Source organism: Balearica regulorum, chromosome 13 (genome assembly GCF_011004875.1).
Source record: "Balearica regulorum gibbericeps isolate bBalReg1 chromosome 13, bBalReg1.pri, whole genome shotgun sequence".
NCBI classification, from domain to species: domain Eukaryota; kingdom Metazoa; phylum Chordata; class Aves; order Gruiformes; family Gruidae; genus Balearica; species Balearica regulorum.
In genome coordinates, this window is record NC_046196.1 from 10,161,903 (window position 1) to 10,228,589 (window position 66,687).

Below are 66,687 nucleotides of genomic sequence, written 5' to 3' on the forward strand. Positions count from 1 at the left end.
TAAACTCTTAGTAGCTTGTAATTAAATAGCTTATTTTATATGCAATGCAGGGCAGAGATTTACTGCGTGTGCACTGTCCTGGCACGTGTGCAACTTCCCTTGCAGACCTGCACAGTATAAGCACTAAACCCCTCTACTTTTATACTCAATATTCAAAGTCATGCATGATTAGTATTACCCTATAGAAGGAGAACAGACACAAAATCAGGGGATAACTGACCTAGGTCTGCTGAGGCCATCCAGTTCTGAGCACCCTTAACTCACACACAAATGCATTCGAAAGCAAACATCCCTAGGTATTTTCTGTCCCGGCTGGCCATGGTTAACTCACAGCTGCTCACAGGGGCTGTGTGTGCCAAAAGCACAAGTAACCAGACTGGGTAAGAGTGCAGGGCGGCTGCTGGCTGAGTCAGTAACACCACAATAAAACATTCAGATCATATATCATGGCCTTAAATTGCAAAACTCCCCCATGGCAGGAAAGGCAGAGCAGAGCCCTTCAGTTTGAGCACTAAGCAATCAGAATTTTCGTCAGCTTTACTGTGCGCTTTATTACCCCCCACAGAGCAGGCAGCGTGCGGGCCGCCTCTGAGAGATAGGGACGAATCCTCTTAGCTGTATTCTGGTCACAGCTCCTGCTCGCAGCTTCTACAGTAATTCAGTGTCAGAGCATGGTTCCTCATTTTCCATATTCCTATCTCATTTGTGTCACGGGGCCAAACTGGAACAGGAGCATTATTATGCCAGATATTGGAGGGAGGTCACAGATGCATACTGCTAACTACAGCAATTACTGCCAACAGAAAACCAGCAGTCACTACAGAGTAACAACGTGAGGTATTGCAGCATACCTTTCAGCTGGGAGGACACCGAGGACTGCGTGAAAGCAAAGTATGGGTGATTTTATAAAGATGATTGTGCTTCCATTTACAAAGCAGTACGTAGTAACCAGGATACAGTTAAAATAAAAATAAAATCTGTGGCACTTACAGTAAAATAGCACAGACAGCTGGAGCCAAAGTCATGCAGCATCGTTCGGGAAGTTACTCAAGTATTCTGCAGAAAGGTCATTCCTTTCTAAATCATACTGCAAACAGAAACGTCTGTAGGCTTCTAGAGGCAGAGAGGCCACCATATCACAGACCTTTCCCCTTCCGGCTAAGGCCAAGTCACAGCTCTAAACCCCTGTGAGGGACGAGGGAAACCTCCAGCTTTCTCACAGAACTGCCTTTTCTTCTCCAAAAAAAATCCCACACTTGGTGAGCCTGTCTCTCACTTGACAGTAAAGCAGCTACATTAAGTATCTGTGGTCAACCTATGATCCCTGGTTTCCTTCTGGTCCCTTCAGCTGATCTCTGAGCAGCCAAAATTTAGCTCTTAAGCAATTGATATTTCCACCCTGACATGAAACACATCAGAAATTACACTATTAATAATCTCTTGCACTTGTCACCCACTGAAGCGTCAACCTTTTGACAGCTGAATTGTTGAGGTTGTGTCAATAAGTGACGTTAATAAGTTTTCCCATAATAGATAGTGTATCCATTGGTTGCTAGGCAAACTTTTTATTATAGCATTGCATTAGATGAAGAGGTGCAAAAAAGATTCATGAAGAAATGGCAAAGAAGTCCCCCTTCCCCAAAGCAGTTTAAGAAAAAGCCATTTACAAAATCAAGATGAAATAGAGTAGAAATTACTGAGGAATTTGAAGAGGGGGAAATGTGTTGAATTATGCATCATTTGGCTGAGTTTTACACAGCAAAATATTTATCAGAAACTTTGAAACAGTAGTTTCTTCCCGAAAATTCAACAAAGCAAAACATGGATATCTGCCAGTTTCCATCTAAATTCTTCCAAATCACTAAGTATCAGCGCAGCTGCATTAGCATCAAAGGCAGTTGAGAAGTACGGTGCTATTCACAGGAATCTATCCCCTGGTTCTGACTAATATTTGCTCTGGGATATGTACTTAATTTCTAAATAATTCACTTTCAGTCACGTCTTTACTTTCTGCATAGACCTAAACACACCTGAACTGCTGCACCATATTAATGACAACACAGGAGCATTTGTCTCAGAATTCACATTTTTACCGGATGTGCATATAGCTACAGCTTTACGCCCTTAATGGAGACTCTGTCAAGTGGCAGAATATAAAACAAAGACCTGTCATTAAGCCTTATTCACCCTAGCCACCCTCCACTCCAGCAGCCCCAAAGAGCAGCCCCTCTCCCTTCCTTTACCCTGAATTTAAGTAAGACACGCAGCCTGCCCCAATCTCGCTCTCATTCCTCTGCCACCTCAGCATCTGCTGATAACCCCTCCTAGGCTCGCAGGAAGAAACCTATCTCCTCTTCTTCAAAAAGGGAGATTAAAGGATCAAAAACCTCTTACCACCTCTCACCAGGAGGTTTGGCTAAAACCCTGAAATATTCCCTTTCTTGCAACTATATGAAGATTATTAATCCTTTCCCATCAAGTCTGTGCCACCCAGGAGCTCTCACTCCAGCCTGTGGGGCCCCTGCAGCCCCCATCACCAGACACCGTGCAACCAGCCCATCTGCACGTTGAACGGATTTCCTGTCTGCTCTGTGCTGTGAAAAGCTCTTGCTCTTCACTTCCAACCTATCTAAAATATTTAATGAATATTTGAAATGGGCACCAACGTTTAGTTTGCCTCCTGAAAAACAAGGGGGAAAACATATGGGTAATATGCAGCTTGTTTTGCAAAACAATAATGAAGCATCTGGTAACTTCTCCAGGAAAAGAAACGAAAGCTGAGGGGATATTTTACAGTACTTGGAAGCATACATGGGATGGTGTACTGCTATCCAGCATGTGTCTAAACACACACAGTCTCCTAGCACAGCTTGAGGAGAGATATTTGGTATATTCCTTGTAAATCTCTGGCAAGCACACCATACGGCCACTCTGTTCCTGCCAGCAGGCACAGGAGCCAGTCCCGCTCCCATCCAGTCAGCCTAGACACAAGAAACGCCTGACAACGCAGAGAGCGAGGCTCGTGACAGAGCTGCAGGCAGAACTATACCTTCATTGTGGCATCAGCCAGCAGAGCAAACCCCTCACATGCCAAGGGATTATTTCCTGCTGGAGTAATACACCTAGCCTAAAATTCAGGTTCTCTCTGTGTTTAAAGTTTAGCATCAAGTCTAATTCTATCCCCTGCTATGACAAATAAGCAAATTCAGTTTGTATGATTGAAATCTGAGGCATCAAAAATATACCTTCCAGATATTGCTTTTACTGTATTACTATACTATCTATAACCATGTATAAAATGCCAAATTTAACAAGCATTATATATTATGCACTACATATTGCTTATACACATGCATTAAGTAGTATATGTTGAGCCACACTATCAGCTGGTGTATCAGACACAGAATTTGCCTTAGTAGTGTAAGAATGGAATACTAATTAGAGAACTGATTGTATAAAGACAATTTATACCCAAGTTGTTATAAAATACTATAAAAAGGATTGATGCTGATAGAGGGAAGGGCATGCAACTAGAATACAGTCAGCAAGGACATGATCAAAGCTAGGACAAATAGACTGCAAATACCGTATAATGTGTAAACACCTCTAAGGTATGCACAAGAATCTGTGAAGCATCCTCACAGCAGGAGGCTGCAAACACATTTGGCATGGCCTAATTTGCCAACATATCACAGCCAACTAATAAAAGCATTTCTCAAAGACAGGCAAGTTCTGCTGGGCTGGCCTAGCACCACGTAGTAAAATTAAAAAGCTGTTCTCCATACAGCACGCAGCATCCATCCAAATCTTTGTTACACTTTCAGCAATGCATGTAATACATTGTTAGAGCACGTTGCTTTTTTCAGAAATTAGCAGTGGGAGGGCATTCGTCAGCGGGCAGCCTCACATTAACAAGGAGGACAGGCCAGCAGCAGGCTGCGGTTCAGGTCCCTGCTCGTACCTAGTGCGGGACCAGGGCTTGCTGGGCCCCCTCACACCTCGGCGGGGCAGCTCATACTCCCTGCTGCCCTGGGGCAGGCAGGCTGCAGGGCCGGGGCATCAAGCCCCCGCATCCCACGGACACCACCGAGCATCTCAGATGCCTCGAGTTAGCCTCCATCTGAGCTGAAGAAATATTTTCTTTTTAGATGCAGCTAGTTTCCCAGAGCAATACTGAGATGTGCTTCTTCAAAGCAACAACTCTGCCCCAGTTTCCCTTTGTTCAAGAAATCCCACGGGGGAACGGTGCAAGAGAAGGGCCACACTATAGAGTGCCTGGGGGTTGAGAGTAACCTCCAGTCACTCCGTATTACCCCCAGCTGTCATGCTGGACCTCTGCTGCCACATTAGCTGCGCTGAGCTGCTTTACATATTCCCTGCATGTCCCGATGCAAGAGCAAAAAAGCCCACACTGAATAAGGAGGGGCTCATTCTTATTCCCCAGCTGTAGCTAAAGTTACAGTCTTTCCCTGAGCTTGTTTTAGCTCTCTGCACCCATCATCTGTAGACAGACCCTTGGGCTCTTGAATACCCGCATCCTTTGAAAATTAGAAGAAGGGGGAATGGGACACTTTTGAAAATTTCAGCCTTAACCCAAACCAGTCTTCTGTACAAGTAGGTGCAATGCCTAAGCTTGCAGATTTCCAAGGAAGAATTAATTATTAATAACTTAATGCAATGAGAGCTGCTGTTTTCATTCTCCTCACAGCTGTCAGGGAAGCACAGATGCAGCACCACCTTCTGTAATTGGAATCTTTATTTTACAAACAGCGCAATAGACTGCGTTTTATCTCCTTTGATCCCTGTGTAATACAAACAAGGCTCACTAATCAAGGCTCCTTCCCCTTTGTTTGCCCTTCAAATGCTGCAGAGAGCCTCTTCCTGCTGGATATTGTCGTTACGTACATTGCACAGTGAAAACGCGTCTGATACAGCAGGCATTACAGAGAGTTTTTGTCCTGACTTTAAGGTATCTCTGTAGTGCCAACTGGCAGCACATACCAGCCTGGCCAGGTGCTCTTCTCCTAAAGATACCATTATGTACGAACAATTAACAAATCTATCAACAGATTTCCTTTATGATTCTTGGTGCTACTGAATTTAAATGCACTGCAGAAGAATAAGAGTGCCTGGATGGTATACAAAAACATATCTAGCTGGCAGACCTGAGGCACGAATAGAGCAAAGCAGCTCCTGTAAAGCACAGAAGGGATGGAAGTACAAGCAGATCACAACCCTGTGGAAAGTCCTTTGGTCACAGCCAGAGCAGAGGCTATTGCTGTGGTTGCCTGACACTTGTGACTACAGAACCCCATCTTCAGCTGGAAACTTTATCAAATCTTAAACAGTTAGGGCATTTCCAGTTAAAGGGAGACATTTTCTCTGAGCATTTCTGAAAAAGGCCCTGAAGTAAGAGCAAGCTAATTTTGCCCAGGTTAACTACAAATTTTTACAAGCTTTTTTCCTTTAAGAGCCGGAACATCCCAGTGCTGCGGAGCAAGGGGACAAAATATAAATGACTTTGGTTTTCATGATAACCTACCCAATTTTGATATAATTTCATAAGTAAAGTTCACATCCATTGTGTATGTTTCTTTAGAATATGGTAGACCCAAAATAGTTCAAGGAAATATTTTTTTCTTCTGTGCTCTTTTTACAAGCTTACTCTAGGTGGTTCCAGAAGGCATGAGGGATAACAGTTTCAAATTAGAAAAGATAAGTGTGAAATAATCAGGGACAGCAGGATAGATCAGGAGCTGGACATCACTGGGACTGGCTAGGACAAAAAAAAAAAAAAAAAAAAAAGAGAAATCAACAGGAAAAGGAATGAAATGCCAAACAAGAAGTTTTGGCTACAAGCAGTACAAAAATAAACACCTATGAATTGATGAGGAAGCAATATAAGCATTCACTTGACAAAGAGCAGTGTCAATGGAAAGCCAAAAGACAGTAAAATAAAGACAGATTGGTTGAAGAGCCAGGAGAATAGCGTGGATGATGTAAGGAGTGATGACTGTTACTGAACAGAGTTGGAGACTATGTATCAGGCTTTGCAGGTCAGCTGAGCACCTGCGGTAGGAAAATCAGGACTACCCGAGTAGTGATTTGGCTCTAGGTAGGTGAGGAGCAAAGCTTATGTTTGGACAAACAAACAGCACCTAGAGAAAGGACCTACTTGCTTTTCCTTCCCTTTCAAACAAGTTTTTGGGTGAGAAGCAAAAAAGGTGTCCAAAGAACACATCCTCTCCCAAGCCTTAGCTCATTGTGGGGACAGAGACATCTTCATTATTTTAGGAATAGGGAAAAAATGTTTAAGCATACTTACAAAGCTGATTAAAACAGTTACTACATTATGCAGTTAGTTTAGCTTGTGTAATGCTCTGGTAAACCTGCAATCCAAGATCAGGGCAGCTTTTGATGGTCTCTTTTTTTTCCTCAGGGTGTGAGCTGGATCTCAGCAGCTGAGGCCCAAAGGGATGTCTCTACTGCCATGACCTGCGTCCACTTTCTTCACCAGGCAGCAGTGGTGGAATAAGCAAGATTTCTTTGTGCCCCAGAGCTGCCTTCCTGGCCATCTTCCCTCTCTCCTCTTGAAGAGGTGGAGAGAAATCCAGCAGCAAGGAGATGAGGAGGCTTTGAATCAGACTCTGCATTCCATACCTAAATCCCAAGAGCTCAAAAGCTTTCAGCTGCATCCTATTCACATCTTTTCCTTGTCAGATATCCCTTGACAAGAACAGAGCCTGACAGGAGAGGAGGAAGAAGGAAATTACATAAGCAAAACAAAAGTGTAATTAAATTCCCTCTGCAGACAAGCAGATCAGGTCTCGGCTGTTACTTTACTTCGTTCTGTCACATTCTGGACTGTTCTTTAAGGAACTCTCTGCTAAATGAAACTAAGAGGGCAGCATAAGTTTTCCTTTTTCCAGGGAGTGCCATATGTCTGGTCTCTTTTTTCACTCCTGCTGTCTTATGCCATTCTTACTAACGTGAGCATTGGCTGGGTGAAGCATGAAGCACATATTTTCAAGGTACTAAAATGAAATCACCAAAGCCATGGTTGAATTATGCAGGAAGAAAGCATTCTTCCACCAAGTGTCAGCCTCCCTGGGGTATAGTCCCAAGCTGTCTTAGTAACTGCTTGCAGCAGTAACAAAATGCCAGCTGACTGATACTGTTAGCATTTCTAAGGCATCTCATCAACCACAGCTTTCGTCTTTCCCAGTGAGTAACTTAGGAAAACAAAGCCATTCTTCCTGCTCATCCTGCTCTGATGATTTTCAGTGGCTCCATCATTTTGAGTTACTGACAGATGCTTTGTTTCTCCCACTGCACAACTTATAGGTGCAAACTACTTTTGATTTAGCACACAGATTAAGTCCTTATCCCATCTCACTTTTCCAACTGGAAAAAGGTGTGAGGCAAATTCAAGGAAAATTGTCCATGCTTCCTTCTTTCAGAATAAAGCTGTGACATTTTTAAAAAGCACACAGAGGATGTTGGTGGTACACTAAGTTTTCAACACTGCCTGGAGAAGAAAGAAGAATAAGAAGTTCTAATAAGAACACTAAGTAATGTCATACTAAATTGCTATACTTTTTTATTCAAGGTTAGTAGGCTGAACAACCTGAAGATATTCCTTATAGTGGAGAAACTAGATCAACTCCAGATATTTTATCTGCAGGGAGAATATCATCCTGACATTCCTGGAGTGCTTAAAGAGACCAAGACAAACTCAAGAGACCAAGCTCAGTTAAACAAGATGACATCTTTTAAGAAATAAAATGCAAACTACTGAACTACAACAGACCTCTACATCCCATGATCCAATGAGAAGTTTCTACACAATAATATTTTTGCTCAATTTTTGATAACTTATTTGCAACACATGCAACCCAAGACATAGAATCATAGAATGGTTTGGGTTGGAAGGGACCTTAAAGATCATCTAGTTCCAACCACCCTGCTACAGCCAGGGACACCCTCCACTAGACCACTTTGCCCAAAGCCTCATCCAACCTGGTCTTAAACACTTCCAGGGATGGGGCATCCACAACCTCTCTGGGCAACCTGTTCCAGTGCCTCACCACTCTTAACAGGAAAGAATTTCTTGCTAACATCTCATCTAAATTGACCCTCCTTCAGCTTGAACCCATTACCCCTTGTCCTGTCACTACACTCCCTGATAAACAGTCCCTCACCATCTTTCCTGCAGGCCCCCTTCAGGTACTGGAAAGCCGCAATTAGATCTCCCCAGAGCCTTCTTTTCTCCAGGCTGAACAACCCCAACTCATAGGAGAGGTGCTCCATCGCTCTGATCAGCTTCGTGGCCCTCCTCTGGACTCGCTCCAACAGCCCCATGTCTCTCCTGTACTGGGGCCCCCAGAGCTGACGCAGTACTCCAGGTGGGGTCTCACAAGAGCAGAGTAGAGGGGCAGGATCACCTCCCTCGACCTGCTGGTCACACTTCTTTTGATGCAGCCCAGGACACGGTTGGCTTTCTGGGCTGCAAGCGCACACTGCTGGCTCATGTTGAGCTTCTCATCAATCAATACCCCCAAGTCCTTCTCCTCAGGGCTGCTTTCAATCCATTCCTCGCCCAGCCTATAGTCATGCTTGGGATTGCGCCGACCCACGTGCAGGACCTTGCACTTGGCCTTGTTGAACTTCATGCGGTTCGCACGGGCCCACCTCTCCAGCCTGTCCAGGTCCCTCTGGATGGCATCCCTTCCCTCCAGCGTGTCAACCGCACCACACAGCTTGGTGTCGTCAGCAAACTTGCTGAGGGTGCACTCCATCCCACTGTCCATGTCACCGACAAAGATGTTGAACAGTGCCAGTCCCAGTACCGACCCCTGAGGAATGCCACTTGTCACTGTTCTCCACTTGAATATTGAGCCGTTGACCACAACTCTTTGAGTGCGACCATCCAGCCAATTTCTTATCCACCGAGTGGTCCATCCATTGAATCCATATCTCTGCAATTTAGACACAAGGATGTCGTGCAGGAAAGTGTCAAATGCCATTGTGAGGCTACTATGAAAGGTGCCAAAATAGTACTTCAAATTAGTAATCTAATCACTTACATGGAACTGTTACCTTCTTTTTTCAGATACTTTTAGGAGCTGGCTATGAAATTTTGGCAAGCAATTTGTCCAAAAAACTCTTCAAGACTCAAACTTAAAAAGCAGAGGTCCAATTTGTTATAAAAAACTATGTCTAATTTTCTCTCAGTACTCTGATCAGCTGAAAGCTATGCCTTCTTTTTGGAGGTCACGAAAAAGGAAACAGCAATGTTAAAAGTTAGGAATAGAAATTATGAACTTTCAAGAAAGTTGGAGGGAAAAGGAAGGAAGTGAATCTTTCAACTCAGAAATGCAAGGTAGACAGCAAATCGTCAGCTTTTAAATCAGCAAAGACCACATAATGGTGCAATCAGGCTTATTGCATTGACAGCTTTATTTCTCAACTTTTAACTTAACAGAGGTTTCAGAAAGTATTTGATATAGATGTTTAGTTTACTTTTAGGGTACTTGATTTTTTAATTTTTTTGTTTTATTTTTTTTAGCCAATACGAGAATGATAGTTAAAAAAAATCTTAAGTTATGGCTACAGTAGAGGAAAATTGTCTCTGAATACCATTTCATTTCCATGACAGATTTATTTCTGAAATTCGAACTCCAAAACCTATCAATTTAATACATTAGATGGATATGCATGCATTTAAATTCATGACTTAAAATACCAGCAACTGTGCTCATACAAAATTAACATGCACACACACTACCTACATCTACTCATTACAATTTAACTGACCCTTATTAAGAGCTACCAGTGTTTTCCCAGGTTGAGGAATTGATTTACATAAATGATCCCTAAGAGAGGGAACTAGGGGTCCAAGTTCTGCCTTCTTCAACCTACTTTAAAATCTCACCAAAACTTCTAGGGGAAACAGTTCCTCATCTTTGAGGCAATGTTTCAGACCACGAGCAGCTATGCTGGAACAGACCAGCAGCAGCCTGTATGGGAACACGTTTCTGCTCAGTTCAAGAAACAGTAGGTTAGGTTCAGTTTGACTATCACAGAATGATTTCTCATTATATTAGCCACAGAGTTAATTGGTCTTATTTAGCAAGGCATTGAATATGAAATGGAATGGCTTTACAAATACTGCAGTATCCTTAATGACACAGATTCTGAGAGTATTATATTATATACTTCAGGGAGGACTTTGTACATGCAGTCAGACAGATGGCTGGATGACTGCATATCTATATAGTTTATTAACTGTATGAGTTACTAATGATCATATTTCCAGCCAGTTTTACCCACAGCTTCTAGCTTTTGTGCTCAAAACTGCACGTGCAATTGCTTAATCCCTGCACTCGCCCCTCAACCTCACATAACCCAGATCCCTGCATGCAGTCAGCCAGCGCAGTACCAGTAAATAGGGTAGCGCGAGGGAGCAGACAAAGATGTCATGCCAACGTGCACGCAGCGGGCGCAGAAGCTGGCTATGCACTTCCTCTTTTGTGATTGCAAATCCCCAGTCACAGTTACAGAGCACAGCTTTCCAAAGCCTGTCTTCTGGTCTTAGGTATAATTTAAACAACAATCCAGGAAAAAAGATGAGCCATTAAAGCATTTCTACACTATTTAAGAAGGTCTAAGCAATGACATGAATTAAAATTGCTAGAGTTGAGGCTTACAGTTAAACATGTCACTTCAAGGAACCACATTGCTCTACAGTCCCTGAACATTTGGCCTTCGGGCTCACACCACTGTGCTACGTAATGAGCACATACTCGCCATCATACAGAAACTAGAGTCTGATCTCATTAGCATATATTCAGACATGTCTCCCAACTGTAGTGAAGCAGAGAAATGTCAGAGTCTGTGGAAACAGCAGATTTTGTATGAGTTGAAAATTCAAATGGAGAGGTTGTGGAGATGGAGCTGTTCTGGAGAAAGACCTGGCAACACATAGGTTCAGTTTAAAAAACCCTTTATATGTCTTTCTCTAAAACCAAGATTATACTTGTTCTCTTATGTAAAGAAACATAATTTTTTCGGAGTCAAACCAACACCAGCCTATTTCTTTAAAAAAAATTCTGAGAGTGACATTGTGACACAATGTTGTCCCTCCCATCAAATCCTGACAATAATTTCATTGCAAATAGGAGCAGTTTGCCTATCTTAGTTACAGAGGACATACAGCCTATATGATCCAAACAATTGCTGGTAATATGGACAAAAGGCAGAAAAAAGCATTATCCAGATTACTAAAGTGTCAACCTGCTCTAATACATTTTATATAGTATAACTTGTAGAAATATTCATTTATCTATTTGCTTCATGCAATGTCCAGCACATGAAAATTATACTTTGCACCATCTTATTTACTACAGGGAAAAAGGTTAATGCAGGAGAACATATTAAAGGTCATTTTCATTCTTTGAAATAATTAAGTGTAGCACTTGCAGAATCCTTTTGAGGAGATTTGCAACAGAAAGTGCTTTTAAATAACTCCACAGGTAACTGCATTACAATAAATCCTCAGACAGCGGAGATTTAACAAAGAACTTGGAACAAAACAGGAGCCCACTTTTGAGAAGGCAGTAGTTTCTCGTCCCAGGCTTTTTAAGTTTTCAAACCAGCAGTGTCCACTGCACATCATTTTGTTCTATGGCTCCTGTAAGCACAATAAGAACATTTTCTTATACTTATAACTAGATTAATTCCAGATTTTCATATTGGAATGAAGCTTTAATGGACTGGAAATACAATAGTCTGCACCGTCATTTCACCCAGATCTCTCATGTTACTGAAAAGACTGAAGCCATCACAAAACTGTAAAGGGAACCTCATTAAACAAGAGCAGGAAATGAACTGAAAACACCATGTTCCTGTGGACAGCTGTGGTGTTGGACCCATAAACTCATCTTGTCAGCATGCAGAAAAGGTTTTGTTCATTTGGGGCAGAAAGACCTGTCAGAACTCATAAGCCAGCCTGGGGCAAACTGAGTCTGCAACCACAGTGAGGAAGACCCCAGGAAAGCCCATCACCACCAGCATCAATGAGAGAACACCATTTCCTGCCTTCCTTTGGGTGCAATATTTTTGTTAGATGGGCCACTTAAGACATTATTTTTAATAGCTATTAGTCCAGTGTTTTCTTCTCTCGAGGTAAAATAACAAAGTATACAAAGCTGCTGATAATCAGACATATGCACAAAAAGGAAATAGAAGTATTCTGTATTTTAATCAGCAGCTATAACACACATGGCAGGAATCACTGTGGTCATACCGTGCGCAGGAAGCACAGGAGCAGCAGGCATATTTTCCCTAAATTAGGTTATAAACAAAGCAAAGAGATGTGTCAAGATTATTGGGTACCGAAACTCCAGCTTTGTAACATTTTGGTGGTCTTTGTCAGTGCTGACAGCTACAGGGACATTGCCTTGTTTGAATTACACCAGGTGACGTTTTTCAAAACAGTGGCAAGCTTATAAACACTGCATGTCTGGTCTCCAGTTTCACTGAAGCGTTAGGTCAGCCTTGAGCCGACCACAAGGACAGCATGAACCCTAACAAACTCCTGTTTAGTGCTTACTGCACATCAGCACCCAGCAAACAGATTAACTACAAACCAGGCTTTCAATAGGAGAGGTGGACTTGGTTCAGCTTTGTAGATTTTTTCATTTTGATAATTTATCACTTTTCAGACTGAACAATAATCACTTGTTTCTATGTAAGAGTCATGAAAACCTGAATGGAGAAGCGAAAGGGATGGGAGCGTTCACCATATTCTGTAAACACCCTTAAGGTGAGAGCTGGAAGTTGCGGGGCCAGTAAATCAATGACTGCTGCCTGCTCATTAATCTTCACACCTACATTTCTACCTGTGAGGAGCTGGCAGTGTTTCTAACCATGCCCACAGTCCCTCTCAGGTCAGGGTAACCCTCCAAAGAGGGCAGTGAGAGGCTTCTCCTTCTGGCACAAATCACAGTGGCACAAACGTCAGAAGTATTTTTCTGCTGAACTCTGCTGTCATCTACATGGCCATATTTTTTCCCTTAGACACATTACAAGCATAATGGAGAATACATAAATGAATGCACAATGATTATAGATATTTATATGCATCCTGCTAGTGAGAGATCATGCCTATAATTCTTATGTGGTAAAGCCACAAAATTATGAAGGTCTTCCTACCACTGCCATTTATAATCCAATGGGAATCCATTACGCTTTTATTTCTCATGTTACAAGACACAATTTATGACTGTCTGTATATCAAATTATGTTTTAGAGGTGATGATAATGTAAATGCAGCCTGACCTCAAAATGGAATAACCGATTCAAGTGAAATGCCATTTCACAAAAAGTGTACTTGGCTTCTTAGAGAAGTAAGTAACTATAGGTAAAACTAATTAAATTTTAGTTATAGCATTCATTTTAGAATATCATTTTCAAAGTAATCTCTTTCTGGGGCCATTTCATTTAATTTTCCCTTAGGAGCAGAGGTGTGGTTTTATTTATTTTTTTTTTAAAATCACAACCAAACATACAAATTCAGCCTATTTCAGAAGCTTCAAACTAGCCCATTCTCTTATCTTTCAGTCTGCTCATTCCCAAGCCATTTTGTGATCAATACTGAGCTCTTCCTAACCCAAATGGAGATTTTGAGACTGCAACTATTTATCTACCTTCTAATTGCATTGTAAGGCATAAGCTCTTTGTGCACTTACATGCACTTAAGAGTTACTGTGATGACATCACTAGAAGAGGACAAGAATTAATGTCAGATAGTTGTAATGCCTAACTACACAGGATTTGATGGGTTAGAGTTGAACGTACTATCTTTTAGTTACAAATTAAATAGCATTTGCGATAACAACTATCGCATGTCCTTCACAGAAGCCGCATGCCACTCCTGAACACAAGATGCAATCCAAATGTTCCTTTATCACTGTTGTTATTGTTGATTTTGTTACTATTTCTAAGGATAAGAGTTCTATTACATTCATGTGGTTTCTTAAGAGCAACACCATTTTGTTCATACCTTTGGAAACCTACCACATTTTAATTTTCAGATTCTTAAGTTTCCAACATTGAGGATAGCATTGCCATATTCTGGTTACAGTTTTTTAAAAGCTGTAAATTCTATTCTCTGTTGAAGGGCTGCCTTTCTATGGGCATAAGTATTTCAGAACATATCCATAAAAATTGACAGCTAGCTAAACTTTATACATCTTGACCCCACTAAGAGTTCAGTTTCACCTGCAGTAAAGACATTTATATTGGCATTATGTGTTACACAAGTACAGCTGAAGTCAAATTACACTTAATAAGCTAGACTATATTTTAAAAAGAAGATAAAATAATGGCTATAATATTTAATGTGCCACTTAACTGTCACATTAATAGTAAATCTATCAGTAAAGATGACGGAGCTACAATGATTTAGCAGTTACCAAACCAGACCATTAGCGCTTTATGAGTAACACCAGCGAGCAGCATTATGGGACCAATTCATATCTTTTCTCATATGGACTATTAGTCTCTTGAAATTCCTGAGCAGTCCTAACTAAATGCGACCAGTTACAAGGCTACCCAACATCAGTCAAGGTACCAGAACGCAGATCTAGTAAGCAAAAAACATTCCTCCATTTTCCAGGTTTTAATGGGATACCTCTTGACATACTTCTATGCAACATCTGAACGATCTGACAGCTGTGTTACTCTCACAGTGCCTAAAGACAGACAGGAATTTTTCAGCATCAGACAGGAATTCCTTCTTAGACTCACCTGTACTAGCAGAGGTGAACTGTGTTCAGTCAGACCACTTCCCTGAACCAACTCCACGCACATCATGGAAGTGCCAGAGATGAGAGGAACAGGACGTGGGACACGAGCAGCCCAGACTTAGATCAGTTTAAGCTGCCGTGAAGCTGAATACCTGGAGTGGAAACAGCTGTGGACTGATTTCAGTTTCCACACAGCCCCCAGCAGCAGATGACTGCAAGTACAGATAACGATGTTCCCATGCTGTGCTTTCATACCAAAGCGTTAAGAAATCAGATGTCTGAATCTCATTTTTCCTATGTAACTTATTTTACTTTATATAGGTTATAGTCTAAATTTAACAATATTAAGTAATCATTACATCTGAATTATAAAATATATATTAAGTTATAATTTAAAATCCATTCATTAAAAAGTAGTTCTTTTTAAACCTTTCATTGTTGGAAATGGAAAAACAAGTTTAAGTTTGCTTGCTGCATTCAGTGCCCGGTCTACTTCATTTGTATGTCTTGTCATTTAGTACCTCTTAATTGAAGGTCTTAAATTAATCTGCGCTGGTTTTTATGTCAGTATCATTTAGTATATCCTTTAACTCACTGAATGTAAAAAAAGCCAAGAACTGAAAATTCAAAAAATAAGCTAAAAGTTCAGGACAGCAAAAGACTTAAAAACACAAGTTAAAATAAAGCCTGGGTTAATTTCTCATCTTTTCCGAAAACATGCATAATTCTTAATTTTACCTGTCCTCTGTTTACCAAAAGACAAGTTTTGTTTGTGGGCAACATATGAAGTGTTTTCTTTATTTATTTTTTTTAAATATCATCCTGACTACACAGCATTTCATACTGAAACAGTGCTTTCTTCTTTTCATATTAAGCGAGCTTAATGTTGGACAAAGGTGCAAATTTATCTTCCACAGTCTAATGCTTGAACTTTGATTGAGCTTCTGAGTGTTTCAGGAATGTCAGCCCCAAGCTCTCTTCACTGATCAAGGAAAACTGCAATTGCCCAAATAGCCTTTGTTTTAGAGAAAGACAACAGCTCGCATTCCACCATTCGCCCCTTAATTCATTGAACAGGCTTCCAATACAGGTTTAGCAGATGCTACATGGCCTGCATACTTGAAACATCTTTTTGCTTGGGCGCTGAACATTGTTCCTCAGCCACACACTAGAACAAGGGAAAAGCTCCATGGTCCATTACAAACATCCTGAGCTATTTGATCATTTGGATTAAAAAGCCTCTAAAGATTATACATGAAAACACGTTGGTTTACAATTAGCTGCTTTAGACTGTATGCTGTGTAAATTTGCACTTGATATGCTCTGTGAAAAGCTTTCTCGACAGAAGCTGAAACCCTTGTTTCTATCTTTAGTACCGACGTACCCCAATAACAAGTTTCATGGCCACTGCAGTCTGCTCAGAAATTCAGTCGCCTCTGGCCACAGATAATCATCCACTAGGTAGCCTTAAATGTTACCCTTTAAGGTTAAAAAAAGCGTGTTTAAGATTGCTCCAGCTTTCAGTTCTCATTCTTGCATCCTTCCTGAACTCCCGGCTTCCCAGGAGATTCTGGCCGGTGATGGATACAATGTGTTTTTCCTCTTGTTCTTCAAAGTAGATTCATTCATCACACTAGGTGGGGTACATTTTTTAAGCACTGGAATGAGAGCTGGTCAGCACAAAACAGCATGCATGAAAGACAAAATGGTGATGAAAACAGACCTGGGCTAGTATTGAGGAAGAGTCCAGAGAAGTGCACAAAAATCTCTCCTACCAGACACGAGACCGTGTATCTAGCAGCTCACTGCATCTCCCTCTCAAAAACTCCATAAGTCTCATTTGATGTTCTAATTACTACAATGCATTAAGGATTATTAACATTAACGTGGAATATCACCCAAAAAAATTCAAAATTTTTTCTCATCTTTGAGGCCTATTCAGGGAAGGCACCCAGAAAGAAAATTGCACGATATACAGCCTGGATTAGTATTGTCTATATAATGAACACAAATTCATTATTTTCCACATAACTTTTTAATAGACAATGACTTTTCTCCATATATATTTTCTGCTTCATGGTATCTACACTCATCCTCTTAAGTCTCCCATATAACTGCCAAAGAAGATCTTTTAGAAAATACAGGCCAGTTTTCACTACAACTGAAGTCGTACATGTCATTACAAGATATGTCTCACCATTTACTTTTCACATTACAACCAAAAGGAATTAGGATGTAATTAACACACATCAAATAACAAAACTACTCATAAGATTACTGAGAAAATTTCCTTTTAAAATCAGAGGGAATTAATAACAGGGATTGCCTTTGCACAGTACAGATATTCATACTTAACAGTCTTCAGTCACGGAAGACTTGACTATTGTTAAGTACAGCTATGACTTTGGGACAGGTCACAAAACTCAATGAATAGATTTGGTCTATAGGGGTAGTAACTATTGCACTGTGTATACATAAGCAAACCAACTGTTTTAAAACACAGGTTGCTTATATGTGCAAAATGCCAGAACACATCTTGAATTCAGAGCTAAAATCACCATTGCTCTATTGGCATAGAAAAAAATTAAACGCTAAAGGTGAAATCTTTCTACTGCTGTTGATTTTCATGGATCACTAATCTACATGATCTGTTATTTAATCTACCAGTGCTATCATTGATTTTAATGGGCCAATACTGATGATTTTTTTAAAAAGCTGTCCTTAAATATAGAAAAAAGACAGACAGATGTCATAGCCACAGAAGAGACACTAACAGGGCAGATGTCTGCCTGCTGAAGTCAGATCAGCATACAAGGTAATTACCACATCGTGGGTTACAGCAGCTCTTCAGGAGGGGATTTCACATGTAGGCAAGGAGAGACACAACCCTTATCTATTGTAGGAAGCTGATATATGCAGCAGAGGGAGTATGTTTTATTTTTTAAATGGGACTTTTTCCCTCCTCCAAGATCTCCTATTTCTAAAACTTATTAGCATTAAAATACTATACCAACAGAGAAAAACAATTTTCTCCTTTTCCTTAAATTTTACTTTTTTTCCCCAATAGCCAGTTTCTAAAGTGTGAAAAAAACAATTCCAATAGAGAAAAGCCCACTTTAAAGGTACAGGTTTAACAGTTTACAACAGTCTATACCTTATTTCAGCAAAAGTCCAAACACAATGTGCTTCCTGTCCCAAGCTTTGTTATACAACGGAAATCCTTTCGATAGAAGCATAGATGGGTCAAAACAAACCAGAACTACTGTATTCAGAAAGAAAAAAAAAAGAGTTCCCATTCCCATTATTATTATTCTATTCAAAGTGTATTTGATAGCATTTACTGGCATCCAGATTGCATCTTCTCCTTGCACCACGATACGTGTCTTTCTGAATGCCCTCAGAAAGCTGAGAAATTAGTTGCTTATTTTCTCTTTAAAAAAAAATCTCCTCTTGTGACCAAGGAAGGAGGACATTTCATAAGCCATCCAATAAGTAAGCACATGCAATGAATGGCATGGGAAATACTAGCCTGGGGTACTTAAACTCCACAGCACCTCCTGGCAATACCAACCCAGTTTCACTCTGTGACGGATGGATGGAGGTAGCGACAGAGAGGTCATCAGGGAGAAGAATACCTCACACCTTACTTCATCTGGTATGTTCCACATTTTGCTCTCATAAGCTTCAGAGATCTTTTGGCCCTACATATCCCTACAATGATCATTAAACCAGAGAATGAAGAAGAAACCCTTCATAGCAAGCAGGCCTCCCCTGAAGAGATGGTAAGAGTCCAACACATGTACAGTACACGTTTTTGCAGCATCATCAGCTTAGGGTTTTATTGCTGATTAAGTGTTTTGTGAGTATTTGCATCATTTGTAAAACTGAAAGTAGCTAAGACTACAGAGTTATATAATGCATATAATGAAATGCAGAGAAATGTTACTGATCCAATTAAAATCAGAAGTCAGCTTCTCCTTTCCAGAAAATGAATGCAGCATTTGATTTTAAATTATAATAAAAGCCTTTAAAATCACCATTGGATATCTCAGTACTTTAGAAAGACACACTTCCAGGTTGTATCAACCTGCAGTAGTAAATCCAAAATTCAGATCACCTTACTCATGCTAGCAGTACTATTAAGGGAAATGGGATGATTCTTCCCAACACGGGGTACACAGTTAGTTGTATTATCATAAAATTGTGGGCATAGATCAGAATCCAGAATGAAAAATCTAAGCCATTCTTAAAGAGTTATGACCTGCAAAAACTAGGGAATCAATATGGAAATCAATAGGAAATAATATTTGATTCATTCACAAACAAATTTGTTTCAAGGGGCTACATTCAGTCATAGAATTTACAGTAAGCCTGCTTTTAAAACTTAATTAAGCTACAGCTGGGTAAGTCAATAAAAATGTTACCCTAGTGCCTTCAACCTCTTGCAGGAGCGGAGAAAAGCACACTTTGTAGGCCAAGTCTGAACCGAAGATTTCAAACCAATAAGCCATCCGCACAATGATCAGCACAACAGGGCCTCATGTCATTCTGGACATCATAATAAACTTCATGAGCAAATGGTCCCAACGGGTCTCATCTTTCTTTGTGGTACTGTGCACATTTTTGTAGATGAGGTAACAATGAAGCTACAAATAGGTGTTTTAGGCCTGAAACATGTGGCACCAGTACAAGCTCCTACATCACACTGTAGCAGGGTGGCTTACGGCATGCATATCCAGTCATCCCACAAAATGTTTTTGGCATTGTATAGGCCATATCAATTGTTGCTGGGAAAAACCAGAGAAGTAGGAGACCCATGTTCAATCACCCTAGATTCCTTGGTATTGCAGACAGGGAGACTGCTCCCTTCTGCTCATCAGAGGTTTGAGGGACACAGTTAAATTTGCAGCACAGAACAATTTGGAGGCACTACAGAAGAAATCAGGGCAGGAGAAAAACTGGAGGAGCTGCAGGAAGGAGCAGGAGAAGGATATTCATGCACCTGAACTGCAGGGAAAAAGGCAGAAATGCAGCGTGCTCGCTGGAAAAGGTGGGGGTGAGAAGGTAACCCCTAAACAGTAAAAGAAAAAACAAATTCTCAACATTGTGACAGGAATATCTGCAATCACCCAGCCTTCATCACTTGTTCAGTCCCAGCAATTCCCTTCAAACCAGCACACCTCACCACTACAAACCAAGGAATCTCTCCAGCACCCCAGGCTCTTGGCTACACCTTCTCAATAAAGGTGCATGCAAATACGCTGCTCTGCCCAATAGGCACAACTTCTCCTACAGAAGCAAGAAAGTCTCTGACTCCCCAGCAACAAGCAGAATGAAGCAAAGATTGTTCCGTCACTAAATTCTTTTGGTTACACAAACCGCAGATTTATGCTGCAAACTGTATTTGTTCGTATCTATTAACAAAGGCACACGACACAGCAGTCTCATTTTCTCATATGCTAGTTGGTCTCCTGGTCTGTAAAGCCAAATCAAAACCTGGAATTTCTCATTTTCCTGATTTGTGATGCATTAAGTCCTTACCGAATAGTTCATGACTACAGTTGCTCTTCATTTTCCTCTTTACCTCCAGACTGTCAAGTCAAAATAAAGCACGGCATTTTTTCAAATATAACCCAAGACTCCAGAAATGGTCAATCACTGCTAAAGAAGTAAATCCACACTTTCAACTACTATTCAAGTTTTTATAAAAAGTGTTTAAACAACTGTTGTTTACAGCCTCAGTAGAAGCTCTTTCTATTTACACTTGTATAATTGTCAGATATCAGGTCTGCTCCAATAGTGTAAACCGATTCATCGTAAAAAAAACCCCACCTTACTTTGTTGCCGGCTTTCATGTAGTGTGTTAAATACCTCAGCCTGCCTGTAGATGCAGCACCACTGCCAAATCATGCTCACGTACCCATCGTTTTAGTCTTATTTGACCTCTCTTAAAACAAATCTACTTTTTGTATGATAGCAGTAACTTTTTTTTTCCTCCAGATAACACAGGACAGCAAATCTTTGCCGTGACAGTCAGAGAATGCTTATGTGAAACAAATACTCTGCAACACACAGATGTGCTTCTCTATTTTAGCACTAGACAAGCTGTTCTGTGTTGGGCTGCAGAAGGCATCTTTTACCCACCATGAAATCACACAGTCAGAATCCCCTCCCACTTGAACTGAAATGCTCTCTCCAGAGCCACACCACACACATTTTCTCCCCCCACCCAGATGGAAGCCACCAAAGAGCATCACCCACAGCCAACAGCACATTCCAGCTTGTTGAGTCACTGCATTTCACTGCTATTGTGTTAGGTGCCTTTTTGTTTCCAACAAGCCACATTTTTAAAATCTGCTGATATTTAATGCTTACTTATTAGAACGCTTCTGCACTCATCTCCTACGTGCAGCCCTAGCTGTGATAACACTCCATGGGGATGATTAGAAATGGCTCATATTTCATCCAAGCTTCCCCTAAACCAGCCTTTCTGAAGATTTAAAGGAAACACGTAGAAGGCATTTCTCATTGTGCTGTGTAACACCTGCAGACGCCAGCCAAGGTCAGGAGAGTAAACAACAAAATTCTTCAAGAAAGCCAGTTCCTTTGTCATCTGAACACAGGCAGGAAACACTGGAAGTGTCATAAGAAAGTTTTTCTAATGAGATCTTAGCCCAGCCTTGCAGAAGCCAAACAGAGATGATCATTGCAGGTCCTTTCCAACTGAAATACGCTATTTTATTCTATACAGCTTTGAGAAATAAATGCACTAAAATCTGGCTGTTTCAGTCCAACATTCAAACAGGCCAGATCGCAGATCCTCACAGAGGTTTCTGTGCTTCACAGCACAGAAACAGCCACAGAACTCTAGTTTGAGGGGAGGGCTGGGTCAAGGGCTGGGTCAGACCTGCTCTGGCTGAACTGCCCCATCTGCCAAAGGGTCTGGAATCGGGATCTTTTGCTCTGGTTTAACCTCAGGCGGCCTTCAGAGGAGGTTATGAGTTATTCTGTAACACAAATAATATTAATTACCAGCCATTTTATTTCATAGATACTTGAAGCACATTTAAAAATATTGCACTTAGTGTGCAAATAATACATGAAAGGTGCTTTTTTTTGAAAATCAAGTGTTTTAAAATGATGCTTTCTCTTCAAAACAAATTTTTAAAGTTAAATCAGCATAATTTTCTGCCGCATTAAACTCGCAACAAGTCAAAATAGCTGCAAATCTACTTGCAGTAATACATGACCATTTATCTTTCCTCTTGTTTATTGTAAATATATCTTTACACAATAAGTTAATTTAGCAGCATATTTTTTCAGGAGCATGCTCAGGAACATAGAGCCTAATAGAAGTGTTCATGTACAACCTTTGCAAACTAGCAAGGTCAATCATTTTTCTATTTCTCTGAATTTCCAAAATTAACGCAAATCCTGAAAAGTCAAAGCAAGGTTTTAACTGTCCTAAATTTTCCATTGTGCTTTTAAATATATGTATTCTCTCCTTTGAGATTCTGTTTGGATGTTAGTAACCAACTCTTACTCTTTTTAATCTCTGTTCAAGTGCACAGGGATGGGCGCAGCATAACCATTTGTACGTTCAAGATGAAATATCAGCAAAAGGAAATTGTCCAGGGCAGATATATTTCAGCATGAATCATTAATTCCTAAAGCTTGAGTCTTTTCATTATTCATTAGACATTAATCATCCTGCATTATTCCCTCAGTTAGCAGAGTTGCAATGAGATATTTACAGCTCAGAAGTGTTAGCATGTAGCTGGGGAGACCGGTCCCGTGCCTCAGCACTATCAAACTGAGCAATTCATAGGTAACCAGAAGATTAAAAATTACTTTTCCACTGCATTGCAAAAATCACGGTCACTGAAATTTGGCATTTTATAGACCAGGCCCTTCAACCTCTGTGACTAGTTTCCCTGACTATTTGCAGGGTACATCTTTATGCCAAAATTACAATCAAGAAAACCCAAACCCAAATCTTTGGATTTCCATCAGATTTTGTGCTGTTCCTATGCTGTTGGAAGCTAGGGAGTGATTTATGCAATTATAAACATAATTCTTCTGCTTTAGAATTAAATGCTATTTTATCAGTTCTAGGGAAAGAATGAAATTTTATATTCCACTTTCCACTGCAATGGCTAAATTCAAGCTAGTGCAAATCAGAGCAACTTCACCACAGAGAAGGAAACAACATCACAGCAGAGAATGGCCTCCAGTGTTTAAATAAAGGAAAATACTAGCTGCTGCTGCCTCCACATGAATGGCTCAGTTTCAATGGGTTGGGGGAAAAAATCTATACTGATGGATTTCCAAGCCATTAGGAGTTCTTACACATACACTCACTGGTTAAAAGAGGCACAATGCAGACTGCAGAACAGGAACAATACATGGGGGACTGTCAGTGATACACTTAAACCATCTGCATTTGCACAGTGCTTGGCAGCAAAACCAGAAATAAGGCAGCCTAGGTCTGGGAGTATAATAAAGGGAGTGCATATAAATGAGTAAAAGTCACTGAACCAATTTACAAGGCATTAGTGCATTGGCTCCCAGACTTCAGCTCCTCAGCAAGAATTCTTTCAGAGCAGCTCTCTCCACCCTTCTTTTGGCAAACTCTCAGACACGTTCAGCCCAGCGGACAGATCCATGAACAGCTTTTATAGAAAGCACATGTACCTCCTTCCCTTTTCCCATGTGGTATTTTAACAAAACAAAACCTCAGTCTGAAATCCTGTGCCCTTGGGAAGAGGGTGGCAGCAGTTGGAGACTCGGGTCCATCTCATCTCTGTCACAGAAGCCTGTGGATTCTCACACAGTCTGTGCAGTGCAGCGCAGCCTGGACCCCATGCATCGCGCTTCTCCATCCCCTCACTGGCACCTCACACATTGATAGCAGGGTGTCGCAGACTCTCTCCCTCTCCATGGAACCATATGCCAGAGAGATCTGGCCAGCCCCAACTGCGATCTGCCAACCAGCTGGGGCTGGCACATTGTGCTCCAAGCGGGGCCACGGCTGCACAGCAGCGAGACAGCATGTGCGTGTGCGCGCCTTAACAGGGCACAGCGGAGCGTTGCTGGAAGATGCTCCAAGCGCAGCAGCAGAGCGCTTCTGCCCACCCCTGTGTGATGAAACTGGGGGGAAGGAAGGGACGGTTCATGACCTGGTGCTGGAGACGGTAACGTCAATGGCCTGACTTCACGCATGGAGATTAAATCACTGGAGTGCCAGCAGTTCAATGTAACAAGATAAAAGGAAAATCTAGAGACTTCAAGGGGCATCAAGGAAAGCATTTACGATATGGGTCATCTCATGCCCTACAGATACCCAGTGCAGCTTCCCTTCCAGGAACTTGTTTATTTGCAGACTCATCTGGCATGGAACAAAGCACTAGTGAGACACATCCCTTCTCCGGCAAGCTTACAAGTGGATACGGTGCATCAGCATCAGGAAAGACACTGAGATGAATGGCACCCCAACGCCATCCTGAAAGCAACCCTACACCTATGACCTACTCCTTGTTGCACCCTGCTCTTTTCACCCCAATACTGTAAAATCTTACTCGCAAGATAAAACTCCTTCTGCACTTGATTAGCCACACGAATCCCAGCATCACAGAGCTATTTGTGTGCTGCAGCTTTTGGGATGACATTCCAATATCTGGAATGGTTATTTGGTATATAGCTTGCAGTTCAAGCAGTAATCTGACTTTTTATCTCCCTTGGGGCTCTCACAGAACAGTAAGAAGCAGAAAAATAAGGTTTCAGTTCTTTTTGAAAGAAAAGTCAATGTTATTTCAACCTTTTTTAAAGTTTATCTAAAATCTTCTTCTGTTTCAGAGCTTCCTAGCAGACACTCAACATCAGAACAAGTCAAACAGCCAGCATTGCTGAGTACAGAGACAGAGATCCACTACCCTTGGTCACCCCACCACTGAAGTCAAGAGCTTGCAGCAAGCGTTTCAGCTGGGAACATCTGACCCATTAATGGGGAGAACGTCATATGAAAGCCAGTATCAGAATGGGCATATCAGTTATGGAAACAGTGTAGAAAGGAAGAGAGGAGGCCATATCCCTGCTTGGCTCCAGCTCCCTACTCCTGATACACTGCATCCCTTACCGAGCGAGGAATGGCAGCAGACAGGACAGAGTCCACTGTCCGGAGAAACATAAGACAGGGCTCAAACAGAGGGAAACCTCCCCAGTCCCTCCTGCCCCAGCAGCTCCATAGCACTACCTCTCCATCACCTACTGCAGACTCTGGTTCTGTTTATTTTTTTAAATTAATGCCATAGACATAAAGAGTGTTTGCACTGCAAACTTAACCAAAAATTAAGATGAATGTTATCCCTCTCAGTTCAGACCTGGCATAACTCTTTACATCAAAACATGAGCTTCCCATTTACGTTACCTGTCAGAGGTGAAAGCTGGGCTGCTTCTACATACAATTAGCAATGTTAATAAATGAAATGTAATGATTTTCATCATTTTTGTTTAAGCAGGAGAAGAGATTGTGTTGGTTTGGGTTTCTATTTTAAGGGACATATCAATTAAAGCAAGTATGTTCTTTGGGTGAAAAAGTTTCCCTGAAATCAAGATTGTTTATTCAAAAACATTTCTGGAAAATTTTTTTATCAGCTTCACACCTCTGCATTAGACTTGTTCTTCAAACTCAAATCACATATCAAGGTTAGTATGCCTGAGTTAGCCTGCAGGCTTGCTTGTTAAAATCCCTGTGGATTGTGTTTTCAATGAACAAATCAAAGGGATTCATGATCCCTTTCAGTTCAATGGTGAGGCAGTTTCATTTTACAGCTCCTGCTCAGAGTGCTACAATGAGTTTTAGTACAATATGGGTGTATTTTCTACCATCTATTTTTTCCTGTCATTTCCAAACAAGGAAACAAGATCATTTGGGATCATTCCCTGCTGAACATTTTAGACATAAATCCTGCAGTCATTAGTCTTTATGCAGCCAGAGGTCTCATATATGATGAGAGATTTGCCTAATTAAGGAGCATAGGATTTAATCTTCCATGAGAGATCCAGTTTAATGAAATGCATATGGTACAGCCATGACAGTGCTCTGGAAAACATTTCAGAAAAATGTTATCGCATGTCCCCAGCAAACATCCAATTCCACTAGCTTTAACTAAAATTCCTCAGGAGTTTTTTAAATACACCTTACATTAAAAAAAAATAAATATCAGACCTACATTCTTTCATTTAACAAACCTGACAAAAGGAAGCTGAGTCAGACTCACTCCAGGATACGCACCTCAATCTGTGACAAAAAGGAAAACAGTTACCAAGTGGAAATGACTAAGAGCACTGCACTGCCCTGATTAAAAGTCCCAGAAATAACAACACAACATTCTGCAGAGATTATGCTTTCCACATGGAGCAGTAATTGTTATTTTTTAAACTTTAAGTAATGTTTCTTCCAGAGAGGCTTGAGACAACAGTCAGATACAATTGCACATTTAAAATGGGAGGGATTTTACAATGATTACGTGAGCTGCTCAAAATTAGTATTTCAGGTTTACTTTTATAACTGAAGGAAAGCTTATGCTCTCCTCTACTATGATTCTTAGCTGGTCATGAAAATACTGGCTCAAGTATTACTGCTGTGACTGAATTTCAAAACTTGGCAGACCTTCACTTGCACAGTGCCTGTAACGTGCTGGTTTTAGCAAGACAGACTACTAGGTCTAACCTTTATAAACTGTTACAAAGGCGTTCTTGAGCTGTATTGCCAAGGGTAATGCCCTTCTCCAGTGAGAGTCGAATATTAGGATGATTGCTTTTGAGAAGTTAAAACATCATTAGTTGCACCTGTGTCAATAGCCGACTTTGTGCTTATCAAAAGCTGACTGGGCTTATTAAGAAGGGCTTATTTATCATGTGGAATAACTAGAATTACTTGCAAAGAAAAAAAAAATCCATGCTTACTCAGTGAAAGGCATGGGCTGTTTTATCAACTTTGCTAGAATTTGTGCTGGTCAGGAAAGCAATGAACTTGGTCCTACAACTCTGGCTTCCATGAATTCTTTGAGGAAAGCTTCATAGACCACCGATCAGATGGGACAACAAACAAGCACTACAGTGAAAAACTGAAACAAGATGTAACCAAAAGCTCTTATCATAAGAGTCAGCCTGCTTTGCTGGCTACGCAGAAAGTTATTGGAGTTTCGGATCACTTGATCAATCTCCTCAACAACAGATAAAATATAATTCTGAAGAGAGATGCAAGCTTTAATCTCGCATTTATTCTGTGCAGTTATCAATCCCATTAACTTATACTAACCCACTCACAGGTATCCGTGTATAGTGAGAGCAGTAAAATTTAAAAGATTTAGCATAGTAAATGAGGGCTCTGTTTCTGCCTATTATAACACATTATTCCTTTCAGCAGTAGCAAGATGACAGTTATTACTTTAGATTCCCAGAAATCTCAAATGCAAACTACACACAAGCACCTTCAAAGCAAAGTTTGAGTTTTGCTCCCTTTATCCAAGAAAGGAAAGACTATTTTAAACTTTACGAGCATAAGTAGTCTGGAAGATTGCTCAGACACCAGTATTTAAATAACACAGGCTAACATTATAAAGTTTCACAGAATGAGATGCTGATCTGAACCAGACACATCTAACCCAGGTGTCACAAAGCCAAAAAAATAGCAGCTAATGAACATCTGTGGGAAAACCTTGGGGAAAAGCAGCAAATGATCCAGTAGGGACAGCCGGACATAGCAGGGAAGAAAACTGGTACAGCAGTGCTGAACAGACCAATGAAAAAGGCCTAGTGTCATTTGGAAACAGGAATGGCAGACAAACACTGGGAAATGCCAAGTAAATAATTATCGCTCCTTTTACTCATGCCACCAGCTCCATTCATGAGTCACAAAGAGTAGTGGAAAGTTGTTAGATGCTAAGGATTCTATTAATTTTTTACCTGTTCCTTTCACTTCCAGAAGTTCGACTATTAAATAAGATTTCATACATAAAATGAGGCACTTAAAAGGTAAGTATACCTGCCAATGTTGTCTGGTGTTTCTCATTAGCAAAACTTGGGGTGAATTAATAATGTTTGGTTTAAAACATTACCCCCTTGCTTGCAAAAAACACCAGTCACCAAAGAATTCTTCCAAAGCCTTATGATTTGGGCCTAATGATAAAGAGAAAGAAGTCTGAAAGTCTACAAACTACAAGAAAACCTGCTTGCTACCATTTTGAGTCAGCAGCTTTGAAAAACATGATGAAATCCACTGCCGAGGAAGGCCAGCAGTGCAAATGTCTAGGATTAACCAGAGGGCGTGGGGTGGTCTGAACCCTTAGGAGCATTGCTGCCTGCTGGAAAGGGCTGCAAAGATAGGTTCTTCATTCAGTAAAATCTCAAAGGACATTTCCTCATAGCCAGAAAGAAGACTTAAAGAATCAGTTCAGCAGAGATGAAATCTACAAAGCATAATGTGGAAGGTTTTGAGATATTAAATCAGGTTTCTAAAATTTAAATGAAAGTATCTTCCTCAAAGCTTATAAATGGTTTTCAGCTATTCTATTAAGCTCTGAAACGCAGCAATGCTGAAAATGCCTTTAGAAACTTTCTCACTTCTTTCCTTGAACTTTTCAGTAGAGATAAAACAAGTCAACTAATACAAAGCTTATTTAGCAGGCATTAAAACAGACCTTGATAATTTAGGCCTGTTGCCTCAGGGCATGTATAGAGAACATAGGAGTTTTCCTTTTCTGAGCAGTGGACGTGAAGGGCTCCCTTATCCTCATCCTTTGTTTAGATTAGCTGAATAGCATGCCTACTCCCAAGTCCACAGATATGAACATCAAAGGCTATGCAATGGTTGTAAATACAGTTGAAGTCATTTGCAAAAGTAAATCATATCTGGGACTGTTGTCTGCTGCGGGTACCAAATTATCACTGAGCTGCATCCTGACCAGATAACTGCAGTTCCCTGGAAAACTCCTATCAACATCCTCCCTGCTCTTCTCTCTGCAATGACACAGGAAGAGCTTATTTTCTTGTAAGGAAACATAACTCTAGTTGGTCTCCTTAGGAAGACTTTGAAAAATGTCTCCTCATTAGCTGCTTAACTTTTCTGAATAATTAATGTATCAAATTTTTTAAAAAGCCATTCATCTTTGCTGCTGTACATCATAAAAATGTGAAACAATCTAACCAACCTCAGCCTTCTACAAGCCAGGAAATCAATGTCATCACCTGTGCTGGACTGTGATGACAAATAGGGGCAAGAGAGTATTTAACTGTGGAACATTATTATTTAAAGTCCTACTTAAGATACATTGAACGTTTGCCTACATTTATTATAAGTGGTTCCAAAAAAGTGAGTTTTGAATTAAGTCCCACACTTCTCAGATTTTCTTAGAAAGTTATTTATTTAAAAAATTCCTCTTCCATTTGTACTGTACAATGCCAGAGATACATCTTTGCGTTCAGTTTTAACATGCAGATAGGGGTCAGACAATGGCAGGTGGCACTGAAGAATGCATCACAGCCCCGCAGAAGGGCTTGGGTGCTGAGGCCAGGCTATAGGAAAGCCCACTGGCTCATCAGGTTGGGATCACTAAACAATATCCTGACTTAAGTTTTATGCAGGTGCCAGTACTAAAGACACTGATGCCTGTGCTTTGGTGAGCCTCCCCCAGGCTGCCACTGCCCAGCAAGTCAGCCTCGGGAATGTAACACAAACACCGAGTCTTTCCCTTCTGTCTGCCCTGAGTGGTCTCAATACTTAAAACTAACCATAATCAAGATGTTACAAGCACTTTCTCCTTCCGGAAGGTCCACGTACACTGTGTTGCTTCTGGGGTCATAATTCTATCTGTGAAAAATACTGTTAAATTTCATTTTTACATCCAGCGCTGACAGAGCTTTACAGGAGCCCAGTCTCAGTCATATGTGGGCTCTAGCTTTTCAAGGTACAAAAATCCTTACAGATAGGACATCTCCAAACTGCTTTGAAAATCCTGTTTGTGTAAAACAGATATACTCTGTGCTGATCAAATATCAGACACTATTTAAAGTACAATTCAGATGTTTTCTAACTCCTAAAACTCTTTATAAAATGATACTAAATAACATATGAACTTTTGTGTTTGTCTCAGAACCAGTTTCCTTTTATTCAGCTCCCTCACTAAAGTCAGCAACAAATAAGTAGGTACCGCAATAATAAGACTAAGTTTATCTTGTTTCCTCCACTCCCTTTTCTCACTGTATTACTAAGACTTGGAACAATAACAGGATGCCGGGATGCAGGATGGGAAAAGGCTGACTCCCAGCTGGAAAACCTTGGAGACTGGAGAGCTGAACACTCCCAGTATTGCTTAATGAAAAGAGAAGTGGATTTTTCTATTTGATCTTCATTTTCTGTATACTGCTTAACATTTTGGGATACTGGTGATTTTAGTTTGCCTGATTTGGGAACAAACCGAAGCTCCACCAACTCTGACTCAGGTAAGGGATAAATGGTATTTGTTGTCCTTCAGCTATGAAGTTCATTTCAAAGGTGTTTTACCTCCAAAAATCTCTTCTAATGTCTTAAATAATTTAAGAAATACCAGTAGACAGACTGTGAATTTTATATATATCCACAGAATCCTTTGGGCCTAACACTGATGGCACTTAAACCAAATTAAGTGCAGGCAACAGCAGAGATGTTTACAATTGACACTGGAAGAGGAAAATCTCTGACTTTCTTGGGCTATACCACAAAATTCTTAGATTGTTTAAAAGAAGAGACATTTTATGCTTTTTTGGTAGTTCTGTTTTGTAAAATTTAATTATGTTGCCAATGCTCATTCATAATGGAAAAGGGACAGAAATGCAAATTGCACCTGTAAACCCTTTAGAAAAGGATTTCTCTTGCAGTGTGGACAGTTACAGGCTTAGAACTGTTTTGAGTGCACAGGTGTATGCTGTGCTATGATTTGATGCAATATGTTTTATCAAAGTGGTGGTTGACTTGGTATCTGTCTTTAAGGTGCGATGGCTTTATTGTGTCCAATGCCAAGAGGAGGTGAAAGCCACTGTGTACAGCAGCCAGCTTTGGTGTCTCTCCTGCTAAGACATTTGTTTAAGGCTTAGAGGGGAGTTTACATAAACACATCAGTGACTCGGTCTCCTAAATCTCAAGTTTAAAGTGGCCCAGGTACTTTAGCACCCTAATCCTGGACTACCAGGTTTTACAGCCCCTGTACTAAAAGACCAACCATACTTATTTTAGAAGTCCAAAAAGAACCATTTTTCTGATGAGGTATTTTATGAGCAGTGGCTTGATACAAAAAGTTGGTTGAAAAGGATTTTATCTTATCCTAAAGATAGTGTAGTAAGTCCCTGAGCTAACAAGTTTGCTGTACAGCTTGCAGAGACAAAGCATTTATGCATAAGAGATGAACTGATACTGCTTTTTCTGTAAGAACTCTATTCTGCAATAGTGGGACTGTCAGTGTGCACAGTACCTTACTGTGCTGGTTGTCACGCTGTAATAAAGATAAAGGAAGGAAAGAAATGCAAGGAAAAAAAGATATGGAAGAAGATGAATTTCTGTGAGAAAATCTGTTCCATTCTTAGCTACTGAAAACATTAAAAGTTGGTTGCTACTGCAGTTAGCAAAGGTATAGTTAATCAATGTGTCCCTGCCTCCATTGATTATAAATCATTATATCAGCATTTGTAAAAGCATACAGTACTATAGATGTTCATGTAGGAAAAAATATTAGACAAAAGCAAGGACATTCCAATGATTTACAAAAGCTTCTCATTGTAGGTTAATTTGTGCCCTGTAACAACAACCAATATACCAGAAACAAATCACAGAAATGCTGACTTGCAATTTATCTGTGGTATCTCCAGGAGTTACTTTTTATCCTTAAATAAAGGGTGACCAACAGGAGAGAAGGACACAGGATTAATTTAGCATATGAAAGCCTTAGAATAGTACAGTATACTACAAAGAAGAATGTGAAGTTACAAACAATAAAACAAATGAATTTGAAAGCAAAAGATAAACTCAATGAACAAATCATTCCTGCTTTGTCCACAAACCTGGGCTTTATTTTTCAGAGTGCTACAGCTGCGCAACAAGAAGTATTTCCCAAGTCTTTGCTCTTTAGCATAAGATCATAAAACTGTTTCTTAAACATCTCAAAACAAATGCTAACACTGAAATTATGCCATGAAAGAGCTACATGTCACTCAGCAATCTGCACCTTGCAGAGCACTAGATGCAAGGCTCAGTGCTGAAGAGGCAGCTTGGGCAGAGAGAGTTCCACCCAAAGAGTTAACAGGTTTGTTGCCAGGTTTGTTTCACATCCTGCCTCTGTTGAGTGAAACAGAACTGAAAACAGGATACAGGTAAAAATCACTGGGGATGGTTTAGAAGTTCCTCTGATTTATAGCACTTAAGGAACAAAGGACTTCACGGTGCATCCATAAATCAATTACTTCATTTAATATTTCAAATGAAAAATAGAAAAACTTTTTCAAAATTCTTTTTTCTTGTCTACATGTCTACAGAACTACAGGCTTAAATCAGACCAGCTAATACTTTATATTTTCTAAAAAAGCAGAGGTTCACAGAATAGAGGTAACCGATTACTTCTAGTGCTGAGCTTTCTGTAAGGAATCTTCATGGTTATTTTTGTCATGCGTTCATAATTCAGGTTTTTGCGCAAGTTCTAGAAGTTTAATTGAGAGGTTCAAATGTTACTGCCAAGAAGAAAATAAGAGGTTCTATGTCTTTGTGATGAAATCTGTTGGCCATGAAAATATTTTGGGGTTTGGGGTTTTTTTTAAAACAAATTTCTTTCCCTTTGTTATCCTTGTGGGTTGCAAATCAAAAATCCCTCAAAATTTAGCCCTGACACAATTGGTTTCCCTTCTACCCTACAACAAAGCAGACAGTGATTATTTGTGTAAACTGGAGATTTGCTAGGACAGAGAGATGCCAGCTCACAATCACTAAGGTAATACAATTCCCCACACGTGCCTTTGAAGAGCTGATCAGAATTCGAACTAGGAGAACAGGCCTTAGCAAGTCCACAGCTGGATCCACGAGAGTTCGCTTGATCCATCTGTGGACTTCAGTGCAGCACCCTACTCCATTCAAAGGGCCTATGCGTATATCCAAGTAAAGATTTACAATCACTAAACCAGAGTCAAGCAGGTGGATGGATACTCTGGCAGACTTTTCTCCAGACAAGTATTTTTGTGTGAGACAAACAGGAAAACTGTCTTACAAAAGATTAGGAGCTGCATGTGAAAGTGTTATCAAGTATCACCCATGAAAGGGTCCAGAACTTGTAGTGAAAAATTACTGATATTTTAGAGAAAAGACAAGCATGGTTACCTGGGACACGCTGCAGAAATTGCACAGGGACCTTTCCAAAAGACCAGTGGAGAGTAAAAAGCATTCTTCTGCCCTAACATTGCTATCTGAAATGCAGGGAGTTACAGAGCACCACCATAGTTAGATGTAGACCAAAAGCAGAAATGTTTTCAATTCTTCATTTTTCAAAATCCAAACAGGTCCATTTTATTGTCCCAGTCTAGTTGTCATGAAAACCCTGTGGGATTTCACCACCATCCTCTGCCAAATCTTTAGGAGAAAGATCTCCTTGTTTCTATTACACATTCTTTTAAAAAGCCTACTATCAGTCTCCAGAAATTAGCAGTAGCCCATCTGGCTTTGCCCTCACTGAAGTCATCCATTTCTCTCCCCAAGCCCACCAGCAACACCTGGAATAGCCCTCCTGACACCTGGCAAAGTTCACAGGGCACAAGGTGGGTTATCTGCAGCGCACACAGGCCTTTGTCCTTATTGTGTATGATAGTGTAAAGGGAAATTCCACTTCCACAGTATGTCTGGAGGATACAGTTGAATTACTTCTCCTGCCTTTGTCCACATTTCTGAGCAATGCTTTGGTAGGATCAGTCTTCCTTTTCCCCTTCCTTTTATGATGCTATCTGCTATGAATGTGTGTTCTGGAAATCCTCTAGGAGTCCAAAGTCTACCTTACAACATACCGCTTGAGGAGAATAAGAGCCTAACGCTGCTCTCATGCAAATGATAGGAAATCCTGCCACTGATGGGAATTGTTCCTGTGATAGGTTCAGGTTCATCAGCAGAATCTCCAGTGGCACAGTTTTAGTTTAGCTTCTCCATTCTTTTCCTGCGATACTCCCTCCTTCTATCTCCAGTCCTAGACCTGAATTCAGAGGAGATTTGCATTATCTTGCTGGCTTTTACTGTCATCATCTTTCAGATATATATGATCTGTCTGCAAGACCACCAGTTTACTCATGCTAGGGTTAGGCCAACCAATCAATACTACTGCTAAGGTATCAGACCTTTCACCACCTAATCTATGAATCGAAACCTACAATGTTTATATACTATACAAAAATAGTATATATTGTATATTTGCTCAGTACTGTTAATTTAGGGGTTTAGGCTGTCATTAAAACATAAACAACTAATGCTACACTATGCACATTTTAGTATCATCCAGATTACCAATGCACTTCACCTAAAACACATATCCAGCACAGAAATTAAGAAGCGAGAGCAGAAAGCAGAGAGCACCAAAAAGCAAGAATGCCTTTTGTGAAGGGTTCATTTTACAAAGACAATAAGGTGAACTTGACAGTGACAAAGCTATTGCAGAGCTCTATCATCTGTAGCACCATTTTACAAACACATTTGCTTTGTACATGAGATATGCCAGCAGCAGCCTTGGTAAAAGTTTAGGATTAGAATAGATATCAAGTCCTCCAGTAATTGCACTTGGAGATGACTTAAGTTTCAAACAGGAAGAAAGGGGCACATTTCTCTTCGGAATACATTACATCATTTTCCTGCTGTGAAATGGTGAGCTCTATTACCTGCCTTATATGGATTGATCTTTGACTTCTTTAAATGAAGAGCAAGACTTCATTCACACAAGAAAGGAGTTTTCAGTGGCTGTGATTAAAATATGAGCTGTGGGAGAAATCAACATTCCACTTACACAGCCACTAACTAAGGAGAAAAAAATATTCCCACCTCAGCTTAAGAAATTTCTTGAGCTGTGTTTCAGATTTAGGCAGCAAACCCACAAGTGCAGCGCTGCTGTGAATAAGAACTTCCCAAACAGCCAGGTTACTTTAAAACCCCCAGCTCCCAGGGGACGCTCACCACACCGAGCCCCAGCAGGGCAGCAGCAGCAGCAGCCACCAGCCAAGAACCTGGGTGCTGGCTGGAGAAGACCCGTGAGCAGAAATGTCCCCCGGTCAGGCAGGTGAAACCCCCCAACTCTCACTTTTATCACTTTCGTAGAGAATTCTTACCACATGTAAACAAAAGCATGAGCTGCCTTGAAAAGGTCACGCCTGCAGTCACGTCTTACATGTTGAACTAGCACCTACTATGGTTGCAGTCTGTTTCCTGAAGCAAGCTCTCCCTGCGTGTGGGTTCCCTCATTGCCTCTGGACTGGGGTTGTAAAATTCATCAGACTAATGACCTGCTTAAGCCAGTGCATAGATAATGGAGCAAAACACAACACAACACTGTGTTAAATCATAATCACTCCCACATGGAAACAAATCCATACAGAAAAAAGGTCTGGCTCTAAAAAGAGTCACAAAACTTACAACTTTCCTCATCTTTTTCAGCTTCCTTATGTTTGAGGCCTGAATTTTCAGGCCCTCCAGCTTCCCTTTATCAGCACTGTAAGCTGGAAATTTACTTCCCTAGTTTTATTTTGATTTAAAGATGAGATTTTTCTGACAAAAGCTAAGCTGTGAGTAAAAATATTGAAAGACTCATTGTAAATTCATAAGAGCAGTAATAATATAATTTGTATCATCGCACAACACATGGAGATTATAACAATGGAAATGTTCCAGGAAAAGACTGTAACTATAGGGGTGGGCAGAAAAGGTCATAAAGTTAATTAAGCCTGGTCTGGAAGTCTAGTTGAATAAGGGCAGGAAATAGAGAAGAATGAACTGACATTTGAATTAGGCATTTTATAAAGGGAGAAAAATACTGAATACTAATTACCAAACAAAATATATCCAGACACACCCTGTTTTTTTAGCCTCTTGCCCAGCCAGAAAACAAGAGATTTATGTATATGTACATGCTTGCTTTATCTGCCCCAAAATTAATTTTCAGAGGAAATACTAACGCATTCAGTTACTCAGTAGAATAACCTGGACAAAGGAATCAGAACACACAGCCAGCTACACATGGTTTCTCTGCTTCAGATTACTGTCAGTGCAATAAATATCAATTACTGTGACCTGTACATGATGCTTGTGTTTGAGACAGATACTTTTGCTCTTGAGCTTTTGCTGAAGGAAAATGTCAAAAAAATCTTATCTGCTGTAAACACAGCTACATTGTACTTTAAAAAAAATCATATTTATTGCATGCAGTTCCTCAAAGGATGGGGACTTCCTTAATCAAAGCTACTCAGTTGGAGCTCTGTGCTGGGAAGCCTCTCTGATATTAAGGCTTTATCTGGAAACAAAGGGGAAGTGGAAAAAGCTCTATAATACATTATTCTCATAGTGTACCTTGTTTTGTTTCAGCTTGGCCAAACTCTTAAACATTCAGTGACAGCTTCAGCTAATCTCTGTGTACAGCAGAGCTAACCAGGGGGGCAGTATCAAAACAGATCAATTCTGAAATGTGCACACAATTTATTGTAGGAAACAAAGCTTTCTGGTTAGAGATGCTTGAGAAATCTTTTTAGTGATCACAAACATCTCCAATATACCCGAACTGTTCCAGTTCTGCACTGGGATGAGTGAAATGATTTTTGGAGGATTTCCTTGTCCCCTTCTCACCCAAAGCCCCGCTCCCCAAAAATCAAACAACATCATCTGAGTGTGGGAGGTGCTGGGGATGAGATGCTCAGTGCTGAGGCACTTGCACCTCTCTCTCTCCTACTGGAGCCACCACAGTTTGGGCTAAGCAAAAGGAAATTGGCTCAAAGCAAGCAAGAAAGCTGGATCTACTGCTGCGTAAATATGCCACTGAGACTGACAGAGCCTCAATCATTCTTCAAAGTCAATGAGACCCTTTGCAGGAATGAGTACACCTGACTGCAAGATCATTCCTGAAAATACTTTTTGGATACAAAGGAAGAAACAAGTTCTTTGCCTGTCTGTAACACTGGCATTTCATCACTATTTTTTATCTGTTCTTATCAAGATTAATTTGGATGGGAGATATTTTCCTCTTAGCTTTTTATTTTGGACAAAGAATTCATAGGGGGAAATGTCTGCAGTTCCAAGCAATGCATGCAGGGTCTATCCCACCCATCATCTTAGTTCACTTCAGAAGGGTTGTATTTAATGCAAAGTTAATCTCCCGAAATAGTTCAGATTTCAACAGCATTTGGCCACTGTCATCAAAAGACATGTGGCCAAGAGCAAATTTTCTGCCATGTAACTGTTAGTTTAACCCCTGCAACATCTGCAAAGCAAATAAATCATACTATTCATAGGTACTATGAGCTTTCTGATTTTAAAAACTGGAACACTCTAAATCAACAGAGCACAGAATCTATATGGCACGATGATGATTCTGTACCAACACCCAAACTCTGCTTGTGGATCTGAGGATAGCCACTAAACACCAGAATACTCCTGCTCCTTAGGAGTCATTCAGCCCTCATACACATGGTCCCAAAGCTCAAGAGCTGTAAAGAGCCCTAGGAGAGTAGCTTATGCCCTCAATGTTGTACATGCTGTCAACAACTAAGAGAAAGACAAGATCTCCTGTTTATGATATAATATTTATTTGTTATGAACCAGTGTCACAAATTAGCTTAATAATTTAATCACAACTGAGATTCAAATTCTTTTAGCAGCTGGGTTTATACTGAGCACTGTGCTTAAGCATATTTTATCCCTTGTTATATTTTGTACTAACATATTTGTATGTGAAGTAACAGGCTTTATGCATGGAAAGACTGGACAATACCACTTGCTTCTTCTTTAAAGCACTCTAATCCATTTTGAGGTCACTTCAGGGAAAGTTTCTGTAGTAAAGCATTATATGACTACAGTGGCATAGCCAAAGAACTCTTACGCAGCACCACAACACGTATATCTCAGTGCTTCATGTACTGTATATGTTCAGTTTCAAATTGGTTATCATCAGCTCTCAAGTATCTCTACAGCCTTTGTGATGACAAATATCATCGTGAATAATGAGTCAAGACATTGATACTGCACCTGGCACAATACATGATCTGCATGCTGAGAGCGTGAGATGAGGAAGAGTCTTAAAACTCACCTTATAATTCAGTGTGGCTCTGATAGCCCTTCATACATATTTCTCCCCTTGGTGAGACAGAAGGGCAGCAGTTTTACTAAGACTGGTGGATTACTTGCTAGACATACCAGGATGGTCATATGAAAGGAAAACAGTCATCCATTAAAACAACAATTAGACTGCGTAACTGATCTGATGAGGAGAAAGTCAGTGCTGTCACTGCTCATTTTAATGACTTCAGAGTATTGTTGTATCTTCATCACATATGTCATCCTCTCCACAGCAAACAACCCTCACTTAAACAGTGCACTGTCATTTCAACAACCAAAGTGATTTAAGAATTATTAATTTATCTAGTCCAAAAATAAGGCTTCCTTAAAGTCCATGAAGAAACCAGCCAAGTAACTAAAATGTGTATTTAATTTGCTTCTCAATTATCAGATTTGCAACTAAGAAACTCGGATAAAAAACAGGTTGCTATAGATTGATTGAAAAAATGATTTAATTAAAATTAGAAAAGAATCACAGCTTGTGCAAATGAAACACAGAAGCAGTCTGTCTTCATTGGATAACTTCACTATGTAAGATTTTTGATGTGCCACATAAAAAAAGCCCCTAGCTTTTCTGTGATCTATGTGGAAGTTGCATACTTTTGTACATACTACACAGGTACACAGAAATACAGTCACATGTTTTATTAGATCATGGATGGGATTCATTTCCAGAAGTAGAAATGTTTCAGATCTCCAGATGTACTTAAACTAACACTATCCACAAAAGGCTAGCAGTCCCTAAAGAACACAGAATGAGGCTCATCTCTTCTGAATTTTCCCAGAAAAAGATAGTTTGAGGTTTTCTTGAATTCTAACAGAAGTCAAATTAAGAGCTGATTCTGAGCTGTATGGGTGTTATGTACAGGTAAATCAAGATCTAAGCCAAACAAATGTGTATTTCTGAACAGGAAACTGAATCTGAACGTACACCAGCAACACCCATTCAATAGTTTTATAACTAATCCATTCTTTAGCAGATAAGCATCATGTAGGAATGTAGACGGCACTCTGCAAACTGCAAACATGTTTTTGTAAGTTTTTGAAAAACACACATTACAATAAGGTTAACTAGAAATTGAGAGAAATGAACAGAATTTAAATGTCCTCCTGCCTCTGAGATTTTGGGCCTTGGTGCTTGACTGTCCAATAGACTGCCTCTGAATTCTCTCAATTAAATCAGCATTTATCAGCAAAGAATTTTTGTGAGCTAAAGTGAGATCGTGATTCTATCTTGCACACCCAGCTAACAGGCAGTAAATGTTATGAGCCTACTGACAGAGTTATCAGGATACCTTGAGGTATACCCTTTGAGGGTTAGTGCAGAAAGGAACAGTGCTTGAGCTGAAGTAGCACCCCCAACAAAATTATTTCCCTGTTTGTCCCAGGAGTCATGCCTGCATATAATGGGTCAGATTCAGAGCAATTCAGAGCCAAGATGGACAAGAGCATGAAGCACAATATTTCTGGCCTACTATGATGGCTGACTGCATATGTAGCACTGCACTGTTCATAGATTAAAATAAAAAGCCTGCTACAGGCTAGCCTTTCCCCACTCGTGCCAACATTTTTATTTTTGTTAATCTCCCCAGCTAAAATATTATCAGGCACATCACTGATGTAAAACAAAGTACAGTAAAGTCAGGAGAATTTGCAAGATCTGATCCTGCACCTGACTCATCCTGCTTCTCTTTCAGATCTGTGATGAGGTGACTTCTAGCAAACAAACTGCAAATCTAGACACCCCTGTTCTATAAGCTTCTTGGCAAGGAACAAAGGAGATCTTTGTGACCTCTTACAACTTTCTTCCTCACTCATTTCTCTAAAATCATTCTGTTTACAGCAAATGTCTTTCTTATTTTCAGTTCACACTCAGCCTATATAAGTACAGAGTATATGAGATAACAGAAAGACTGGGAGACCAATTTGGCTGCCTGATTTCCACCAGGCAATGAATCTTTAACATATACATAGTAAGTATTTATAGATCTTTTATAACCAAATTTCTTCATTTCTGAGAGAGGCATCTGTCCTGGCTGAGGACTCCATCCACCCATGAGATGAAGTTGTAATTGTATCATCCAGGAGAGAATTATTTTCTGGTGAGTTGAATAGACAGGGAGAACAAATCATTAAGACAATTTTCCCAGACCTACCAGAAACTTGGAGCTAAAATCATAAAGAACTTTTGGATTAGAATTGTTCTCTTTTTCTCTGGAAAAAATATGAGGACCCAAAACCAGAGCCAAAATCAGAAGTGCTGAATTATCTCCTGAGCTACATTGATTTACAGTGCTGCAGCATCAACCCCAAGAACTGAACAGACTAAACGCACACAAGAGTGCTCTCTCACAATACTGAGTGATGTGGGGCTTTTTTTTTAAAGTAAGTTTAGTTGAGATATTGCTGAAGTGGCTATTCATTCAAAGGTACTATCACAAGTATCAAATGTCATTTTATAATCAGTTTTCAGGCAGGCATTTGCACTCCAGATTGTTTAGTCATCAAAGTGGCTATTTACTCAAAGGTACTATCATGCATATAAAAAGTCATTTTATAGTCAGTTTTCAGGTCAGCATTTGCACTCCAGACTGTTTAGTCATCAGTGGAAACCACTTCTCAGATGCATAAAATCGACATAAGGACAATCAAAAATATAATACCAGGTAGTCAGGCACTAGGCCCATTTAAATCAGCTCAATAATCCAGAAACGAAAAAGTAGCACAGTGTTCTCAGGAAAGGTCTATTTTAAAATGAATCACTGTACACTTTTGAGGACATGTGGCAAGACAGCTTTAATAAGAAATAAGAGAAGCACTGAGTAACCACCCAAAACAAATTTTATCTGAAAATGCAACAAAAAAACAATGGCTCCAAGTCAAATGTTGCACAATTTACTTAGACAGTTTTTTGAAGTGATGTTACTAAAGTTTGAAGACCTACACTAGTTCCCGTTCTCACTGTACTCACTATGTGGCCTCAACTCTTCTCACACTGTAAGCTCAAGGGAGTGGAGGAGGATCACAGTTTTGCAGCTTCGATGCCAAACAGAAACTGGAGTGAAGGTAACAATTATACCTACATGATTACTTTGCCACTGTGTTTCTCTGGGTTTGTTAGAAGCTGGCTAGAGCGATGACGTCTAAAAATGAGATGAAGAACCTGAGAGAACAAAATCTGAGACTGTTTTTACTCCTGACCCTGGTCCACTGTCAGGAGATGGCAAAAACCTCTGTGCTTCAAATGTACTTTTTGAAAGGGATATTTCTTTTTATCTTGCTGCAGTACATTTCACAGAGAAATGAGGAGGCTTTATCAATTCATGTTTACTAAGTTTAAGGTCTCTGAAAGGCAATGTTAAGTATTGCTAGGACTATTCTCTTTTAACAATGTTTTACCTGCTTACCAAAACTACAGGCATTGCAAAGAAAAGATAATTTCCCCCCACTGTGTTTGGTATGTTACCTTTCCATTTCTTAATGCTCACTGCATTCACACATTTACCTTTGGTCTTAGACATCATATAGATGAGAAATTAGTGTTAAAAATGGATTCTGTATGTCAGCGTTGTTCAGGGTTATTTTGTCACCTGACACTGGGTCAGATTCTGCTCTCTTTACATCTATCATGGCTTCACTGAGCATAGTAACTTCAGAGGTGTTCAGATGGTGTATCAAAGTAAATTCTTTGCATCTGAAAAAAAAATGTTGAAGCATTGTCTACTCTGTACTGTAAGGTTTAATCCACTGCAAATTCAACAGAATTTTTCGTACAGAGTTACTTAGGTATACTGGGGAGGGTGCAGCAGGCAGTAAGGGGAAAGATAGTCAGAAGATACTTATTAAACTAAATTAAAGCTATCCAAAGTCAACTTTTCTGGGAAAAAAAATGTGAAGAATGTTTTCTTAGTTTTCTTTCTCTTTTAGCCCAGCCAGTGCGCCCCCAGGGTCACGCACCCATCCCGGCACTCCACTCCCGGGACACCGCAGGGCCGGGGCCCACACCTGCACCCACGCCCACAGCAGGGGCAGGTTAAGCTGAGCAAACGCTGTCCTTCAAGCTCCATATTTCTCCCAATTGATCGACTACAGTATTTCAGATATTTAGTATTCCCTACATTGACATGGCTGCAGGCATGACAGCTGAGGTTTGATTAACAACCAGAAATATCAAAACTTGTAATACTGTGGAATGGAATAGGTTATGTCCTACAGTATTCATTTATTAGTAATTTTGTTAATATTTTCTGCTTTGATAAAACTCTCATTTTTGCACAGGATTTTACATTTTCATTTACATTGATTAAATTCAAACCAAGATACTGTAAGCAAAAATAATAAGTTTCCAGCTCAATCATCAATAATAATTTCACTTCCAGTTTTCCTGACAATCAGGTATGCAAATTATCTGAAAAATAAAGACATAAACCTTTTAAAATGTACTTCTTTTCTGGTGTATGATGGACACTTTAAGCAAATTTCTCTCTTAGGATGTTCCTTATCACTATTTCTAGCACGATTTCTGGTTTTTAGATGCTGAAAAACAAAAATTCTCAAAGATTAGCATAAGGATTTTAGTCCGATCAACCAATAAAAAAGCCCATAAATGTTCATATTTCATCAAATGTGTTTTCATTACATGGAGACCTTATTTATATTGGCTGCTCATCAACCTTACAGTTGATTACTTACCAAAACAACTTGTAAAATACAAACTTTTAATTAGTACAGTATTGTCTGTATCTCCACCTGACTTTTTTTTAATAATTACTCCCAATCTGTGAGAAGAAACTACACTGTATGAGTCATATGTCCCATAAATCAGTATGAATACCAGAATATCTCTGTTAACTGTCTGTAGTACCCTGCAGACCAAGAGTTATTTGTTAAAATAATTCAATGCATAAAATGAATAATGCTGGTGGAAAAACCCATCATTTGCTGAAAGAAAATTTAAGAGCAAAGCAAGAAACTTAGCTATTTGAATAAACCATTCCCCTGCTAACTTTAAGGAACATTTATGGCCCCTGCTTAAATTGAAAAAAAAAAAAAAAAATTGAATTATTGGTCTAATCAGTTATAGACAGATGGGGAACTGAGACTGTACATTAAGGTAGACCAGCAATGGGAACTCGTGGCATCATGCCAAGGAGAGCCATGCATGGGACAGATCGGTCACAGCACACGCTGTGCTGTCCTCTTCTCCAGAAGAGTGTGGCCATGGGGGTCATTACTTGAGAGGGTGCTTCTTATTTCCTTTTCTCCATCCTGGATGCCACAGCAGACATGAGAAGAAACAAAGAGTCAATCCCTACATGTCATCCACCTGTCATCCCTCAGAAATTTTCTTGCTTCTGACTCCATGGGAATGCATGCCCTTGCTCAGGCACGGGAACATCTCTCTTCTGCTACTACCTCTGGCATTTCAAATGAGATTTGCAGCAAAGGAAAACTATCATAGCCAGAAAAAGAGAGGGCATTTAGTACAGCTTGTCAAGAGCTAACATCCATGGAACATGGCCTTCACACCAGGACAGCGCCCTTATCCAGTTACTGCTCAGCAGGGTCCTACTTCTGAAGTGTTTGCATGTGCTGCCAAAGAAGGGTATTCTTAAATATTGTGATGAATTCAGCTACTGATTCAACAGCAGTGGACTTCTAGCTGCTGAATGGAAAACTTGCACTGTATCGTAGAGGAAGTCTTCTCAGAGTCAGAGTGTCATATGGAGCAATGCACACCAAATATCCCTAGAAAAGCAGCATGCAAAGTGCTCAGGTGTGCAGTGTTACTTCTACCAAAATGAGAAATTTTGAAAGATGCCAAAGACAAAGCAGATGTCATTTTTTGCAGGAGGGTCTTCTATATCTCAGTCTGTGTTTGACCTACAGTGCATACCAGAGGGTGGACCAAACTTCACCAAACTGCTCTCAAAGGAACCATTAACTTACCAAGGACGCTGGACAAGTATTAACAAGGAAGCCATTAACAAGGAGTTAAAGGAAGTGAAGCCACCTTAAAATCTAAGAACACAAAGAGGGATCTGCTGAGTGGAAGGGGTAGCTTAAGTTTCAGCTGAAATGTGCATATATTTAAAAAGATTCAGTCTAGTGCTTTCTGTATTAATGGACAGAGAAGTCCTTTCAAAGAAGGCCTGAACTGCGAAACATGTACAGGCTACCTACTTCAAAGGAGAGTTTGCACTTGCTGCATGGATCCTCAGGAATAATCAGGATATTACCACAGTCCCAGAGCTCCTATACAGATAAGCGTATACTCGTTCTGAATTTGAGCGTTCAGTTTCCGATAAGCAGTACCCCTGTATGAGGATACCAAAGTAACTAGTGTTACTAGTAATTGCTCTCAGCAACAGCGAGAGAAGTATCCTGAGGGGTTTGACAGAGGGTACGGCAGGCTCTCAATTAAGCATTAATAAACAGAGAGGCAAATATTAGGAAAATAGTACGGAGAAGACATAAAATTTCTCTTTACAAAGTAGAATTACACTGAGACCAGTATGCTTTAGTGGAGATTTGACTATTTAAGTTAAAAATGCTTTCTGCATTTGTAAATGTTATCACTTCCAGTGAAATGAACAGCAACTGAAGTGGGCAGTAGTGTCCTCAGTTTTCCCAAGCAATCTCTTCACTACAGCAGTACAGTACTCCCCTGCACCAAAGCAACAAGAAAAAATTACTTTTTAAACACTACAGTCTGTTTCTTCCAAAACTACAGCCTGTACTCTTTGACACTAATCAATAGGTTTCCTTTGGTTATCATGTTTTGTAGTTTTATGAACAAAAGACAGACTTATGAGATCACAACAGAATCATATCAATGCCTTCCAGTTTCCAGTTGTAGAATGTTCTTGTACACAAGTAAAACCATGCAAAACAACTAAATCTTACTCATTTTTCTAAAAAATATTCAGAGCCAAAGTAAGTGCATAGAATACAAAAAACTAGCTAAATCAAAAAGTTTTATATGAATCCATAAAACTGTATAAAACATAGCTTAGCTATTAAAAAGCAACTTCAAAGCCACTTTATTTGGTCATTTCCTACACAATCACAGAGAAGAAGGAATGTTTCTCAGCTTATGTACAAGAATGTAGAAGAGAGAAAAGTACAGGAAAGCAAACTTTGATGGTAAATAAAATCTTTTCACTGACAATGATGCTGCACCACAGGATAACATTGATTGCCTAGTTACCAAAGAGTAATTTTGAAAACGTCTTAGTACCTTCCTGCCAAAAATATTAATTTCATCTTGCATCTAGCACCCTGTGTGATGTCAACTTCTCTATCACAATTAATGGTTTTATTTTTGATGTGCACACTGACAGCTCCTAAAAGCTAATGGAAAGTCATTTATGTGTAATTTAAAGTCTGATTATTTGAGTGTTAAAGTTCCCTGATAGTCCTTTATATTGGGAAAGGGAAATTTAATAAGAAAATTAATCAGCTTTACCACATTAAAATACCTTCTCAATCTGATATGAAAGTCAGGCCTAAAGTTTGCTAATATTAACATGCGATGCAAAAACATGGTTTCACCTGAGAATAATTTCACAAATTATCATTTTTTAGATGGTAAACGCTGAGAATAGGGGATAAAGGAACTTTATACATGTCTTCAAATGTTTCAAAAGACAACTGAATCAATAAATGAGCTCTCTGAGCAAGGTAATTTGCTACATTGTACTTGGAATTGATTGAAAATTTCACATGAACCAATTTTTTCCACCAAAAACCAGATTTTATTCTAAATCAATATTTTCCATATGAAGATATTGACTACAGCATATTTTGTGTCAGGGCAAGTCAAAACATTGCATTTGGGTTTGTCAAGCTGGAACATTTCATTTCAACTTGAGTTAACATAAACTTTGATCTCGCTCAGCCGTAGTGTTGCTTCCCATGGCCGGTCTCCCTACAAGCTATGCTCTGCTACGCTCTGCAGCTAGGCTATGCTTTCCGTAATGCACAACGGGTGATCTTCGCTACTTTATCTTCTCTTCAGATTAACTATGGTAGCTCGAGTGGATGCTGGCTTTTATGCTAGCTTTCCAAACTTGCACATTTTTTATTTAATTAAAATATTTTTGTTGTTTTTTACAGTTGTCATCTAGTTAAAACTGTTTCATGGAAGGAGGATGCCTGATATTTCGAATTTTGATGCTAAGGCAGATGAAAAGAAATACAGACAGTAATCAAACTTTCCTATAGAAGGAAAGTCCATTTGCACTTCTATGTGTGCTCTGATTAATCTGACTATTGTTATTTTTACAGTTTTCATATTTTATATTACTTTCTAGGCTACAGAAGAAGATGAACTACATTATTCTATTTTTCTCATTGCTCTTGGCTCTGGTATTTGCTGACAAAGAAAGTCAGAAAACAGACCAAAACTTTTCTTCAAACAATGCCAGTCATAAACGACTGAAGAGAGACTGGATATGGAACCAAATGCATATCAAAGAAGAGATTGATACACCATTACCACATCATGTTGGCAAGGTAAATAGCAGTCTGTTAGCAATGAATAATTAGAAATGCAGACAGCAAATTAGTATCTTGAAAAGTATTACTTGTTTACAGTCTAGGCAGAATAGAAGAGAAAAAAAGGAAATAGAAATGGGACTTAACACCAACATAGAACATGTTAAAATCTTAAGAATGTGGACACAGAGTAAATCAAGAATAATGTCAAAGGGATTCTAATTCTTTTGAAGAATACAAATAAATTTTAGGGAACGGCATGTATGGAGCCTTCACAGTGCAGAAACAATTGCATTGCATGCAGGTGCACAGTTAGGAAGGAAGTCTGGCTGCTGATGTATGCCATTATTTTTCTAGCAGTTCAAGATTCCTTCAAAAACCTAGGAGACCAGCTAATAAAAACATATGCATTAAAAACCATACAGTTTACATCTCTCAGCTTGGATACAAAACACAAGTGCTATGTTTAGGAATACTGTTACACAATCAAAAAAATTGTTTCACAAGGTAAAAGAAAATATTTTTTAAAAATAATAATGAGCATTGACCTGCTTGCAAACTCATTTTCTTCAGGGCAGCGCTCATAAAATCCAATGATTAACTGCATATCACTCGGACAAAGTTCTTACAATCTAGTCTTTCAAATTGAACTACTTTGACACTTTTCAGATAAATGCAGTTGTACATTTTCCTCCCATGTACAACAATCAGCATCTGTCAAGGCTGTCTCTGCAAAGTGAAACAGACCTTTCTGGATCAGTGCTGCTCACTGGCAGAAAGTACGAGAGAGAGAGAAAAGAGGCCATAGGGTACTCTCAGCTAACACAGGGTATCTCTGTTTCATTTCAGACCAATTCAGTAGCAGATTGAGGAGAACGCTTCTATTCCTGGAGCTGTCCTAAATAAGAGTAATTCACTTTGTACTGTGCTCTGTGGTCTTTCAACAGTGGAATGCTTCTGATTACTTCTGCAATGGCTCTGCTCACTGCATTGCATTTGCAGGATTGAACATTTGATAAACCCTTTAAAAAAGGCCACAGCAGCAGCGTGGCAGAACTGAGTGACAGCTGCAGGAATATGCTGATACATTTTGATTTTATCTTTCATGACCTTGGATGCTTTCCTTTGTATGTTCATCCTCAGTTTTAGAAAAGGCAATCTTGGAAGTCTATACCTTTTACACTGAATAAGTAAATAAAAATTGAGAAAGAAGGCACAGACTATACTGTGAGACACGGGTGAGGTTACTTCTCATGTTACATCTCCGGAGTTGTAAACTGCTCTTCAGCAGCCCCAGCAGCCAGAAGCATAATTATGTGGAATGTGGGAAGAAAATTTTAATGACACGTTTCAAAGTAGAAAACAGAAATAAAAGAATGTTAAACAGTAAATGACAACTACAGGATAAATCAAATCCTGAATACCAAACAGCTGCAATTTCTGATAACATCAGTAACAAAAGACTAGAAATTCTTGGTCAAACCCAGCAATTATTGATAAATAGCTTGCTGAAATAAGAATGCTGATATAGTGGGTGGAAAATTGTGGTTTAAACCTTCTATCTGTGTCCTTACATGGGTGAAGGTATAGAAAGGGAAGAATCATCAGATTATCTGCAGATTAAATAATGTGCAAAACCATTTGGGATTGGATTAAATTACATTTTAAAATTTATTAATGTTCATTCCTTTAACCCCATCCCTTTTACGTTGCATATACTCTTAAATTTTAAAATCTATGGGATGGAAATTTAATCTTACTGTCATAGCATGAGCCTAAAGACTGACTATAAAAAAATTGCATGTGACTAAACACAAGAAAGCTGCCAGCTATGGCAGGAATTCTGCTAAATGCTAAGTAATAGCGACTAATGCTGAATAATGTCAGTAGCTGTGAATATAGATTTTATTCTGTAATTCTGTGAAATCCAAGCAAAATCTCTGCTAAGTTCAGGTTACTTGCAAACAAGAATAGCTCAAACGGAACATGGTGGCATGTGTTATTTCAGTCATAATGAGGGCAATGATTTGTATGTGTTAACTGCATGAACAATTCATATATTTAGGAAATAAGAGATATGATCTCGGAAAAAAAAAAAGCTTCTTCATATATAAGCAAGCAAGTTTCAATCTGGATGCAAGTTTCATCCTGTAACACTGCATGGTTGTAGCTGCTGTGGTGCTGTTTGTTCAGTAATAGTCCAGCTGACATCAAAAGTCTTGATGGCTGTTCTGGTTTCAAACCGAGCCTGGGGAAGTCCTGATTGCGTGTATCTTCTGGTAGAAACTGCGTTGCATCCCGATGCCAAAGCCCACTTTTCTCTCTTTGAATTATACTTTCCTTCTAGATCACATCAAGCGTAAGGAACAACAATGCTAAATATATTATTGAAGGTGAATATGCCAACACCATTTTTAAAGTGGAAGAAACCAGTGGCGATGTATATGCATTTGGGAGGCTAGACAGAGAAAAGAAAGCAGAGTATGAGCTGACAGCTCTCATTATTGACAGAAGAAACAACCAGTCACTTGAACCTCCATCTAAATTCATTATCAAAGTTTATGATATTAATGACAATGTCCCTGTGTTTGTACAAAAAGTATTCAACGGATCTGTCCCAGAAATGTCACCAGTAGGTATGTTCTTCTATCACCCATTTCCCTTGATGTTTCTGGTTAAAAAGCAGAATTTATACTAAATATGCTGTTCGAAAACCCTTTTCTAGGAACCTCAGTCACCAAGGTGACAGCTGTAGATGCTGATGACCCAACAGTTACAGGTCATGCCACAGTTACCTATCAAGTCATTCAAGGAGACGAATACTTCACAGTTGATGACTCTGGTAGGTCAGATACGCAAATGTACTTACACTTGTCCTTACCTTACACCTTGAAGAAAATGCAGTTTTAAGCCTTTTTTATTCTGGAAAAGGGGGATAATAATTTTAAAATATAATTTTAACCATAACTTAGAAATATTTTTCATTCCCACTCACACAATGCCACTGTCTGCATCTGAAAATTAATAAAGTCAGGATATCAGGTGCCATGAACTAAATGAGAAGATAAAAGGTCATATTTTTTTTCCCCACTGCTGAAGAGACTGACTAGGAGCTAATATAAGGTCATGTTTTCAATTTAGCATAGATACCATTCCTTGGACCAAACAGGGAAACAGAATGCATAAAATCTGAAGCGGCATTCAATAATCTATAACTCAACCCTTTGCTTTCCTAAACTTTCTTGTTTAAATTTTGCCCATTTTTAAAAATAAGGTCAGTATCTCTTGTAACCATACTAGCAAATATCTCAGACGAAGAGGTGTTCAGACAAACTCTCTAGATGCTGTAATGACCAAGTTTAGACGTCATTAGACTGCTTTTAAGCAGCAAAGATAATTTTAAAGGAATGTATTGTACAAAATCTCCCAAATATTCTGTCATGTAGAAAGATTTCTAACTTTTCTAGCCTTAGAAAAATATCACTGTAAAATCCTACTTAAAGCTCAACGTGTGGCATAAGACAAAAATTTGCTGTCAAAATTAAGAGATGTTGGACACGCTGCAAAATCTAATCATATTCAATGTTATTTTTTCAAAGGTGTGATTTCTACAATGAGGGCTGATTTAGACAGAGAGAGTCAATCAACATATGAAATTATTGTTAAAGCAAAAGATGGTCCAGGGTCTTCTGGGGATTCCAGCACAGCTACAGTCATTATCACTTTAACCGATATCAATGACAACTTCCCAGTATTCAAACACCGTAAGTATAAAGCAAGCGTTGTATTATTTGGAAACCAAGAATTGACATAACTATAACGAATTTATATCAGAGATCATTACAATTCAACTTTTCTTAAAAGTGGACAAAAGAATCTTACATATTCAGGTCTTCTGTATTTCAGCCCTAGCTACGTTTCCTGGGTGACACACAACTAGAGGAGAAAATAAAAATCAGTATTAATTTCATCACTTTGTACAAGATCTTGACAATTTTGAGAATTAATTATATTCTTATTAAAAATACATCAAAATGCTGTCTGTAGAGATATAATGCTGAATTCTCAATGACATATTTTTCTATAAACTAAGAACATTTTTTAACTAAGTTCTAACTTCCATGTACACGTTCTTTACATCTTTTTTTTTTGGTTGTTTTTTTTTTTTAACAGCATCGTTTCACTTTAAAGTTCCTGAAAACATTTCAGTAGGAGGAGAAGTTGGCAGAGTCAAAGTAGAAGATGTTGATGAACCACAACATAGAAATACGAAATACAGTTTTGTCAGAGGAGATTACAGGGACACCTTTGAAATTGTAGCAAATCCATTCACAAATGAAGGAATCATTAGGCCAAAGAAGGTACTTCTAGTAACAAAGATAAAGATGATTATTTTGGTTTTCCATGTGTAACAAGAGTGTTTGAGTCAGTTTGGGACTAGTGGCAGGAAAAAATGGAAATGTGTGGCAGTAAGCATGACATATGTTCATCCTGAAAACCCTGTTCTGTAGGCTCTGTGAGAAGAAAAGCTGGTGATTTTCTAGCCCATTGCAACTGCCAGTGCCAGGAAAATCTATAATTACTGCAGAGTGCAATGTGGACTATGTCAGATATTCAAGTTACATACTTTGGGGTCCTCTCAAACTTCCAGATATTTGGATGCTTCAGAGAGTCAGTGATTTTAAGAGTTGAACGAACTGACCAAGTCAAAGAATCTCTCCCTTCTGCAGCCCAGGTGAAACCAAAGAAGAAAATGCGAACCAGTCCACTTGACCACTCCTCTGAAAGTGCTCTTTACAGTTTGGCACTTGCTCCAATCTAAGCCACAGCTCCCTTACTTTCCTCAGGGTGTTTTCAGAGCTTCCCCACTAATTCCTTATAACTCTTCAAGAGGGCCCAGACTCTCCAAAGCCTTTATTGTAGTTTGGTCTTTGTTTTTTAATTCTCAGACCTACTTGATTTGTACCAAGGGACATTCCTGTGTTATGCAGAGCACTGCCAAGCCAAGAGTTCATTGATTTCATTGACTTACAGTAAAAAAAAAAAAGGAGGGAGGACTATAAATCACCTCCTGTAATCCTCAGATTGACAGGAATGTGTTTTTCACTTCCAAATGTGTCTCTGTAACTGTTAAGACTAGAAATGTCAGTAAGAAGAAGAGAAAACTTTAAGGAAAAAAAAGTACCGAGTATTCCAAGACTGACAGTAAAGTTTTCAGCTGTGGTCACGCTAGATGTAAGCAGCTTTCCTTCACCAAATGCAGCCCTTCCCCTGGTCTTTCCAGGACCTGAGGAATGCATTGCTTGCAACTTCTGCCCAGAGGAGGAACAATAAGAGACCCCACACATACACATGCTGGGTGATTTGGAATCAGCTCATCTTTTAAAACGCCACTGTTTTGTAACTTGCTTTTGGCCACGGACATGTCATAATTTGAAATATGCAGCCACGTGAGATAAAATTCAAACCGCTAGATAAGCACTATCACTTCCATTTGCAATGCCTACTCAAAGAGAAAACCAGGAGTCACCACAGTTAACTACTGTGTATTTCACAGTGCTTTTATAGTATCAGGCAATAGTGCAAAGGGACCCAAACTTTGAAATGAGCAATAGCTTGGGCATTTCTTTCTGCCCTAGCTCCTGGCCTTCCTTCCATTATGTGATTCCTTTTATCAACTCAGTCAATGGGAAAAACAAGGAAGTGGATGTCATTCGTCACTAAATGCCCCAGCTATCAGTCAGTGCAGCTATGAAGCCTGCCATGAATGACTGCAGAACAGAAAGGCCAAGAGGAGGAGAATCTGGTCCCCAACCTTTGAGGAAAAGGAGCTAAATAATTTTGGTAGCTACAGAATTATAAAAAGAAAATAATTTAAACCATGAAATACTTTCTGAACTTAGAATACTGGATGAATCAGTTCAAAAACAGAAGTTGATTAAGCCACTCTGAGAGAGTTTGGAAATGCTCTCCCAAGAGCCTAGCTATGCAATTTGGTAATACTTCCAAACATGAACTAGAGCAGAGAGCTTAAATTTGCATAGATAGCCAATGCAAAGTTTACCTAGACATTGTCAAAGGAAGAATATCTGTTTGTCTTTTTTCTAGCCCCTGGACTTTGAAAAAGTAGCAGAATACAGGTTTGACATTGAAGCAACAGATCCCGCAGTTGATCTTCGCTATTTTAAATCCAGTGGCTCTAGGAGCATTTCAACAGTCACCATTGAAGTCACTGATGTTGATGAGCCTCCTGTTTTCACTGAACTACCATATGAATTTAAAGTAAGGGAAAATGATCCAGAAATAAGAACACTTGGTTCAGTTTGGGCACATGACCCTGATGCAGCTAAACGGAAAATCAGGTAATGCAACATCAGCTTTAGTAATTCTATTTTAAAGTGGAGAATTCGTTAATGATTCCAAGAATTTGACAAGAACTGAGACTTTAGCACATTTTTCAGAATCTGCATGCCAAAAAAAAAAAAAAAAAAAAAAAAATCCACTTTGATTTTTCCAGCACTGCAGCCATGGATATATATGGTAACCAACAAATATGAACATAAATTACATTTACCCATGTAATTACCACATAAACTTACTGATCAAACATTTGCACATTTAAGGGAAAATGCATAACCCTGGATATCTTTACATGGTTATAATTGATTGTTACATTTTTTTAATTGTAATAAGTCTCTCAAGCATGTGCTTTGAAAATAGACTTCTGAAACAGCAAAATAAAATAATCTGGAAACTTCACCGATGGATATATTTCACTCTCACAACTTGCATAATTTTAGGGAAATATTCTGAGACCACCTGGTCAAGATATTAACATAATTTGTCACACAAGAATTCTCTGACCTTCCACTATGAAGAACTGAAATGAAACACAGTATTGTCACTTTTGCATTGACATATCTCTTTTTAAACAAAAAACAGATTTATTCGACGAAAAGCTAGTCCTAATGGAGACTATATTAGGGTATCTGATAGTGGAATTATTCAACTTCCCAAGCCCCTGGACAGAGAATTCAGTTCCTCATACAACATCACTGTAGCAGCTCAGGAAATCCTTGAAGATGGTAAGTGCTATCCACTTCCCTATTTGAAAGAAATCAGTGTACTGATTTTATAGCAGGACTGTAGCTTATCAAAAAGAAAAGCCGCAACCTGACAGCCTGTTTTCACTAAGCTACAAATGAAAGGGATGCTTGCAAGGGTTGCACAATAATCTTCCAAATCAAATGAGTACCTACCAATAGGTCAAATACAGTTTTAAGATTTGGCCATTAGCTATTATGAAAATGTATTCTGTTTGTTACAAGGAATAAAAAGGGCATGAGGAGAGGAAGCAGCTTGGGAAACAGGGATAAGCCTGTGGTTAGAGCAGAAACGTCCCAGCCAGCTTCATCTACTTCCACAGTTACAAAATCCCCCTCCCACACTCCCGCCCAGGGAGCATCATGGCACATGCATCCCCACATAGCTTTGCTTGGGTTCAGGAAGCAGGGCAGGTCCAGGGGCCAGTCTCAAGTCAGTTTGGGGGAGGCCCGCCTTGTCCGGAGGGTGAAAGATATTTAATAACATAGACATGGCCGGTTCTGTGCCTGTTGCCTTAGTGCCAGAGAACAATGCTGGATCCCATAGCCATGCAGTGTGAAGAATCAGCAAGCCACAAGCAACTGTTATTTTCTTCTTCATAGATCCTTGACGATTTAGCCCAATATGCGAGTTTTTAGGAAAATACCTGAATCTGTCAAAGGAAAAGTTTAAATTCATAATGGAGCTAGAAACTCTCCATATTGGTCATGTAGGAGGCATAGAGGTGGACACAAACAGTGGAAAGGTGGGGCTAGACAGCACTGGGATTCCAGACATCTCGGAGACCTGTACTACTGTTGTTGTCATTTCAGGCCGTCTTTCTGACAGAGAATCACATGCCCAAGTTCACGTAGTAGTTACTGATGAAAATGATAATGCTCCAGAACTTGTTTATCCTGAAGAACCCAGAGTATGTGAAAATGCTGCACCAGGAAAGGTGAGACAGGGAGAGTTTTTCCCTTAAACTTGAATTATTGACTTGCAAGCTCAATCAAAAGATGTCTTTTAATAAAAGTTAGTCTCAGTTTTCATACCCAAGCACCTGATCATTTCCAAAACGTCAGTGGTCAGAAATCTCTCTTCAAGACTTTACACTGTTGGAATATTGACTTTTATCTGTTTATGCACATGGGCTTCACAGTTCCTCTCCCTCCAGGCTTTTAAGTATGTACATGCATCTCCTGGTTTTGGCAACTGAACCATGAAGTACAGCCAAGCCTTGCAGAGCAAAAATTAGCAATTCAGTTTTATTACACAAATGTTCATACGTGACAGTGAGAATGAAACCATTTCAAAATACTAAGAGAAATATTGCTGCATATAACATTATTGTACTATTCATCAGAGTGCACATATCTGCATGCAGAAATAGTTTTAGTATTTGTGGGTTTAGATGTTTGGCCTCAGACACAAGTACTTAGCCCATACATGTAATGTTTGTTTAATTAAGAGACTTCATCACAGACTGGACTCTCTGATGGAATCTGTTAGAACACATAAGGTATTATTTCACCTTTAATTTAATTTTTAAAATACTTTTGGGACATAATTATACACATTTTTTTTATATTTTATACATCTAATCTACCCCAGGTTAGGTTTTCAAAAACAAGCATGTCATTCAGGAGTGGCGGTCTCAATGACATTCAATGAATGCAAGTCATACTTCTAAGTAAGTTGAACACTTCAGAAGACAGCCATCTTAGGTATTTCAATAAGCCATATGTCTCTGAGCATAAGACTTTTTTTATGCTTTAATTACACAAGATTTCCTCTTTTGTTTCCCACCTGTGAATGAAGGGGCAAGAGTGGTCTTTTTGAAGACCTAAAAGGAAATTACTTTCCATGAAAGAACCTGAAGAGGTGCATCACAAGATATCTTTGTCCTGCCCTTTACTGAAGGGTTACACAGGATACACAACCCAGCTCTAACTTAAATGCTGTAAGCGCTTTTATAACTGGAGGCTATGTATACTGAAAATTATGACCTCTTCCATCTTTGTAGGTAATCATCAGGATTTCAGCAACTGACAAGGATGAAATATCACCTAGAGGTTTCTTCAAATACTCCCTGGCCACAGAAGATAGCAACTTCTCCTTGGTTGAGAACTACGGTAGCGTATCCCTGGAATGCATTTTCTCAGCTAGCCAAAGTGAGAAACTAGGACACAGGGGAGAAAAGCTGTATCAATGACCTATGATTGGTCTAGCTGAGCTAAGTAACAATTTATTTTTAAAGGCTTAACTTACTGAAAAAAAAAAAAAAAAAACATTTTTTGTTGCCACCCAAGTTTCACGAGGTTCCCTAAAGGCTGGCTCTGTCTAAGGGGAAGATGTACCAACTGACTGATAATCTATAAGGAAAATCTGGTAGAGATTATCACTTAATTAGATGTCGTTACTTCTTCCAGATAACACAGCTAATATCACTGTCAAATATGGACAGTTTAATCGTGAACTTGCCAAAATCCACTACCTGCCTGTCATCATCTCAGACAACGGTGATCCTGAGCTCAGCAGCACGAATACACTTGTCATCAGTGTCTGCAAGTGTAATGAAAAAGGCAACTTCACTTTTTGTGAGGAGAGAGCTAAACAAGTTGGAGTTAGTATACAAGCACTGGTGGCAATTTTCATCTGTATCTTCACAATCATTGGTAAGTATCTGACTTTTGTAATGTTCTCTGACTTAAAATGTGGGGATTATTTTGTTTTGTTTTTTCTTAACTGAGATCTACAAAAGCTTTGTGGCTATAAAATGGCCACAAAGGCAGAAATACTGTAACTATTTGATTCATCTCACTTACTCTTTCTATTTGGCCTGTTAGCAGAGTTTCAGCTACAAAGCCATTCATTCTATTGGAAAGACTGAGTCACTGGAAAGGTTATTGGACACATGCATAATATACTTGATTTACTGTTACTAGGCTCACATGCAGCTATAAAACAGGAAATTTGTGCTGAGGCAGTAACAATAGGATTCCTGTTTCCAAAGGCTGAACTAGTCTGGAAACCCTTTAAACAGTACGGTGAACATATATACATAAATAAATCTGTAACAAATCAGCAGACCAGTACCTATTTGCTGTATTTGGAATCCATCAGAGAAGGGGCAAATTTTTTTCTTTCTTGAGGAGAGGCCTCCTTTGCAATTACCACATAAGTGGCATTTGATGCCTGGCATTAAAAGATTTACCAATTCAAGGCAGTAGTTGAAGTAGTTCAAAGACCTTGTGACACTCTGCATTTGCACTTGTGATTCCAGCTCAAGAGTCAGTTGTACAATTCCTGTACAGACTGAACTGCTTTGAGAAGATATAAATCCTACAGTTAAACAGTATTTTAAACTATTTTTAAGTAAATATGTGTTAAATAAAATCACTCAGGAGAAAAACACTTCAGACTGTGTTACATATCTTACATGTAACTTGTCTTTCGTACTTCTCTATTTACACCTGCTCATCTACATTTTATTTGCAGTGATCATATTGCTAATTCTTCTAAGAAAGAGACACAAGAAGGATTTGAGTGGTCTTGGGAGGAACGTGGCAGAGATTCATGAGCAGCTTGTCACTTACGATGAAGAAGGTGGTGGTGAAATGGATACCACCAGCTATGATGTATCTGTACTCAACTCTGTCCGCAAGAATGGTATAAAGCCAGAAGCTGTTCCCTCTGCATATGCACAAGTCCAAAAGCCTCCTGGAAATATAACTTCTGGTGCTGGAGAAATGGAAATGATGATTGAGGTTAAGAAGGATGAAGCCGACAATGACAGGGATTTGCTGCCATATGACACACTTCACATTTATGGCTACGAAGGTGCCGAGTCCATTGCAGAATCTCTCAGTTCCCTGGAATCAGGCTCCTCAGACTCAGATATTGATTACGACTTTCTAAATGACTGGGGACCCAGGTTTAAAATGTTAGCTGAGCTGTATGGTTCAGAACCAAATGAAGATTTTGTGTATTAAGTTCAAATTAGCCATGAATTTTCTCCCACCCACTACATATAGACACCAAGAGCCTGCAAATGGCCACAGAAGAACTCACAGCTCTTCACTCAAGCCGTACTAGGATTTCAAACAGACATTAAAAAAAACCTGACAGCAGTAGGGTTAAAAAGAAACACACAGATCACATATATTGACTTCCCCCAGCACTGCTATCCTTGTTAGCATTCAGTTCTTTCCCCAAAATTGCTGCTCGAGGACCTGCTCGAGTCTTCTAGGATACAACTCCTCTCCCTGTCCAGATAGACACTTCCTTAAAAACTGGTTTTGTCCCCAGTTTCTCCTTCATTCCTCCTTTCCTCCTGTACTGTTTTCATCAACATGCATTCAGGGTCACCATCCGCTGGAACAGAGAGGTTCGGTGACATTGGGAACCAATGTTTTGAATAACCTCCTGTATCTGCAGCTGGCTGGTTTGCCTGGCCCTCTTGTAACATCTTTATTGATATTCCACGCTTATGCTTACCCAGCAGAGGAGAGGAGGAACATATGGTCTATCACTTAACATTAGAAATTATTCCATCACTTTCAAAAAGAGGCATGATTTTTCCTTCTTTCCAATCTATTAATTATTCTTGCTTTACAGTCTTCTACTACATATATGAGTTACTAAAGACAAAATTAGACGGGATTTTTAGATGCACAATCTGGTTTCATCTGTCATTTTTACCAGCCTGATGATGATTTCAGGCATCTTTCTGGGCATGCTAGAATTTGCTCTAGCTAGCAGCAAAATTGGTTTTTCTTTCTGTAAATAGGATCTCAGTGTTACTCAATGGAACATGTCCTGCAGGGCAGGAAATATGGAGATCAGGGGAATGTTAAGATTCCAATACTGTAAATCTCTCTAGATGGCAACAGAGGTCTCTCTGGATTTCTAAAGAGGTTGAATAGGTTTTTTACTCAACGTCATTAAAGCAATTGTATTTTTTCAGGGACAAACAAATGAAGGGCCTCATTACTGTGAAACTGTTTTGATTTTTTTCTAAGCAGGTACTGTAAAACGGGTATTTTCCATCTAGGAAAATATTGTAGACTTCCAAACCAGAATACTACACACCCACACATTTGTCTGCATAAAAGAATGCAAATATAAGTAAGGTTTTGGAGCTGCAACTACTATGTCCCTGGTAAGTGTGTGTTTAGTTTCTCACCTGATGAAGATCCACAGAATGAACAGAATGAAACTTCCTGTGCAGGAAGTTACCCAGCCAAATACATTTTGTGAAAATCAGGTCTCTTAGGACAATGGTTTGTCTCTGGCTTCTGGCAATGCAGATTCCCATTGCCTTCAACAGGAACAGAGCCCTACCACACAGATACTCAATTCTGAAGAATCTGTGCTGGAGCTGTATATATTAGCTTAGTTGATTTGATTATTTAAATTTGGTAGCTAACCAAATAACACTAAATTTTTTTTTTTTTCCTAAACCAGTATAGTGGAACCTCACAAATTGGATTTTCACTTTTTCATGTCATCTCTAATTTACAGTCCCTTCCACCAAAATCCTTTCTTGGCAGAAAATAGCAATGCACAATAATATGGTCTCACATTAGTCCTCACCACTGTAAAAAGTTGTCCCATACAATTATTAACTGGACACTAATGCATTATCATCAATAATGCAATCACTCAAATTTTCAAATATGAATTAAAAGAAGACTAAGTAGAATTCTGCCCATCAGTCAAATCAGCTTTGGATCACATCCTTTATAAAAGATATACATATGGGGATGACAACCTTGATTTTATTTTTAATGTGTTCATTCTCTTCTGTTTTGTTTAATCCAGTCTACAGTGTATGCTATTGAGGTTCCACATGTTAGTATATTATAAAGAATGCTAACTAATAATACTTACAGTTTAAGGTTTTCATGAGTAACTAAGGTATTGGCTATCAACAGGTAAAGTTAGTTATAAAATTATTTAGTTCAGTAAGTACTTTGGTAAGCATCATCCAGATAGTATTACCTGTAATCACTATTTTTAAGCCTGTTTTATAAAGCTATTTGAAGGAACACTGTATCAATTTCCACTGTATAAAGATGTTTGCACTGGATAGTTTCTTTTTATATTCCTGTACTGTTTTGGGGTTTTTTACTACATAAAAGCCAATCTCAAGTTTGGATTTTCTGTGCATTAATGAGTTTCACACAGGAGACAATAGCAGGCTTTGTACCACAGTGAACTCAACCATAAACACACCGGTATCTATGCTCTAAGCGAACTCAGACTAGACACAAATTCACCAAAGTACTTTCTGTAAAAGACGTTTTCTCCCACTCTTTGGAAAGCTGTCAGTAAAGCTCCTGGGGTAAGGAAGAGAAAAGCCCCAACAGGGCAGACTGGTTTGAGCAGCTGGTAAGGTTGAACCCTCTGACTTTGGAGGACTGGTGTCTGCTAGTGCTAAAGGATGCATTCCATTTCCAAGCAGGTGTTTGGTATTTTAGCAGCCAGACATGAGGATGATTTTGAACCACCATGTTTAATGACATCCTGCCCTTTTTTCCTACTGGAAAAGTACTCCTCTCAAATGGTAAAGGACATGCTGCAGAACAGAAAGTACTAACACCCTGGTTCAGTACATATCACCCACCTGGCGGGGAACTACACACATGCCCACTACCTGAGTGGTCCATTAGTGTTATCTCAATGGGAACAAAGGATGACACCCCTGGCTTCATATTTTCTTCTTCTCTGATCGGCTGCTACAGACATATGCAAGCCAGATTACTCTGTAGTACACAAAAAGCTCCAGCTTTCTCACAGTCCGGGATTTAGAGAGGACATGACAGAACAGTACACACCTGTAACAGGGGAGAAAAAAAAAAAGACCCCTAAATTTGCAGCTTTAGATAGCAGTTTCTTACCATTTCTTTTCACTACTAATAATGACTACCCCAATATATTCCCAAGATTATTCAAGTGCTTTAAAAAAAAATCACATCCATTTTCCCCAGATATGGCACTTATAATTTACAAAGCCTGGAATAAAGCAAAAAAGTTCAATTGTTTCACTGCTAATTGCCATGAGCAAACTCCAGATCAAACACACTTTAGCACAAGTTGTATTAAAAACACAATAGATGTGCTAATTATGTTATAATGAAATGCATTTTTCCATAGAAAGAATTTGATTAAACAGCTACTTGCAACTTGTAGCAGAGATTCTCATAAAGGTTTTCATTATTCATTTAATTAATATGCATTTTAATCTCTTATCCCTAAAAATATATCATAAATTATTATTTTATTACAGTCAGATGCAGAAGTTCATGCCATTTAATAAAGGTTTTTTACTCCCACCCCATTAGAAATTTTTATGAAATAATGACTTGTGATCAGAATCCATGATATGTATCAAAACAGCAACGAAAAGCCATTTGCATATTAACACCTAGCACACTGTTGCACTTCCCAGATAGGTCAGGTGAGCTAAGGTCCCGTTATCAAAACAAATTTCCACTGTTCAGAGATAGAAAGAACAATTGTATCGGGTATTATCTGATTACAGTCCAGTACTACTGATACACTGTTCAGAAGAATATAACAGCAAATCCAGTGAAAAGAGAAGAATTAGTTATAAAAGGAAAAAAAGAAAAATAATCTTTTCTGAGTTCTTGTTCTTCAATTAGTGGGTTCTTTCCTTTTCTCCTTTCAGCAACAAAAGCTTAGAATAGCACCAGAAGGGACCAGCCAACCTGCTCAAGCGCAGGTATTGTCATCCAGCCAGGAGTAACTGTAGCAAGCAAGTCACATAAAGCCACACTGGTTTTTTGGAGCTTAGAGTTCAGAGTACAGATCCACCTATATACATTTATTTTAAATGTTTTCACTCCTATGCATATGTCACAGGCAGGGGGGAAATGCTCATGGTGGTAGTAAACATGCAGATATACTATCCTGTATGGCTAGAAATAATAGTTATACTTGTTTCCATTATATTTCAGGTGGGGCTAGGTCAGAAAAAAAGAATAATCATCATCTTATCTGACCTATTCTCCCTTCCTACTTTGTTTTCTAATAAATGTTTCAAGTTTGAGAGAGTAAGAAATAAAATTCTTGTGGTTTTACCTTCACATGCTTCCTGGAATGAAAGAAATCACCAAGGTGATATCTTTCCCATTTAAGAAGCTATCACAATTTTATTGTAGCACAAGTCATCAAGTCTTACCAGGAAGTGAGTAAGAGTCTGATCAGATCAAAGTGGATTATTTAGCCTAAATCTAATCCATAGAAAAAGCATGACAGAAAACAAAACAGCACAGACACCCTTTTAGTCTGCATCAGAAAAAAGAAAAGAAAACAAAACCAGTAAAACTCTTTTAATGAGCAATAAAAACCCATGGATCTTTGCTGACCTCTTTCAGCTTCCTGACTTTGTTCCTGCCTGACCTGAAAGAAAAGGGAAAAACCAGCATTTCCTTCCACTTATCCTCAGCCAGGGGCTGTCCCACCTGCTTTCCCACAAGACTCTTAATTCACTCTAGTTAACCCCTTCATCAATGCCACAATCAACCATAAATCCCTGCAATTCTGTCATTCCTCATTAAAAAGGAACTTCCTGAAATCCAGTGCTCTGAATGAAATTACCAAAACAAGCAGAACAAAGCAAGGCTGACTTCACTAGGCAAACACATCTAAAAAATAAGCCAAATAAGGTTTTTCAGAAAGTCAGTAACAGCTGGACTGCAAACGGTCCAAGGAGCTCTTCTGGCAGCCTCGCTAGAGCTCAAGGTCTGACCTGCAATGCCCTCTACAAACCAGTACATTCTCAAATGGAAAGGTTCAAAAAGAGGCATCGTGTAGCCATCTGCTGCTCTGACCCTCAGAGAACCTCCTACATTGCAGATATTTCTTGGAAAATGTCTAGCCACTACAAACTACTTTTACACAACTGGGGCAGTACAGAGAAAACGGAAATGTGAGTCCAAATTCAATCATTTTAAAATATCTTTTCTGAACTACTGTCCATGCTTTCCTCTCGCCATTTAAAGTGCAAACCTGAGTGCCAAAAACCCAAAAGGAACCTGAAGCACCAGATTTTACTGCTGTACTTACTAGACACAATACGTCCCACACCACAGATGTATAAAGTGCACGCTAGTGCAACAATAGAAAATCACAAGCGAATTCAGCATGAGCTAATGCTGTCAGTACTGTGCCATTTCATAAACCGAACTAAGGAAAACTCAAACCCTCCAGCTCCAAGGACCACCGGCTGCCGTGGCCAGAAGCAAACGCCTGGTGGCACTCGATCCCAGCTCTCGGCAAGGACAGCTCCTACCGCACCTCCCTCCCCGACTCGCACATCTGGTCTTTCTATTGACTTCCCACTCTGCTCTCTGCCGTATCAGCTCACACGAGCATCTTATTCACGTTCAATAAAATTAATCATTCCAGAAAGTTAATTCAATCAGTTTCATGCTTTAACGCTGACTTCACGAAAATACTCAGACCTTTCCAGAAGCCAGAAAGGCTACAAAAGCCTGAATTTATAAAGGAAAAAGTAGTGATCTTGTTCAGGCACGAGTTTGGAAGGGCAGAAAGGGCAGGGAAATAGCTTTGGGGAGAGGATGCAAGCTCCAGATGTCTCCTTTATTCAAACATCAGTCCAGATGACCCTACTTGGGGCATGTTTGCCTGTTTGCCAGAAGGAGTCAAATACTAAGTCCTGCTAGTTTGTCATATGACACTGAAATCTGTTTTTGATGATAAAGATGTTGTCCAATCCTGCTTCTGCAGAATATTTTTCCTTCCAAATCAAAGTGCAACTACTAATCAGGATTTTCTCAAGCAATACCAAATAATGTTTATTTTCAGTGACTCTTGTAAAACAGTTGGGTTTTGCTTTGACTGAGTACATTTGTGTATGAACACATGCATTATCCACTAGTTATTATTTGTTCATTATTTTTATATTATAATCATGCAGCAAAACTTTCCCAAGTAGCCACACAAACAAATCAGTAAAAAAAAAGTACCAGGAGCCTTTCAGTGACCACATAAGATTTGATAGTATTCACAGAAATCACTAGTCACACAATTACAGATTAATGGCTTCATGAAAGTCAAAGACCCCTTGCAACTGGATTTAATTCAGTATTTGTAATCAGTAATTTAATCAGTCTTCATCCTCTCTCCTCTAGACAGATTACTGCAAGTCTGCTGATCTACCAGCTCTGCAAATCTCAGTGTGCAGTATGGTAGCAGAGGCAGTCTCTGCCTTCAAGACCCAAAACAATGCTTGTCTACAGATCTTCAAGAGGAACTCAAGTTGGTCAGTCACAAATAATAGGAACAAACACCTACACCAGTTTGAAATCTGTTTATAATATTTTACTGGGCTAAGGTTATGATACAGGCTTATGGCAGAGTAAGCGATTGTGCACACTGGCAATATGCTGTGCCTCCCACAGCAGCTACTTCTCAGTCCATCGCCTCTCCTGGTCATTCCTTTCTCACTCTTACAGCCAGCTCCGGCTTCACTCTCTTCTTCCCTCTCTGCACAGAGGCAGCTGTGATGTCCTCCTTGTTCTGCAAAAAGCCTGGTGCTCCTTATTTCATGTCACCCTCATTGCCACATAACCACATAGAAGCTGTGCTGGACCACACTCACACCTCACCGACTGAGAGACTCAGCAGAGCCAGCCTCCCTTAGCAAGAGGCAGAATGACCCAGCTCAAACGCACAGACCTCTTTGAGCACCTATACAACTGATACTGGCAGCACTATGACAAAGGACTTGGCAGCAGCCACCACCTCTCCAATCCCACCTCAATCACTCCTTAATTACTTTTTTCCCCATGCTACAGACTGAGCTCTCCCATCCACCTCACACTCAATTCCCCAAACACAACATTCTGCCTCTGTCATTGCCAGCAACAGTTTGCAAGGCACTCACAGCAGGAGGGTTGGGAGTCCCAGCACTCCTGCTGCAGTCCCTACCCACTACCACCCCTCCCCTTGAATGCCTGGGAACTTTGCAAAACTTTGCATAATATGTCCCAAAACAGCTCCTTCGTAGCAAGCAAATCTTGGCAGGATGAGGAGGAAGGAAGGAAGAGAAACACAGCAGCATCAGAATTTGTAGGTCAAAAACAGGAGAGGAAAAAAAAAAGTTGTTGCTCCCTCTGATCCAAAAAGTTATGTTATATACAAGTAGTAAATTGAAGCAGATTCTCTGTAAGCAAAGACTAGCCTGAGGGACATGGCTTCCTCATTCCTCAGCAGCAGCTGAGCCACCTCAGCCTGCTCAGCTCATACATCTGTTCCCTGACGCACACGGGTCCCATCCTGCCGCCATCTGCTCCTCTTTCCTCCCACAGATGCCATGTACAACACAGCCAGCAACCAGGGCTCTGCAAGCAAACCACACACTGAACAGGTCCCACCCTGCCAGGCCTCCTTCTCCTTCAGAGAACCAGAGCACATTTCCCAATATGTGCAGCTGACAATAGCTGAGGATTTCTTCCTAAAACTGTGGTCCCGGCAGATTGCCAAGCAGAAGTGACAATCTGAAGCCTCTACCCAGGTTAGTAGGTCCTGCACCACTTGCAGGCAGCCCTGCACAGCCTCAGCCTGCTCAAAAGGCAGCAAGGGGAAGTTTTGTGCACCTTCCCAGACCAGTGAGCACAAATGGCAATGAAGTTGCTGCTGTAATTTACCATGCCTTGGTGTACAGCAGAGTCAGTGGCTTCCTGGTTGAGGAATGAACAGGAGAGAGGATGGATAGAGATTATACAAGTATGTAACACAGCTGGGGAGACTACGAAGCTCTCCTCTGTATCACTCAGTTGAATAAGCGCCATCCACATGGATACTGAAACTTCCCAAAAGTCATTGCTAACTACTCCAGCTTGGAGTGTCTGACCATCTCCCAAACCTGGAGTATTGTGCCATTGCAAACATGGGGGGCAAGCAGACAGAAGCAGTGCACTGCCCTCCTAACAGTACTGTGCTTGAGAATGATATGAGCTCTGCAATTGCAGCCAAGTAAGGATCCAGAGCAGCAAAACCTACAATCTTTGTGACCAGTGCAGCCTGGACAGGGGTTAGAAACATGATGGCCATGCCCATTGTGCTGCCTTCTAGTACTCAATAGCAACTGACAGCAGAAGCAGAAGGCAAGGCTAGTAGGGATCCACTGAGAAAGTTGACCATGCAAAAGAGCTGGCATCAAGGAATACACCTAGAAAGCTAGCAGAGGGCTAGACACAGGGCAGTCAGAAATACCAGGCAGCGGAGCTATGTCTCATGCTGACACAAAATCATTATCTCATTCTGTTGATTTGGCAGTGACCACTTGTCACCTGACTGAGTAATCACATCTTGAACAGACTCAGATCAGTCTCTCAGTACCTGCATGGATCTGGCAAAACTGCTCATCAAACCAGGCAGAGTGATTGCTTTGAGTAAGTGAAAAGCGTTATACCCTTACTGAAGAGCCATAAAAAAGTGTTAGAACATAGCCAGTCTCCTCTTCTTTCTTTAGTAAAAGAGCTTTGAGTTAGCTAGAAAAATTAAGTGATCCTCTTCAATCCTAGTGAAACAATCTCCACAATTAATTCCTTCATGTAAATAGGTGATTAAGCATCAACCCTAATCAGAACTGGGCCTTCTTGGACTTTGTTGCAACATCTGGATTTTTTTTGATGTTGATGCAAGTACTTGGCAAGCAGACAAGGCATTCTATGGGCATGTGTGTGTATAATCCATCTGTTGTCACATCACTTCTGAGTGAACTGGAAGCACCACATGGACTTCCAAGAGAAAGGTATCTGGCAGAACATTAAATAGTCACCAAACAGACCTATGCAAAGCTGACTGCTTTTGATGTAAACATATTTCAGGAGGAAATTTGTGATTTATAAACAATATGCACTAATAAAG

General features: G+C 39.7%; 1 protein-coding gene across 4 annotated transcripts; it reads left to right on the forward strand.

Moving 5' to 3' along the window:
- Positions 1–30,116: 30,116 nt before the first annotated feature.
- On the forward strand, positions 30,117–59,923 carry CDH5 (cadherin 5). Of its 4 annotated transcripts, none has more exons than XM_075765659.1 (14): positions 30,117–30,314; positions 39,876–40,280; positions 41,181–41,244; positions 46,494–46,695; positions 49,025–49,313; positions 49,403–49,519; positions 50,277–50,441; positions 50,851–51,038; positions 52,786–53,039; positions 53,620–53,762; positions 54,594–54,718; positions 55,787–55,895; positions 56,193–56,438; positions 57,262–59,923. In XM_075765659.1, the coding sequence occupies exons 4-14, from the start codon at positions 46,507–46,509 to the stop codon at positions 57,753–57,755; spliced, it is 2,319 nt and encodes a 772-aa protein (XP_075621774.1). In that variant the 5' UTR covers positions 30,117–30,314; positions 39,876–40,280; positions 41,181–41,244; positions 46,494–46,506; the 3' UTR covers positions 57,756–59,923. The 4 variants fall into 4 exon arrangements, with proteins under 4 accessions (XP_075621774.1, XP_075621773.1, XP_075621772.1 ...); XM_075765658.1 differs by having other exon boundaries at positions 40,200–40,280; XM_075765657.1 differs by lacking the exon at positions 41,181–41,244 and having other exon boundaries at positions 40,200–40,280.
- The last annotated feature ends 6,764 nt before the right edge of the window (positions 59,924–66,687 follow it).

Bases quoted from the DNA above. Each gene is read 5' to 3' on its own strand.
- CDH5 (XM_075765659.1), top strand. From the start codon at position 46,507: ATGAACTACATTATTCTATTTTTCTCATTGCTCTTGGCTCTGGTATTT. The intron at 49,520-50,276 runs GTAGGTCAGATA...ATTTTTTCAAAG, and splicing joins CTTCACAGTTGATGACTCTG to GTGTGATTTCTACAATGAGG. The intron at 56,439-57,261 runs GTAAGTATCTGA...TTTTATTTGCAG, and splicing joins CTGTATCTTCACAATCATTG to TGATCATATTGCTAATTCTT.